This window comes from Typopeltis vanoorti, chromosome 15 (assembly GCF_054136105.1).
Source record: "Typopeltis vanoorti isolate ZY-2024b chromosome 15, IOZ_Tvanoo_1.0, whole genome shotgun sequence".
NCBI classification, from domain to species: Eukaryota; Metazoa; Arthropoda; class Arachnida; order Uropygi; family Thelyphonidae; genus Typopeltis; species Typopeltis vanoorti.
Window position 1 is genome coordinate 95968282 of NC_143563.1, and position 72089 is coordinate 96040370.

Consider the following 72089-nt stretch of genomic DNA (forward strand, 5'->3'; position numbering starts at 1 on the left):
ATACTTCTAGAATAGCATTCTTTCTAACAGAAATAGCTGAAACAATTAAAATAAAGCTTTCATCTTCATGAAATAGGAAAGATTTATCTTCCTGTTCAGCACTTTCCATTTTGTTTCAGTTTAATCATTTTGCTTCATAACAGCTTACACAAAAAAAAAAGAAACAATCATTTAAGGCTGCCCATTTTTCTTAATGGGTTCACGTAATGTTACAAATCGCCTAAATAGCTGCACTGTTTTACTTGTTTTGTAGGTTTCTTTTGGGATGCAGTTAATGTTTTCGATGTTCCTGCTTATTTTCATAGTTTTGGTCTTTTTATTGCTGATATTCATGAGACATTTCTTACAGCAGCTATTCAGTTTAGTTAAAATACTTCTAAAGATTTGTACTGGATTTATGTAGGAGTATAACATCATCTGTAAAATAAAGAACTGAGTTGAATACATCTGATTTTGATCTTAGGTTGAATGCTACGTTCTTTCATAATGTGGTTCATGTACATTTGGACCGTCATGGGGGCCTAAGGTCCGTGAAGGTTTCAAAATTTGTCGCTTTCTATAATTGAGCAACTTCTTGGCTAACTTGTGTATATCGCTAATAGAAATGAATAAAGAAACTACGACAATCGTATCTCCTGTGCTATATCTTAAAATCTTACAGATGTTACGGTAAAATTCTAGAAATAGTACTTTTAAATGGTGCCTCATGACAATCCTAACTACCACATTTATTCAAAATATATTACTAGAAATATGGATGGATTGAAACTTAATTCTAATGAATGAGGAGCATGAATAATATTTAGAAAATGCATGTAGCTGAAACCTTTCTTTCACTGAAGGTACTCAGTGAAAGAAAGGCGCTTAATCAACTAATTGACAACACTGAATCAAAGAATTTCAGAGAACTCTAACACGGCGACCCTGAAACATTTTGCGATTTGTCAAACAGTTCTTAAAAGGTAAACTGGGGCCCCGAAACAAAAGCGAGAACTTAATTTATTGGATGATGATAAGTGTAATATATTTATTTTAAAAAACAGCACCAATAACAACAAGAATTGAAGTTGCAGTTATCCACAAGAGGAATTTTGTCTTCTTCTTCTTCTTCTTCTTCCTAATATGGATTTTAGGCAGGGTGACCTGTTCCGGTCTCATGCCATGTCTTTCTTGGTCTTCCGATTATTCTTTTCCCACTTAATTTATATCTGTATGATATTTTTGGTAGTCTGCTGTTGTCCATTCGATTTAGATATTCTATCCATTTTTGTTTATACTCCTTATGTAGTAGTTAATTGGTTTTATATTCAGAGGAATTTTGTCTTATCCGGATATCATCATCATAATCAAATTCTTGATATGTACACTTAGGGAGTGTACAGGAACACTATGATAGCACTATATGAAAAAATTACATCATTACTAACTCCTAGCAACAGTTTTTCTCCAAAGTAATCGGTTATCTGTCAACATTTCAGTATTCTCAAATCATATATTTCTGTCTTCTAAGGCACTTCTTTATCAATCAACCTAGACCTTGGTCTTTCTCTGGGCCTTTTTCCTGCCATCCTTGCAGAGAACACTTGTTTGCAAATCTCTCCTCTCCCATTCTGTTTAATTGCCAGCATCCCATTCCTGGATGCTGACATGTCAAGTTCTTTCCTAATATCCTCATTTTTAATATGATGCTGCCATCTGTTCATACCCCTAATCTTTCTCAGGACTCTCATATCTTCAGTCTCTAGTCTTTGGTTCAAGTTACTCAGCTTTCAGATCCATAAGTTAAAACTGGGTTGAACACTGTCTTGTATACAGCTAATTTTGTGTTTCCACTAATTTCTCTCTTATTTCATATGCATTTATTCAATTGACTTCCTACCATACCAGTTTTGTTCATTTTGTTGTCTATTTCCATATTTAATTTACTATCTTCTAAAAATCGTGTCTAAGTAGCTGAAATGTTTTACTTGTTCTATAGGTTCTCCATTCACAATGAAGTTTGATGTTTTCAACGTTTCTACCTTTTTTTATTGTCTTTGTCATTTTATTACTGATTTTCATACCAAATTTATTATAACAGTTATTCAATTTAGTCAGGGAATCTTGCAGACTTGTACTGGATTTATTTAGGAGTATAGCATCATCTGTATAAAGTAAAACTGAGATTAACATCTCCAATTTTGATATCAGGTTTAATACCTCTTTTTTTCATAGTGTGATCCATATAGATAATGAATAACAGAGGGAACAATGCACATCCTTGTCGCACACTTGACTTAACATAAAACCATCTTCCTGTGTCTCCTTTAATTCTAACTGCTGACTTACAGTTTAAATAGAGACAATATGTTGCTCGATATAATATCCCATTTACACATATAACTATAACATTTTGAAGCGCTTTCCTCTTGGTACCTTGTCATATGCCTTTTTCAGACCATCAAAACTTAAATACAGATCTTTGTTATATTCCCAAGATTTCTCAACAAGATTTGTCTTAAAGTCTGATCCTCACAACCTCTATTTGTCCTGAATCCAGCTTGTTCTTCACCAAGCTTCTTTTCCACAATTTTTCTTAGCCAATTCTCAAATATATTTGCATAAATCTTACCAGAAACAGTCAGTAAGGAAATACATCTGTAATTCTCACATTCAGTTCTATCCGGATATTAAACATTATTAAAAGCAAAAATGTGAAAACTTGAAATAAGAAAGGACGGAGTTTGGGCCAGCATCGAAATTAACAATATAATCAGAATTACACGCTAGAAATTAGTTTGGAAATTAGTAATTAAGATTGTAGAAGCAGATATTCTACAAGTTTTCTTGTACTGCATAGTGTAGTGCTTGTGAAATGAGAAAGAGGAGTTCAATGTACTAGCATCACCAGAAGAACTGAGAATTGAATTGATAGTAAACTGAAGGAAGGTCGTTGATGTATATAAGGAAAGGGGTAAGTAAAAGAACGAAACTCGGGTAATTCATAATTAACTGCAAAATCCAGGATAAAGATCCATTCATCAGATGTAGAGAGGATTTCCAGGTGGTGTATAAATAATTAATAGTTAGCGATTCAACTTGAAAAATATTCACTGTTCTCAGGAGCACTATATTATTTGCTGTATTTTCTGTAGAATTTAAGATTTTCAGGTGCTCCTCTGGATAGTACTACCGCTACCGTAGTTGTTGAGACCCTTTTGGCAGACATTCAGAACAATAAGTAGTTTTCGTTCGTAAAATAATCATAGATAACACTCTATGTTGAGTTTATTGCTCACATAAGACATAACGAGCAATTGCATAATTTATTACTCTGATTCATTCGTTTTCAGCAGTCATTGTCTGCTCACTACTATTGAGAAAAGAGTATTGCATCTCGGTAGCAATTTAGGAAACAATTTGTTTGTGTTGTATCATTTTTCATTCGGACACATCTTTAACAAACGTTGTTCAGATTATTTGAACATAGTTGCGTTACTATTTTCATGTTTATTATTTAACATTTATTTAAAAAATAATCTGGTGTATTATTGAAGTTAAACGTATTTTGATTTGAGAATATCTTATAATTAGTAGATAACACTAATTTCTTATTTTATATATTTAATATTTATTTTTTAAATGTATTTCTTTAGTATTATATAACTCTTTTTGTGTTGATTTTGTTTCGGATCTAAAAAAAAAAATTCAATAATCAGTAACTGTTTTCCTTATGTACCGTTTTAAACAAATAATCACAATACGAATATCACAGATAAAAATATAATTTAACTAAAATAAAATGTACATAAAACACTCTTAAAAACAAAAATTTTAAATTTTATGACATAAAGGTTAGAATATATAAGAAAACCTAAATGTTTTTTCTATATTACATACTTGACTTTTTTCTTGCTTTGTGAATATTGTTATATATATAGTTATAGCAACAACTAGAACTTCACGAATTCACGAATATATTCTGTTGGCTGCTTGGAGACTCCGCCTTGTATTCGGTCGACCAGAGGCTTTTAGTTGGTCTGGTGGCTGATCTTCGGCCCAGTTTCAATTGCAAAATTAATTTTGTTAAGTGCTGCAATTTGTCATCTATTAATGCAATACGCTTCATGTACTTTGTTGCTTTTTTTTTTATTTCCAGCAGAACGGATTCATCCTGAAATAAAATAAATTCAACCATTATTTACATGCAAAGTATTAATATAATGAATGAACCCTGAAACTTCCACACGAATTATTCTAATAAATTCAAAAAGAAGAATTATTTCTTTTGCAATTTCATACGGCAACAGTTTGATGTATAGCAAAAAGGTTCTTAATAAAGCAGCGTATTCTTAAAAAAAAAAAAAAAAAAGCGCAGCTTTTGTCAATTTTATTTTACATCATTTACTTATAAAAAAAAAAAAAAAGACTTTCTTTAAATGAACTAGATTAAAAATTAATGTGATATAACCATGCAGGTTTCTTATGATTAACACAAATATAAAATATGACTAGCTATAATTATAATGACTCATTGGACAATTTGGACACCTGTGAAATGTTATAATATATTTATAATATATGTTCTCATGGTTTTATTTCAGTTGGGTCTTAATATACACCAACTGATGATTTAGGGATTTATTTATTGACTGTTTTTAAAATGTGAATATAACTGTATTAGTAGGGAGTTAACTGTTTATTTTAGCTAGCCTGTGATTTTAGTATTTTTGTAAATCTAATTTCGTCAATGAGAGATTTAAAATGCCACATTTAGTGTTGGAAGCGGGCTGAGAGATACATAATCCCAGATGTCTACTCTAGAGACTAAATACAGTAGTTTTCTTCTTCTTTTTAAATTAATTTCAAGCCACTGCAGTCCTTTAAGAAGAAGAATGATGTTCCTTAGTATGCGATGAATCATGACCACATAAAATATATTTCACATTATATGAGAATATTATGTAGATCTGTTGTATATATTTCTACATAAATAAATAAATAAATAAAACACGAAATATATCGTGTAATGTATTAGAATAAGATTATGAACGAAGAACGGTGGATAGAAAATATCCAGAAAAACAGAAATAGCAAAGAAATGAAAAACTGAAGGGGACGGGGGGGGGATTGTTTTATGTACAAGCTAGCCTTTGACTACTGGTGGCATTTCAACAACAAAAGAAAATTCTAACATGTAACGCATTACTGTCTGCATATAACCGAAGACAAAGCTTATTAAATGATCCTCTATTGTCCCAATCTTTTCTTTCAAAGTCGTAGACTGGGATCTCCATGGATTACTGTTGAATTGCATGGCTAAGTCTTCCGCTCGGCTTAAAAATATTGCTTGCTGGGGAGTGTTGCTCGCATTGTTTTCATCGGTGTCCAAAATGATAGAGGAGGCGTGGACTGTTGGTCTGACATTCATGAATCTCCTCCAATCCCCAACAAGCTTATCCACTGTCTTATCGAAATTCTGCATTCTCCTCGAGGGTCATAAAAAAAGTGCGTCCTTCCCCTATCTCATTAAAAGTTGAGGCACAGTTCAGCGCTGAGACTTTCTCAATCCCACAGCACGGGGATGTGGTGCCCGTGAGGAAATAAAAACCATCCATTTGGGATCCACTGGATTTTATGTGTGTCGTTAGTCAAGTAGAGTCTCAACATTCCGTTGCCTTAGCATCTATTGTATTACGTAGAGGTATTACTGATTTTGATGCTTTTGGGGGGAATCACAGTCTCAAATCAAGCGTTATTTATTTTATTTATTTTTTCTTCAAAGTTGGTCTCTTTCAATTATTAATAATGTTGGTTTGCCGGAGGATTGAAGCCTAGAAACTATTCTTGTACAAATATTTTCTGAAACAAATCTACGAAGTTTTGAAGTAGTTTCAAGGGACAAATAATCCTCTACAGTCTAAATGAAAAAAGTAAACTTGCCTACTTCTAATATTAGAGTGTTAATGGATCTTTGGAACCAGCATTAATCAGGTTAAGAAAAAAAATCGACAGTCGAACAAACCACTGTAGCCTATATACGTATCCAATCAATGAAACAAAATGGATACCTACCAATGAAACAAAGAAACAATCATAAATCCATTTGCTTCAATACATAATATAGTGATGAACCTAAACCTATATTTGCATCAATGTATGTTTATACTATACATTGTCGCAAATAGATTCATTATTGTTTCTTTATTTTATTCATTGTTGTCCATTTTCCTTGATTGGTTGGATACTTATGACACAGGTTACAATATTATCATATTGTAACTATTTCTTGAATATAATATACCTGAATACTTTTTAATATCACAAGAGCTTAAAAAGCACGTGAATGCGAACCAGTGTTTTTCGAACACTTCAATATTTATTTTCTAAGTAAACAATGGCAACGCTTGATCTACTTTTTTTTCCCTTTTAATAGCAAATTAAAGATGGCATTTTAATACCATAACATATGCAAAATCATATGCAAAACTTTACAACTACTAGTCTTTTGATCTATCGTTTTTGTTTTTTTCCCAAAGAACTGAGGAACCTTTGTAAGCGCTTTTCAACCAAATGTAAGTAAACCGGTCTCGGATAGAGTAAAAGGCTGGACTGCAAAATACTCAAACCGGCCTGATGGTTATTAAATTGAATAATATATATATAACCATATCAAATATATTATTTCCTTTTCATTCCTCAAATCTATCGTATCGAATTTTGTAAATGAGTTTTTAACTTAATTCAGTTTTCCTTAAAATAAAACAGTTTTGTAATACTATGCAAAGTTTCAACTCACAAATTTTTGATAAAATTACTGAGTTTCTGAGAATCTCAATAATTCTTTAAGTTAAGAATCATTTTTTAGGCATCCGTGTTTCTTTTAAAAGAGGAAAAACCCAAGTTTTCATTTTTTTTTAAAATTACTTTGTCTGAGATATGCTAATATCTCAGTTTAAATATCTCCAGCGTTGAAGGTCATTGTCGCGACCGGAATCTACGAAAGGGTCTCAGTCTAGATTCAATTCGCGACAAAAAAAAAAAATTAACGATGGCTTTGCTGAATATTTTAGCTCCTAATTAAAGAGTACTCCATGTTGTCTTCAATATTGGTATGAAAATAATTCAAATTCAACGAATTACAATGCATATGGTGTTCATGTGCAGAACTCATTGCATTCAAGAGCCATTGGCAACACGAAATAGCAACCAACACTGCTGCTTCATAAGAATATCTGACGGAGTATAAACAGCTCCATCTATCTTATTATTGAACAAATAATCTACAATTACAACCAATAAAGTTTAACATTTTGACTAAATAAATGTTTTTAAGAAAAAAATATCACCGTGAAATGGACGGGGATAAAGAGACCATTATTAAGCACGTAGTGGGGGATCTTGGTCGAGTGCACCAAAACCCATCTCACTGCTGGAGATCTGAAAGGTTTCAGTCCCCTCCAGGATCTAGTGGATCGCGATCCACTTTTGAACTTCAAAGCTGACTGTTATAATTCGTGCTAGTAATCACTTAACATGTTCGGTGGCTTAATTAGTTGACCCAGGCTAGAAAGACCTTAGTTCGAATCCGGTCTATGAAAACAAACAAGTAAGGCTATGAGCGCGGTATGTTTTGTCTATTCTTCCCATCCTAGCCAGGGCCAACTAATTAAGCCATTGAACATGTTAAGTGATTACTAACACGAATTATAACACTCAGCTTTGTCTTTTTCCTTAAACACATTACTAATAAACATCGGAGTAGGACAAACATTTGACAGTATTCTCACTTTATGATGAAGCAGACTAGAATGATTTAAAAAAAAATCTAATCTAACTGTAAATACTTTGACGCTACAAGTCCTATCCCATACTGCAGATGCACATCCAGCCCCTATAGCTGGTGTGGTCACATCAGAACACGCTGCAACAGTCTACTTCGTGTGTGGTCGTTATCTTACTATAGCACAAATATAATTACAGACAGATGTTTCCACTAAATAAATATCGTCTTATGTTATGTGATGTGCTAGTAGTTTCAAATTAATAGTCTACTGATGGCGTAAGAAAGCAGTTGGTGATTTTTATTCCAGAACAAGCGCTGATAAGACTAGATTAAATAAATAAATAAAAAAATAAAAGATTGGGCAGATAGGAATGGTGGAATCGATTTAGTTTGATTTATTTTAAGCTATATGTGGATATTTTTTTTTTATTTCTGCATTTTGGAACTAACTTTTTTTGTAGTTATTATTACATTGTATCAAACCTTTATTCTATTGTTTTTTAGTTGCATGACTTATGCTGTGTGACTTATCTTTATTATATTTTATTTTTATCAGTGTTGCATATTTCTTATATTTTCATTGGTTTGCTTGTATGGTGATGAGAGAAATATTATCTGATGCTAAAAAGGTTTTTGGTTTTTTTCTTCTACAAATAAATCAGCTATAACACATTTTGCGACAGTATAACACTGCATCTTATGCATTATTTGCTTCAACGTATATTTTAAATAACAAATATAACGTTGAATTAAAAACATTATTTTCTTTAATAAGAAAAAAAAATTAAAGGGAACCTACAATGTGAAAGAGTTCAATATTCAAAATGGCGGCAGTGATCGTGAAAAAAATTCCTTGACAGCGATGTGAAATAAATGGACCTTTTAACTTAAACGTTAAAAGTGTTGTTCTTACAACAGAAATCTATCGTCTCCTCCTCCTCCTCCTCTACAAGAAGCTGTCAACTTACTCTAAAAGAAATCACAAATTCCGGGCATCAGGTGTCTTTAAGTAAGTGAAGAAATATGAGTAGAATATAAAGTCTTGAAGAGCTTCTTACATTTCTCAAGTTTCCTTTTTTTTATTTCTTATTCTCTCCTGTAGAGGAGCTGCAATGAATAATGATTCGATCGCGAGTAAATTAAATATGCGGACGGACGATAATTTGGTGTCCGCTCTAACCTTCGACGATTTTTACGACGACGGAAAGGCTTCGGCGCCAAATGAAAACAAACGCTGTATGCTATATCTGCATATTTGGCTCAAAAGTAATGGTCGGCTAGCGAATGCGGAAGACGCAACTTTTACGAGCGTCGTTCAGCGTCGTCGAAGGCACCCATTCGGCTGTTGCACTAGGCCGTAATATAAACGTAGGCCTATGTGTGTGTGTGTGTGTGCGTGTGTGTACTTACTGTTGGTGTGGCCCAAAGTGTCCCACTTTCTGTCCGAGTTGTGATGGAGCAGGAGAAGGCGATGAGTGACTGAGATGTTGCTTGGCACCGATCGAATTCGTTTGAAAGAGTTAGAAAGTGGAAGTCGAGAAAAAACGAAAGATTAAGTGGCACGGACGAAGCCTCAGGGATAGAATCCATCACCTGTCATCTTCGGTTTGCCCACCGGACATTTTATGAATCAAGGGGTTGCAAGTAAGTCTATAGAAGCTTAAGTAGCTATTTTCTTCTGTCTTTTCAGAGGTAATTTAATGTCCAGAGGAGACTATTCAGCTCCATCTTCTAATACTCGCTGCTCCTTGCTGAAAAGATGGAGTGGTTTTTATTTACATCGTTTATGTTCCTATCGGTTAAGGAAAAAAAAAGAGAAAATAAGAAAAAGTTTAAAATTAAGTGCAATAGCATTTGCTAATTAATGCAGGGGGGGGAATCGGTTGACCATTTCACTCTTCAAAAAAAAATAAAATCCGATTCATATTTAGACATACATAGTTTTGTTTATTCTTAAATAGGACATTTCCTTATTTTTCGGGTAATAATATGCCTTTTTATATTTTTATTCAATAAAAATGCGTGTAAATTTACTAAGAAGGATAGCAAAATGAGCAGTGAGGTGAAACCACTGCTTAAATAACTAAGTAATGTTTCACCTTTGAACTTGTTGCGTAAGCCTGGTGAACAAGTTAAGTAGAGCAACGCTTACATTAAGTTAACTTGTGCGCACCTTTACCTCTCACTTAGACTGCTCATAAAGATGATAAATTGCAGTGTACACAGAGTCTAGTGAATGCTACATTATCAGTTCGTATTCCATGAAGTATGTACTTGATAATTTTAACTGATCTTATTCATAATGTGAAGTATCAAATAATTATAATGTACATTTAAAAAAAATTACTTATGCTTCATTTTCGTGTCAAAAATGGCCAAAATTTATATTATATTGTAGCAATTGGAATTGCTAGCTTTTTCATCGAATAATTTATCTTACTCTTTCCCACACCTCTAATTTATTTTTATAGAAATTGTTGATTTATGTTTTTTATTCACTCTGCTCACACACAAGGATGCGGTGATTGATTCATTCAATCCAATACCCTTGGAGAGTAATGGATGGCAATGCTGTAGCCAATGAAGTTCTAACTGAGGCTCGGCTATTGCTGTTACCCTCCTGCCATGATCAGAGCTTAAATAGCTCAATAACACCTTACACTGTCCTCTACAGATAACGGGGAAAATGAAAAGCATTCTTGCTTCGCCCCTTTAAGCCAGTCCTTATAAGGACTATAAGGACTGCTCACACACGCTTATAGGGTATATACCCTTGGAGGGTAATGGATGGCTATGCTGTAGCCAATGAGGTTTTAACTGAGGCTCGGCTATTGCTCTTATCCTCTTGCCATGATCAGAGCTTTAATAGCTCAATAACAACTTATCCCTACACTGTCCTCTACATTTTTTTTTTTTTTTTTTTTGTCCTCTACAGATAACGGGGAAGATGAAAAACATTCTTGCTTCGCCCCTTTAAGCCAGTCCTTATAAGGATCTGCTCACACACACAGGAAGCAGGGAATGAATGCTAAGTCCTTTTTAGGACTTCCAGGGTAACAATGAAGTTTTAACTGAGGCTCGGCTATTGCCGTTACCCAGCCATGACTAGAGCCTTTAGCTCAATAACACACCATCCACACAGATCTTCTTCATTCAGATGACGGGATAAAGAGTCAAGGACTCTGCCCATCTCCCAGTTCTTTTAAGAACTGCTCACACAGATCTAGAAACTCTGGGAAGGTAATGGATGGCAATGCTGTAGCCAGTGAAGTTCTAACTGAGGCTCGGCTATTGCTGTTACCCTCCTGCCATGATCAGAGCTTTAATAGCCCAATAACACCTTATCCCTACACTGTCCTTTACAGATAAGGAAAGATGAAAAGCATTCTTGCTTCGCCCCTTTAAGCCAGTCCTTATAAGGACAGCTCACACAATTCTTCCATTTTATTTCGGAACTGCGTCATTAGTTCGCTCTTTTTTAAGAGAACGAAACTTTTTTAAGAGAACGAACTATATCTTGATTAATTAATATTGTGACCCGTGACCAGAAGAAACGTTATACTGTTTGTTCTGTCAGTATCTCGGAGATTTGATGGAAACTCTAGATAAGAAGCTCAAAAAAGATGAGTTGTTTTATGTCGATGCTGATTAAAACATACTTTCCAAGTCTGTAAATATAGCTGAAGTTGAAAAGAGTTTTAATTTAATCAGTTCAAGCAATTTATGTCCATAGAATCGAGTAACTTGATTTGCAGTTGGGTTACTCAGATCCCCATATATTTATAATTAATAAATATTTACTGAATGGATACTAGGAGAGAATGATTCCCTTTTGTTGTATAAATGTAAACATTGATGGTAAATGTTTATTTAGATGATTTAGGATGTTCTGTCAAAAAATTTATTGGATATCGAAAGTTTCCGTGTTACTTCACAGTTTGAAATATCATACTTGACTCTTGATAAGAATGATACCTATCATCCCTAGGGTAGTGATAGGTATTTTTTTTTTTAATTATAACAGATACTTTGCTATTACAATATGACTAGTTATATATGTTTTATTGTTAAAGATTACTTTTTTGTCCCTTGTAATTTGACTCGTATGCATTTTGAAAAACATAAAACAAACAAAAAACGACTGTTTACATTTCAGATGAAGAGTTTTGAAAGTCACCTTCTCATTACAATATATCATTCGAAATAGTATCTTCACATAAGTTAGCTAAAATATTTTAAATTCAATTTTTATGCAAGATTTCTACTAACTTTTAATGTACTCGTGGGTGAAAAGCTTTGCCTAAATATCACCTCAATGAACTAAAGTTAGCAAACAGTTTGATTAAAATAAACTCGCCTTGGGGTTCTTTATTTCTAGATAGAATCGAAACAAGTTCACAAATCTAAATACCCAGAGAAAGCAAGAAATAATAGATAATAAATTAGTATTAAATGTCCAATGAACTAATTAAAAATAAATGCTATTTTTCATTCTTAGAACGTTTTGCACTTTTAAAAACAAAACTTAATAAAGAAATTATACACACGATACAAAGAAAAATGGTTAGCGAAATCTCTGTATTCTTAATATTTAAGGTTCAATGATTGCATTTTTAGCCAAAGCGCATTAGTATCGTAGGTAGATTAAGGATTATATATTCTGAAAACCCTACTCTAGAAATCAAACATAACGTTTCAGCCACATCAGTCCTCTAATAAGCAGGACAACAGCCTCACACTGGGAGGTAAAAATCATCTACTATCCCGATCTAGCCATCCCCAATGAATGGAAAACATTATATATAAGATTATGGGATTTGAACTTTAGATGTCTCTTTTTTTTAGGGCGGGGGGGGTATAAAAATACAGCGGACACCCGTTAGCTCCATCTGTTGATCCAACAGTAAACTGCCATGCATTTTCCTATTTACATACAAGTACGCAAATAGGCATAGAAATAAATAACTAAATATATATAATTATTGATTTCCAATGTAAATGCTTAAAGTCAGTAATTAACAATCAATTTGTGCTGATTTTAATTTCTCATAGATCAATATTTAAATTAACTATCTTAATTTAACTTTCGTATTTTATGTTTATTGAGATAATACCCTTACTTTTTTCCATGAATGTTTCAGATGGGCTTTATCATTCTTTCATCTGCAGCCAGCATTCCATCACTTCATTTAGTTGACCTCAGATGACTGATATAAATTTCGAGACACCTCGGTCTAATTTTAAGTGAACGAATTTCCACAATTTTGTTGCTTGCTTTTAAAGAAGTTCATCCTGATCTTACAGATAAAACAGGTAAGATTTATAATCTTTAAACAAAAATTACCGTTACGCATTTATTATATAAAGGTATTTGAACCAAACAAATGACAATGCATCTATAATAATTCTATATATAAATTCTTTTTTTTTTAAAGTATATTATTGAAATTTTTTCTTTACTAGCTTTTCTTTAAGACTAGTAAATTTGTTACTTTTTAAGATTTATATAGATATCATATTTCTATATAAAATAATTAAAAATTAATTAATAAATAAAAACATAAAAAATTTATTTTATGCCCAGAATGCGCTTGTGGATGCTTTTTTTAAGTGGTATAAAACTTTGTATAATTACGTATACGCACATATATAAATACATGATATAAGTACTCGTTTCTTAAATTTTTCATAATAATAATAATGAAAGTTTGACTTCGATAGAGGGACTAATGTTGAGAATGAGGAACAAGAGTAGAGTTCTAACTTCTTTTGATTATTAGAACAAGGAAATCACTATCTTAATTACTGTGACTATTGACGTTTTGACCAAAAATAAAAATGAGTACTGCTCAATACAGTAAACTGTGAAGTTGTATGTGAATAATTTAAAACTAGAATATTTTCTTCAGTTAATCATGGTAAACTCAAATTTACTCTTTTTTGCTACTTACTAAATGTACCTCTTAGTTGATGTTCTCTCTTATCTTTTTCTCTCTACCTCTATAAATCAATTAGAAGTTCCAGTGATGATATATTCCGAAGTGTGTATTAGAATAAAATCTGAAAAATAAAATACATAATGATTGTATTTATAATATGTTATAATATGTATGTTATGTATTAGTGATAATACACTGATTATGAGAAATATATAAAAATAATAATTAATTATTAAACAAAATTAAATAAACTGAATATTATTTAAAACAGTACTAATTTTTTTTATTATAAGTTGATATTTATGAAAGAAAAGTGGAAAATTACTTGCAATGTATTATGAAATATATGCTACAGAAATTGAACGAGTGATTTTTATTGTGGTTTTTTATGTTCTTATTCTCATGGACACCAACATTTTGACTACTATTTTGACATCAAAACGAGAAGTTATAATCATAAAAAAAAACGACATTTTTTAAATAAGGTATGAATTTTGCGTAATGAAATTCTCGAACATTTTGAATATTATAATTTTATACCCAAAATGAATATGACAAAATATAAAATACAGTAAAAATATATATACACACACACGCGCACGCGCATTTATCTCTTATATATGTGAAATATGATAATACCTTCGATAGCATGATAAGTTCTTAATAAAATAAAAGTTGAAAGTAATTTAGAATGTTAGTTCTACCATGATGCGATATAAGGCAATCAATATTCACTTCCGGGGAACTGTAATTTTTGTTTGGGATACCAAGGTCAGGTCGTAATGAAGTCGTCTGTTGATGTTATCGAATGGCTGGTTGTGAAGATGCTTGGTGATAAGCCGTAAGAGACATGAAAAGCATTTCCTTATTAGCATAGCAATCTTCGAAAGTAAGTGCATGCAAAATGTTCAACATAAATGGCTTAAAGACATATTTTAAGAAAAATATCCTATGAAAGTAGTTTGCGGGTTTCAGTGGTTATCACTGAAATTCTGTGCTTGGCAATATGTTGTCTATTTATACCAAGTCTCCTGCCGTTGTTCTTAACTATGTAGCATGCCAAGAATTTCCCTTTTTTTTTCTTTTTTTTTTTTTTAGTAATGGAGTCAATTATTTTCTTCTGATCATAAACAAATATCTGTGCAAAAATTAATTTAAAAAAATAAGTAAAATTACACAACTTAAACATAAAGCGAAAGTACTATACACAACTTTTAAAACAAAGCTAAACTTTTTTTTTTCTTTTGTGGGAGATGGATTGAGTCCTTGACTCTTTATCCCTTCATCTGATCGAAGAATATGGGTGGGTGTTATTTAGCTATAACCTCTGGTAACGGCAATAGCCGAGCCTCAGTTAAAACTTCATTGGCTACAGCATTGCCATCTATTACTCTCGGTCACCTTCTGACCTAAAATTTAGAACCAAAGTTAAATTTTTTTTTTTTTTTCCCTAAACATATCTTATAAGGACTAGCTTAAAGGGGCAAGCAAGAATGCTTTTCATATTCCCCGTTATCTGTAGAGGACAGTGTAGGGATAAAGTTTGAGCTATTAAATCTCTGATCATGGCAGGAGGGTAACAGCAATAGCCGAGCCTCAGTCAGAACTTCATTTGCTACAGCATCCATTACCCTCCCAGGGTTTCATCCTCCTACTCTGCTAAACATTTCATATAGTATTTATAAGGACTGGCTTAAAGGGACTAAGCAAGAATGCTTTTTATCTTCCCCGTTATCTGTATCTGTAGAGGAGAGTGTAGGGATAAGGTGTCCATACCCTCCAAGGGTATTCCAATCACCGCATCTGACGGTCACTCCGGCTTCGCTAAACATTTCTTAAAGTCCTTAAAAGGACTAGCTTAAATGGGCGAAGCAAGAATGCTTTTCATCTTCCCAGTTATCTGTAGAGGACAGTGTAGGGATAAGGTGTTATTGAGCTATTAAAGCTCTGATCACGGCAGGAGGGTAACAGTAATAGCCGAGCCTCAGTTAGAACTTCAGCCTACAGCATTGCCATCCATTACCCTCCAGGGGTATTGGATTGAATGAACCAATCACCGCATCTCACGGTCGATTGATTCCTCGAAAACTCATTTTTATTAAAGCTCTGATCATGGCAGGAGGGTAACAGCAATAGCCGAGCCCTAGTTAGAACTTCATTGGCTACAGCATTGCAATCCATTATCCTCCAAGGGTATTGGATTGAATGAATCAATCACCGCTTCTCACGGTCGATTGATTCCTCGAAAACTCATTTCCTTATAGTCCTGTAAGGACTGGCTTAAAGGGGCGAAGCAAGAATGCTTTACATCTTCCCATTATCTGTAGAGGACAGTGTAGGGATAAGGTGCTATTGAGCTATTAAAGCTCTGATCATGGCAAGAGTGTAACAGCAATAGCCGAGCCTCAGTTAGAACTTCATTTGCTATAGCATTGCCATCCATTACCCTCCAAGAGTATGGTGTCACCTGAAAACTCATTGACAAATGACAATTGACATTTATTCTTTAAGGGTGAAGCAAAATGCTTTTCATATTCCCCGCTATCTGTCGTGGTTACAGTGAGGGTAAAATTTACGAGCAGTTTGCTCGCCCTGAATGGGCATGGAGATTATGTATCGCTATAGGAGGCTAATATAGTTTTTGGTCTTCTATATTTAAATATGTCCAATGGCTGGTATGCTGCAGCTTGTTGAACCAAATCGTTGGGATGTGTGGACGTCTTTAGAAAAAATTTGGAAGCTAAGGATTGTAGATAAGAGAGAATATAGGGAATATTTGTGTCTCTGTGGAGTTGGCTGTTTCTAACATACCACGGGGCGTTCAAAATCATTCTCAAGCACTTGTTCTGCACTCGCTGTATCTTAATAATGTTAGTATTAGAGGTGTGGCTCCAGGCTGGAGAGGCATAGGTGATTATAGGACGAATCGTCATCTGGTATAGCTGCAATTTGATTCTGTTGCTGAGTTTGCTATTTCTATTAATTAGCGGGTAGATCGGAGCTATGGCTTTAGATGCTTTTGCACATGCAGACTTGATATGTTGGTTGAAAGATAGCTTTTTGTCGAGAATCACACCCAGGTAATTTGTTTCTTTCTGCCAGGGAATTTTAGTATTGAATAGTAACACATCTCCTGCAGGAGACATTGGCCTTTTTGAGAAGAGAACCGCTGAGCTTTTCAGGGGGTTGATTCTGTTGCTGAGTTTGCTATTTCTATTAAATCTCCACTTGGAGAACCAACTTTCCAGATTTAGAAGATTTTCTTGAAGCTTTCTGGTAACGAAGTGGGGTCTGAGAGATCTGGTTAGTATTGCCGTATCGTCCGCATACAGTGCTAAAATGGAAGTCATCGGATTGTGTGGGATGTCTGACATGTATACAGAAAACAGCAATGGAGCCTGAAAAGTCATTTGGAGTTACTGGAGTTTATTATATCTCTCACATGCAAGAATCAAAATGGTGTGTAATAATGTAAATTTTTCATGTAGTACTATTAGAGTGTCCTGTACACTCCTTGAGGATACTTTGATAATGATTATGATATAGCATAGGTATATAGCTCGTTTTTTTTTTATTTATTTATATATTTTTCGCCAGTCATGAGTATGTGGCGTTCTTTTAATGCAGTTCCTTCGGTTCAGTTTACGTCTGCAGAGACTATTTTTTATCTACTACGAAATGTTGCTAGATGTAATACAATGGAAGGGTAAGGCTAAATAAGCCGCAACCCCCCCTCCCATTCCTCTGAAAACCAAACATGGTTTCAATGCTAATTTATACTTGACGGTGTGACACCGGATAATGAAAATCATTTGCTAATTCAGCTGAGGTAAACGCAAACTTTTCCTTTATTACGTGCCCATTTGCTACGTTATGACGATCTCATCTCCTTATCTCAGTCTAAGAGATCTTTCTTGAAGCACCAGAAAATCAATGCCTTCTTTCTCAGAAATTCCTAATCATCCCACCATAAGGATCTTAAATCTAAGACAATCCTTTATCTCAGGGATGAATGAATATCATTCTCACCAGATTGGCAATTTCTACAAGAGTAAAGTAAGTCGAGGTAAAGGTGTAAGCGTACACCTAATCCGCCTAATTTTTATTAACGCCTACATTAATTCAGCAGTGATCAAAATGCAGAGCTTTAGCTCAAACAAACTCCATTTCCACCTCTTCAGAAGATCCAGGCAACATGAACGAATGGTCATCCAAGCTTTAGTGAAGTTTTTTTTTTTTTTTATATTCTATTTTATTTTGTAATGTGTACATACCAGCGAAAGTGGTCATGCATCCTTTGTGTTAGCATATTCTAACTTATATTGATAGTTTTTGTTGTCATGGAATAGATGGTGTGATGCAATTCTACAAAAATCCGTATTTTATCAATTTGATTCCAAATTTCTCTTTACTTATTATACAAGATTCCTTCTGATTTTTTGATTTTTTTTTCTTCCGAAAATTCCGATGTCACGTTTTTTCCTTCCAGAGTTTCTGAAAGACAAACATTGCCGCCACCGTCCGGATCTGAAAAGCCCTGATAAAGGTTCTTAGCGTCCTAGACAGGGTTCGAACCCAGGCTGTTTTCCCAACCAAAGGGTCAAATGACTTATGGAGGCTCTTTATATGTATTACACCGCAAAATATACTACGTAATGTGGTGCTTATATCGAAATTGTTTGGAAAAGAAGTCTTGGAATGAGAAACCAAACCACCTTTATTAACCCAACCAGATATTGTTGGATTTCAGTTTAATATATGAGTCATTTGAGAGCAGATTCGTAGTTTCCATTGATGTCGTGGTGACGTGAAAGGTGCGCATTCGGCAGCAGAGATAATCTGATAAAGCTAGCAATAATTTAAATAATAGACAACACGTTTTAATCAAGAATTATAAAATAGATGTAACGTATTTGTTTTAATTTGAGTCTTCACTGCGGATAGCACTTGCAGTTGACTCCCCTCCACTTCAATCTCAGCATGATATCACTGAACGTTGACTTGGGATGGACCAATTTGTTAACACTTTGGCGAACTGATAGGTCTGAAACATGGCATTCTATCATAACGTTATATCTTTTAAACTCCGTCAGTTCCCTTCTCACACTCATTTCACCAGCACGCAATTGCACTGACTTGGGAGCATCATATTCCTCCGATTTATACTGGCTACAAACACGTGATTTGTTACATGGCAAGATTCACCTTGCCCATAGGTTTGTCCGTTGATTTCTTTCCAAGCAGTGTAGTTCTAAATTGCTTGTATGAATAATATCTTTTTCAGCATTAGTTTTCTCTATCTTTTCTATGAATCCATGTTTGTGATTTACCTTGAACAATTTTTATGACCATTTCATCATTTCCTCTCTAAAAATTTCTACTGTAACAGGTATGTTAATATCCCTTTCAGTAAAGGTTAAATTTACTACTTTATATTGAATAAGCATACAGGAAAACAATGATACGATGAAAATAAATACAGAAAAGCATGCATTTACTCAAACCAGTTGATAATGAAAGTACCTGAGATAGTTCAACTGAATGTTATTGCTAGCCGATCTGATTTTGGGAGGGGAAGACAGAGCGGGTCCGCTCATCAACCAACATGTAGTTGGTTCGAATCCTGTTGTAGGTACACATCGATATTTGTGAATGTCTTCAGATGAAATATGAACTTCATTGCCCAGTCAATACAATCTTTCTTTTTGAAGAAGTTCGGAAGAGTTCTATTTGGGATAGAGCAGCGTTCCAAGATTACCTAACTCATAGCCCACTCGCAGACTAAAGAGTCACACTAGTAACTCTTAAGCCAAGTTCAATGAAGTACTGATGGCTCACGTAACGAGAATCATTAAGGTCAAAAATTGACCTGCTGGTTCAGTTGGATGTTATTGATCTGCTAGTTTTATTAGACAAAGATATTCAACAAGACATAGCTTACAGAATTTGCAGAAATTTATACAATTAAAGATTGGCTAAGAGCACTTCATTTGGTATACATTATAGTGGCGAACATCCAGCAAGAGTTATTATTATTATTATCATTATTATTGTACTCTTTCTCATCTGCAGACACCTGTAGATGTGTCAGAAAATAATTCCCACAAAATTTAGAATATCACGTCTTTGTATTTTGTGTTTTTTTTAATTACTTAAACTTGTCTGAAAGTTTAAAAGATGGATAGAGATGTACTTTTCAGTACATGTCTATCCATTTCTTTAACTGAGATGGATACTAGGAAGAACTCGAAGTACCAACTACGCGACCTGGAAATTCTCCTCCCCCCGTTATTCTTATTATTACTTCATTACTTTATTCATTTCGATGCGTTTTGCAACATTATTTTGTCCTTCAGTGTATAATAACTCCGATCTTGTTGGAAGGATGTTTGTTAAACTTATTCAGAATATCTCTGTTGTAATGAATCGTCCTGATTTTGGTTTCACTCGAAGCAGTTTAATTACAAAACTAAGGGGAAAAAATTACAAGAGTACACATCTACTAAAAATAGCTTCGTGGTCAAACGTTGTGTAATGATGTCACTATAAATTAATGTTTTTGCGAAATGTATATTTTTTTTTAATAATTATCCCTATCATTCACATACTTTTTTTTATTAATTTTTGTGTAAGGCATGCTATCAAAAAAGCTATTTTTTTTTAAATCATGATAAAAAAAATCTTCTATAGAATTTTATTTACAATAGGGAATTAGGGAACTCTTGTTATCCCATAACAACTTTTTTGGGAATTGATATGTAGTCTGTTTCCACTCTTACTAATCACCGATAGTTGAGTTCATGGCTATCGATAATTTTGAAGATTTCAGATAAGAATATTGCAATCTGTCACTGTTTTGTGTTATAAAGCCATAACTAGATTTATCTGTAGCAGTGGGAGTTCTATAGTCAATTTTTCCAAGTTTCGCGGTTAAAATCCAGAGATTCTGGAAGAAAAAAAAAATCTACTTACCTGTGCCAACTGGGAAACTGGCTGGGGGAAAAAGATAGTGCAGTTGGCAGCTGAAATAATTTTGTTTTCAACTGTCTTCTGGCATTCTATCATCCTGGATGTCAGACGATGCACAAGTCTACACAGCCCCCTCTGATTCATGATTCTATTGATATTCTGATCTAAAAGGAAATTATTTGACGAATAAGAAATTGATTTGCACATATAGGGCGCCTTTATAATTTGTCTATTATAATTCGTAAATTGTATATTGAAAATCGCATCAAATCCCCAGCAATACTGCAAAAATGATTTAACAAATTGCAATTTCTCTCTTGTAGTGGTGGTCTTAGGGGAAAAACTTCCAATAAAAAATCCGTCTCTCAAAAGAGACGCGTTAGGCACTGTGACACGCAAGAAATTAATCCGTTTTTTTTTTTTTTTGATCAAGCTAAACATAAAAATATGCGGTCTTCGAATTTTTCTTCTCCTTTCTTCCTGAATTTACGTGTGAAACATTTGTATTCAGTATATATATATATATATATATATATATATATATATATATATTAACATTTATTATTATTAACACTAGTCCACTCCAAATATTATGACCACGGTCCTAATAGTTCGTAAACCCTTCTCTTGTTTCCACACTGTCCGCTACGGGGACATTGCATGGACTCTTTGAACGTCGCAGGAGGTATGCTGCACCACGTCATCAGATCTTCTTCCCATAGATCCGCAAGTGTTCGAGAGTGCAGCATTCAACCACCGGATCTCTCGATCCAATGAAATCACTGTCGTATTCTGCGAGCTACTCGCAAATGACACCGACATGGAACGGCACATTTCACTACTGGGACACACATGTGCATCCAAGAGCACAATCGCAATGAACGGATGTACCTGATCATTTACAATGGACCATCCACTGTGGCTATACGTCGTAGCAATTAGTGTATGGGTATCGTAGCTTCAAGTGATTCCCAGGAAAACATCCCCATATCATAACGCTGCCTATTTCTACTGGATCGTGACATCGAGATGATTCCTATCCGCAGGTTTTCGCTAAACCCTCCATCTACCCAAACTGCATAGCAGGAAATTATATTCATTCCACCCCAATAGGAAACAAGTTTTTCCAGTTTTCGATGATCCCATGACGTGCTTCAAGTGTAAAATGTAGACGTAGTCATCGATGTCAGACTTTAGCATGAGTACTTTGATCGAACGTCCGCTTCCGAGACATATACATAGCAGGGTATGTTGATTGTCTCCTAGGTAAATTCTATGGTCTTCTGTTCCATAGATTTTTCACTATGGGCTTACGCAAGGCTAGATAATCTGTGTTCATCACGTATGTAGATGAGGCATGGTTGCCTAAAATAGGCCTGGTGATTGCTGCTTTGCCCAATGTCCTTCCACTTTTGGAAAAGCTTAACTACATCACTCCGCAAAGAATCTACAATATTGCCAGTATCCTGGGTATTTCCAGCCTTCAACCAGCATTCTACAATCATGCGTTTTGCGAAGTTCTTCAGATCGCATTCCTTGCCCATGTAGATCTTCAACTTCAAATCAACATTAGTATGTCACAAACCTCCAATACTGGATACTTGGCATTCGCCTTGATACGAGTGCCACCTGGTGGAATCAATAGCCAATTGTGACATAATGGGAGTGGTCATGATATTTTGACTGCGTTATTGTATCGTAAGTTACTGTTTGATTTAATTTTTAAGAACTTTAGTTTTTAAAATAAAACAGCCGTGTCTTTGTTAGCTATTGGTGGTATCTTTTTTGTTTTAAAAATTTAACAAGTCAGAATCGTCAATCGTCGCTGACACTGCTGCAGTCAGTTTGTCCTTCGTGAAAACTTTTTTCCTCCGTTTATTTTCCTGCGAAAAAAAAAAAATTGATCGGAATTCACAAGTTAGTACACCATCATCTTTCCAGACAACATATGAAAACCAAACAGCCAAGGCAAATTGGTGAAGTTATGGTGGCTATTATTATGGTTAATTAATATATTTTCCATAATTAAACTTAGTATTGGTTTGAAATTAAAAACTTCAAAAATATTAAATAATAATTTATTTTAAAATTAAATTAAATATTAAAAGTATAATAAGCATACACTATTATTTTATAGATTAATCCTTTTTTAAACAGAAAAATAAAGTTCCTATTTTTACTAGTGAAAAATTATACAGTAAACAAATCTAGAAATATTTCTAGTATCATGGATCTAACTTATTTATAATCATTGATGATTCCAAAAATGACCAGTGATTGTAAATATTAATCGCAAACTTTTATGCACCATCCGTAAACCACGCAATGCCCGACAAGAATATATTTGTATTTTAATAATTTTAACAGGAAAACATTCGATTTTCTTGCAGTTGTAAACTGTCGTACTTAGGCCAAACAGGCAGGACAGCGAATATCAGAATTTCTGAACACAAGGACTACATCTGGTTTCACAAGTACAGCCATTCTGGTCTTGTAGACCATGCTCTGGATACACGCCACAGAATACGGTGGAAGAAAGCTACAGTAATACACCGTAGCAAATACAAATTCGAAAGACTATTTATGGAATCAGCTTCAGCCCTAAGAAACTCCCAAACCTCAACAAATTTGATTATATGCGACTGCCTCGAATTTGGGAGGCATACATCATCAGACCTTCAGCCCAACGGCCAAGAACACCTACTTAGCCCGCTAGAGGGCACCATCAGGACTTCTAGAAGAACGATAGCTTCATACCTTCATTCTCAGTGTTGTAGTGCCTGCGTGCACGTGCCTTTTTATAAGTACCTTTTGAAAATGGCAACGTGACGTTGCCGAAATATCGGAAATATTTATTAAAGTATAATTTAATTTATATTCGGATCTACGTTGTTCAATTCCCTAAGTGATTTAGAAATGCATAACCAACGTATAAGCCTGTCTACGAGAAGATTTTGCTGTCCACATATCATCCTCTTCTAATTATAATTCATCTTTGAATCAAAATTGGGAGTCATTAACCACACATATTTTCAATTCCCTTCTAAGGAAACTGAGTTTATAATGTCGGGACAGACTGACTGATTCTTTCTTCAATACAATAGAATATTCAGATAGTACGAACTGCAGAAACCGAATGATAATGGACAATCTGGGAATGCAAAAACAGCCGAAAATATTTCGGACCAAAGATAATGTTAGAGAGTAAATTTAAAACTTTCCCCATTTAAAACAGTATAAAAAGGTACTGGTTCCAGAGGAAATGTCCCACTCTTACCTAAGATTTAAATACAACTAACTTGTGCAATAAACTTCTAGTGGTTGGGTTTCTATTTCAAACGGTTAATGTTCCTGTAGCATTCCTGGTCTGAAGAATGCACGTTTCTCAGATCCTATCAAAAGATTTGAGAGAAACCAAACAGATAACCGACCAGGGAGTTAAAGTTGAGTTGATTTGAAAGTATTTACGAAGCAACTAGTCCGATGAGGCTGGTATAGTCTGCTCACGTATTTTCTGGCCAGTTTGCCGGATAAAAAACCTACATTTTCAGGAGAAAATTACGTTACCACCTCCATGTGAGACAGCTAACTCATCTTCAATTAAAAATCTCTTATAAATTTATCATCCTGGTCGGGTTCGAACCCGGTCTTTCCTACCCACGGACAGGACAGCTGTCACTTTGTCCTCGCAGCTGCACTATGTAAAGAGTGTTGCCAATGGCTAAACACACGCAGTTAATACATGCAACATACATAAAGGCTTTAGGTTCAATTTGTATTAATATAAATGTTCAATTTTCATACTCGTACATGAAAACGAGAAGGTTTTCTAGCATACTTATTATTTTCTGGTGCTTATGTCATGCATTGAATGACTTTGTTAATAAATTATGACTATATAAATTATAACATAAACTATAACTTTTATAAATTGTCATGAATAGAATCTTATCATTAATATAATTTTTATATAATGTAAAGTGGACAATAAAACCTTTGTCGTTAATCGACGAAAGAAGGGGCAACCATTGATTTCTCACAATCAAAAGACTTTTAAAAATAAAAATAGTGATTATTACAAAACATATTTTCATATAAATTATAAAATAAAATTATATATTACAGTGTATTTTTATTTTAGTTAATATAGATTAATAATTTTAAAAATTTAATGAATAAAAATAAATTTTATTAATACACCTTTTTTCTGTCTAAATATTTTTCTCTTTAAGTTTCAATTTTTCATCATATGTTATGTGAGGGAGGAATCAAAAGTCCTTTTTAGGACTTCCAGGGTAACAAATGGCGATGCTGCAGCCAATGAAGTTTTAACTGAGGCTCGGCTATTGCCGTTACCCAGCCATGACTAGAGATCTTTAGCTCAATAACATCTCATCCACAGAGATTTTCTTCATTCAGATGACGGGATAAAGAGTCAAGGACTCAGTCCATCGCCCAGTTCTTTTAAGAACATTAAGATATGTTATGTGACAAGTTATTGGCTATTTGTCCATCGCTTAATAAACCATGAAGCGAAATCATTAATTTCCATTTTCCTTTTACCTTGCGGTGTCGAGGGATAATTAATCAGCGGACCTCAAACCGTTCACAGGATAAAGTGGTCAGCCCTACGCCCCGGTGTATCCTATGTCCGTAATGTTGAGTTCTCAAGGCCGATTTGCCTGTTTTGCGGGATGAAACCCCCCACGATAAACTGGGGGAAAAAAACCTACTGTCCACGCCCAAGACCGACTGACTTGGCTATGGCTGAGGAAAATCCTTCAGCTCCTCACGACACCGACGGGAATCGGACCTAGGACACTCCTTCCCCAGGCATATGGTTGAGAAGTGCACAGCCACTAGGCTAACCGCGCGGACTCCTTCATGTCGAAAATAAATCGAAATATAGTAATTTCGAAAAAAAAAATTGCAGACTATAACTGCAAATGTAACAATTATTATATTATATATTATTTAATAAATATATTATTTTTAAATAATATTTTACAAATGATTATAAAATATTCTATTATTATATATACTCGTATTTTATAAATATATTATATAAATATATATTACTTTTATTATAATTTTTATAAATAAAATATTATATAACTTTAACATAATTTAATAATATGCAATAATTATTTAAATGTAAATTATTGTGAGTTAGCTGATTTCGTGTGAAGTTGGCAGTATTTTTTCGTCTATGAAATGCTGTTTTTCATCCTGTTACCTGGCCAACCAATTGACAAACATCGTACACTGCCGTCAGTTATTTCTGATGTAATGTGATGGGCACAAATCTTGTCCAGGAAGCGAAGAATAGTTACAAGGTTCTCTTCTGTTACTTATACTTATCTCTATCCTTAAATAGAATTGAGGCAGAAGTTATTTAATGTCCTTGATGTCTTAATGACACTTTCTTAGTGGTAATGCAGGTTTTACAAGCCTTTTGTTTGTTAATATCTTGGTTCAACTGCTAACAGCGACCTGAGGAACTCTTTTCTTGGACTTTGAATGAGATAAGGCTTAAGCCTTACGTTCTAAGAAAGTAATCTTCTTCGCTTTCAGAGGTGAAATACTAGCAGATTGTTCCATTGAGATGCCTTCAATGCTGACCTCCAGATGGGACTTTGGCGAAGGGGTCAGCTCCTTAAGTGATGCCAACAATTATCGACATTCTGAGTTCATTTGACAAAAGAGAGACGTGTGCAAGTCGGTTCAACTAAATGACATCATTTGGCCAGACTGACTGGGATATTTGGAAATCAAGAATGGCGTTGTAAAATAAATCGAAATTACAGGTTACTTCGGATTTAGAATTAGTAATAAAACAGCTGAAGGCACAAGGTCACATGTTCTCGGTTGTCTTTTTTTTTTTTTTTTTTTGTCAATTGTATGCATTCTTAAGCCTGGTAGTTGGTTTTGTAAGTTTATTGTCAACTTAGCTATAATGTAAATTCCTGTTGGTAGTTGCCGTACTTTCCAACATGTTAAAAAAGACATGCGAGGGTGTGCTGAAAAGTTGTGATAATCATCATGAAGGAATTGAGGTATAACCATGAAAATGAACAAATTATTACAATTTGAAGCTGGGGTTAAAAGGTTTTCAGATATGTTCTTTCTTGTGGTTATATCAACTGCTTTAATATCATTTTTGTTGTAAGTGTTTTTCAGCCCCCACTCGTACGAATTATGTTCGTTTTTTTTTTCGTTTTTTTTTAACTGACGAAGCCTTCATACCTCAGTTCGAAGAACGAATGGATGCCTTTATTTAGAAAAGACCTGGGTTCGATTCCTGTAATGACTAGAGAAGCGAACTCTGATTTTCCATTTGAAGCCTTCGACTAACGCAACCTCTGATGTGCGGTTCTTTTTTTCCTAGAAAGTTTAAAAAAATTATTTTGTGCCGTAAAAACATGGAGTAACATACGTCGGTTATTATTATCGCATGACATTTTAATTGTTTCTGAAATAAAAGAGAGGAAATAAAAATAAAAACATTAATATTCCCCCATCCCCCGAAAAAAGAACCACTTGAAGAGAGAAATCAAAGTTAAAGAACGACTTATTTACGTGAATGCATACTCTTAGCGCATGAACATCATTTCATGTGTGTTGTGTGTATTTAGATATTAAATGTGCAGCCAAATACATTTCCAAACAATAATCTTTGCAAATTAATGTCTGCTGCTTCTAAAATAATTGTTTGCTTTTTTCTGAAAATTATGCAATTGAAAGCATTTGTGTTGTGCCCTTCCTAAACATAAGAACATATGGAATAAACATGTGATGACTGTAACGAAGGAAATAAATGAAAAAAAAAAATAATAATAAATAAATAAAATAAATAAATACAATGAGGAAAAGGCCAGAAAAAATTAGATCTTTGGTCGCCAGAAATAGGCAGCAACTAAAACACCAATCAGATAATCTTATTGGAACCGAGTGTTGTTATAAACTTATATTATTAACATAGTTTGGCATATTTTGATTTCGTTTCTAGAATAAATAATAAGTATTGTTCGCATCTACCGTATACGCTCCGATATAACATATTAATATGCTAACATCAAGATAATGATAAATTGTTTATAATAATGAATATGAACTATTCATTATTATTGTTACATTAATCCACCATTTCTTTGAGTAGATGTATTGGTTACATAAGTCTAAGTCTGTCACTAGTAGCCAGTTTTTGTTCGTGGGTGGTGGTCGGGATAAGAATAGTTCCACTGAAACCCATGCATGTCGTACGAGGCGACTAAAATGGGTACCCAGGGAGGGTAATGGATGGCAATGCTGTAGCCAATGAAATTCTAACTGAGGCTCGGCTATTGCTGTTACCCTCCTGCCGTGATCAGAGCTTTAATAGCTCAATAACACCTTATCCCTACACTGTCCTCCACAGATAACTGGGAAGATGAAAAGCATTCTTGCTTTGCCCCTTTAAGTCAGTCCTTATAAGGACTATAATTATATCAACTTTTCCCTGTGTGGTGGTCAGGATAAGAATAGCTCCGCTGCAGCCCATGCATTTCGTACGAGGCGACTAAAATGGGTATCCAGGGTGGGTAATGGATGGCAATGCTGTGGCCAATGAACTTCTAACTGAAGCTCGGCTATTGCTGTTACCCTCCTGCCATGATCGTAGCTCAGTATCACCCTATCCTTACATTGTCCTCTACAGATAACGGGGAATTATAGTCCTTATAAGGACTATAATTATATCAACTTTTCCCTGTGTGGTGGTCAGGATAAGAATAGCTCCGCTGCAGCCCATGCATTTCGTACGAGGCGACTAAAATGGGTATCCAGGGTGGGTAATGGATGGCAATGCTGTGGCCAATGAACTTCTAACTGAAGCTCGGCTATTGCTGTTACCCTCCTGCCATGATCGTAGCTCAGTATCACCCTATCCTTACATTGTCCTCTACAGATAACGGGGAATATGAAAAGCATTCTTGCTTCACCCATATAGCCAAAAAAAAAAAAAAGTAGTTAGTTTTTCTTTACATTAATTTTTCTTCCAGTTTTAAGATGACCAACCTTTTCTTTTCGAATGGGATCAAAATCTTTTTTGAGTTCCACGAATACCATGTGTCTCGGTTTTTATTGTAATCCCAACTGTGGCACGTTATTCTTCTTAAAGAATATTAACTCGTAGATTTTTTTTTTTTTTTTTTTTTTACTTTCGTGATTCAAATGTTCTTCATCTTGTAGAACAGGTTTTAGTTCTTCCGCGCAGACGGCGGGATCAGGGTATAATGATGACGGCATCATGAATCATTTGACTCATCGTAGGAACACGTCATGGTGTACCAATGTTGTCTTTGCACATATCAGATTACCTCATACCGCTTCAGCATCTTTGGAATACCCAAAACTTACTTGAAGTTGTTGACCGGGTATATTCTCCTGCTAGACGCAACTGTTAGAAAAACAGGGATCCAATCCGGGATAACCTCGGATGCGATCACAAATAAATGCATTTAATAGCTCAGATCTTCCCCTGTACAGGCCACCATTATATTCCATAGTTATTAATTTGCTTCAATCGCTAATTCCAAACATCTCAACTCATTCAACGAGTTGTGTTGTTTGGATAATAACTATCCAATGGGTGCTATCCAAGTGGATAGTAACCATCCAGTCTCATCAGACACTTTCTTATAATCGTAGCTTTTTGACATAGAGTTTATAGTAACTCGACAATAATCACAATGCAGGATACCCTCAGTTATTCAGAACATGAATACATGATTTAGTATTCGAGATCTCGTGAACTATGACTATGGGAGATAATCTATGCAATGAAAATTCAATGATGCTTCCAGACTCATCCATCGTTGAGACATCGATGAAGTCGAGGGGAGGGAGGGTGGCAAGCATGGAAAGTGTGTACTGTAACTCATCGCTCCATAATAATTACTAGCATTTCTCCACAGTCTCAGTTAAGCGTGTTTTATTCTATGCCGATCAACAATGTATATTCATTGTTGTTAGGAACAATGAATTGGAACCGCATTGTTAGCCTACAATTACTCTGTTGTTTGCTTCCATAGAGCCACACAAGTTATTTAAGTCGTTTTCTGATTTTTTTTTCCATTTAAAATAATTGTGAGTTCATCAACTGCTAAGGTGTTAATCATATCAACATGGGTTTATATTAATAATCTGTTATGCGTTTACTAATTTTTTTTAGAAACCTGAGATTTTCTTTTACATTTTTTATTTTATTTGTTTTTGGTGTTCGATAATCATTCATTCGTTTTTGAACATCTTTCACCCTGTTGTTAAACCAAAATCATCGAAACCATGAAAGCATCTTGTGCCAGATCACAACTATCCGAGAGGTTCTGAAGTTTAAGATGAAAAAACAGCCGATCATACAAGTATACTCGTATATAACATTGAGTGCTGGATATGGGCGCACAAGTTGACGCCTTGGAAACTATCATAACAAAGTGCCTACACGCTCACCTCTACTCAACACATTTTGGAGAACCAAGCAAATTTCAGTTTCACTTCCTATCCGCCCATAACTCTCGATTGTGCGTAAAGATTGGATTGTTTTGATTTGCCATACATGTCATGTATGAAAAACCAAACAATTTAATTTGAAGAAAGATAAATAAGGCTGATTTTAGACAAAACTTTGAACAAAATATATCCATCATCTTTTAAGCGTTCTTCAGGTATTTGTCACGCTCACATTCGCTATCCAATCGGAAAATATATAGCGTAATTGATTGTTCCCTGGACTACCATCGATCTAAGAACTAGTCACAATGTTCGTTGCTGTTATGTCCCATCCAGTCGTTTTCCGACTCTTGGTAATCTTGCGAACAAAGACTGTCCATCCCGCTTGACCTCTTGTCTTTTCTTTCAGCAATCTTCTGCTGCCCTCAATCTTCCCCATCATGCCTTTTCCAGTGATTTATCTGATCGCAGAATGTTCTCTACTCCAGTCTAATCTTCTGTTATGATCAATGTTTGACTTATTGTGTAGCTACGATTCCGTAAATCCAAGAATGTACAACCCTACACATGGTATACTAATTACTAACCTGAACCTACTCTTCTTCCCACCCTCTGAATGCCCTAAACTACGTTGATGACGTCTACATCAAACTCCCGAGGTATCGGCACCTTCCTTTAGTCTCCCCAGTTTTTTTTTGAGTTTTTGGCTAATGTGGTCCCTTTGTGTCTCCATCGGCGGATGATGCTGACTGCAGTTGAATTTGAGCGATGCAATCACTTATGAATGTCGTAAACGAAGGCATTAATATGGCATCGTATGATAATACCGCTTTCAAAGTCCATCACTTCTTCTCCCATCATGACTGATGTACCATCATTGATTAATAGATTGATGTACAGTATACGGATGTACAATCTGTTCTAAGGGTACCTAATCTACTTACCTTATGTACCACATGCGATGCGATGCAATTTGCTTGCACATTTGTATGTGTGTCCCATACTTATTTCAGCATAGTATTCGTGTATCTGACATAGATTAAAATTATAGTAATCGAAATATTGCTGTTATTTTCGCATGTCAGGTCACGTGATGTGTTACCTATAGCATCGATTAAGAACAAAATAAAACAAGCCACGTTTTAAATTAAGCAGAATTTTTCATTTTATTTATAATTTCAATAGATTTATTATCATTAAAAAAAATTTTAAAAATATGCTCATTACAGTTTTTTATATGAATCTCATGCTGCCCAATGTTTGGATAAGTCGTATTACTGTCAGTAAACCATTTTTGACGAGGTTTCTACGGCAGAAACCGCGTCACTACCATTGACGATGTATAAACATCGTCAACGGTAGTGAAGAGTTTATCCCACGGAGTGGTTCTTTCAACTTAGGGAATAGATCGAAGTTTGAAGGGCTCAGGTCAGAGGAGTGTCCTTTGAGGGGCGTGGGAGTACTTTGCCATACATGTTTTTCCATAAGATTTCACTTCATGTGAAACATGTCGCCTCGTATCCGACCTGAGTCAGACTTCTCTTTTATTTTGAAGTCTTATTTCGAGCCATAGAACAACAGAAAGAGTTTGAAAGGTGCTTTCCACCAAGATAAGAGATGTGCTAACACGTCAGTACCGATACTGATATAGTGCTAGTAATACAAGCACAAATACTTACATAGAGAAGAACAGAAAAAAAGTATATATTAGCTCTTTAGTTCCAAAATGGAAAAAAAAAAAAAAACAGTATTTGCAGGATACAAGGAAACAAATCTATATTTTAAATTTAGTGCAATAAATTAAAGAATAAAAATAAAAAGATGAAGAAACTAGGCTGATAACCTTTATTGTTTAACTGTAAATAGCTCGTGATGTAAGGAATTTTTTAAATATATATAAGCATCACCAAATATATATTCATTTGGTGATGCCCTTTGGTTGCAAAGACCCGGGTCCGAACCACATTTAGCATGTGAAGAACCTGTAAGGACTTTTCATTTGAACATCAGTTGACCTTATACAGGCGAGACGGTTTTCATATCTGAAAACCCACGGTTTTTCTCCCTCAAGCAAAAAAGCCCGCCTCTTTATATACTCATGATCCAAAACATTATTATCATCCAACCTATTTTCGGCAAATCAGACCACACGGTGACCTCACTGGATCCTTTTACCCCCGCTGAACACCGCTAATTCTTACCTGGGGAACTGGTCTGAACTAGGTATTGCCCTACATAGCGATAATGAATTGCGTCAGATCTGGACTCATACAGCAAGACAATGCCAGTGTTACAAGGCTCGCATTGTGCGACCTTAGTTCGAAGAGCATATCGAAACATTCCGTGTGCTCCCGCCGCTGCGTGATTCTCCTGTTTTGAATACCATCGAACATTTATGGGCTCTTGTGGAAAACATCTGCGTAGATGCCAGTACCTCTCTCGCTCACTGACCTTTGAGACCTTCTAGTCGATTAAGAATGCCTCAAGACACCTTTCGTGCAGTCATTAATAAGCTGGATGCAAGCGGCTTTCTCAGCCTGTTTTAGAGAGGTGAATCAACCATCCTTGGATGGACGAGGGACTCTTCTGATTTCTTCTGGCCAGAGATTGAAAGTAATATTAACTGGTAAGTCCTTTTAAAGATGTTTACATTAAATTTGCTTGAATGTAGAGATAAACAAAAATGCAATCTATTTCTGGAGAAGTGGAGGTCAAAATACATAACGGATATTTGGACATTGAGGAAAATGTTATAATTTGCCCGTTTTAAAAATCCATTTTACGTTACTTCATAACTAGTTCGAAGTTATCACTAGTTTTCGTATTGCAATAATACGAAGAATTTTGAACTGTTTGGTTTGTGATGTGAATGATTTCTATTCTGCACAATCTTTTCAATTTACTGATCGAAGAGCTAGGATTGGTAAACTGAAAGAGAATAGTCTACGATGAAAACAGATCATGTGATCATTGCCTAGAGTGAGAGTTAATGGGAAGGTAAGAATGCAATATTCCTCATTATATAATTATGTGATGCAAATGAACGGTTTTTCTATTGTGACACCACTAACGCAGGATAATTACAGTGATTAGCAAAAACACAAGCCGTTTGCAAAGTTAGTGTAACACCAGACTACAATTCGTATCTTGTCAATGATGATTGGCAAGATACAAATGGTGAGTGCTAAGCTATGGGCAACAGGCTTTAAGAGAAGGACTCGTGGATTAATTGTAAAGTGCAATAAGACCAGTAGTTATGATTGTATTGCTAGTTGCATTTCGATTAGAAAGAACAAGAGGGGAGTTTACATATTGCAGATGGAAATGGACTTGGTTCCTTGAAGCAGAAACTGCGTGTGTTAGATTTGGTGCAATAAGTCTAAATTTTCCGTCGTGTAGATGCTTGGAGGCACATCTACACAACGCTAAATGGCAAACGTACGCTAAATTCTGCTGTAAAAACTTGTAAAATGGTCAAAAAAACATTACGACTAACACTAAGAGAAACAATGTTCGATTGATCCAAGACATTTCGGTTAGATTCTCATTTTAAAAATGGCAGAATCTTCATCGATGGCCATCCTCACCCAGAGTAAGTCATGGAAGAACATGGCTGGCCTGTGACTTGAATAGATGATGAAATGGACTCTCACCAACGCCACTGAGATACTATTAATCGAAAATAGTCTCATGATAGTCTTGCGGATTCTGCATTCTAGCATTACGCCATATCGTGGTCTTCAGTGGTCGAATTCTTAGCCATATACAGAACCTCTTTGACTTCCTACCTCACCCAATTTTATCTCCCGCGACTTCCTTCTCAGGCTGAAAAGCACCGTAAAAGAAAAACGATTTCAAGACGTCGCTGATATTCAACTGAATGTACTTGAATTTCACTACAAAAAAATCTCTTCTGGATAGTTTTGGTCAGTCTTTGCATACGATGATTAACTTCATCAACATCCTTAACTGTATTAGTCGGGTGGTCATGACAGCAAACTGCCTACCATTCATTATGGTCTTTATCAATGGCAATTCACTTATAAAAGTAAATAAATGTTGTCATTTATAAAACAGCTTCGGTGTCGACGGCAGCGTTTTTGCTTTGGCTACATCATGTTGTGGGTACGAATACTACCATGGGCGCATGCTTGAAAAAGTTATTTAGGTGTTATTATGTCATTTAGATGTTTTCTGCGCCTTCTTTTGGTCTCAAGAGGATCCGTCTGAGCTTACTCCTTGATCAATCCCAGATACGCAAGTAAGTTTTTCGTGAAGGGAATTGTTATAAAAATATTGTCATCTGTAGGGTTGCGGTTGTGGAAATGAACCTACCCCCCCCCCCCCACCGCCTCATGTTTGATTAGGATGTTTATAAACTAATATGCAAATCGAATTAGCAAAACTAGTCTTGGTCCTTATGTGATGGCTACTATTGATAGTCTGAACAGTTTCTGATCTACACCTCAAGTAATAAGCTTCTTCCTAAATGTTATTGACAATTTTCTATAAAATTTCTTCACAATTTCTATAAAATGTCTTAATAATTTTCATAAGATTTGCTGTTTAAACCATTTAAACAAATTCAGGAATCAGCTAAGATCAACAAACGTAACGTATGAAGTTTTCGGTTCAATCTCCATTAGCAAAAATCAACAACCACCATCAACATGAGCAAAATGTAACCACGCAGGAAACCGAACTGAGAACCATGGAAGTAATTATACCGTGAAAGGAAAGGAGTGTAATACTGTGTGTCAATTACACTATGAAAAGTGTAATAATTGAAACTTGGTTGGAAGATTGCCTTAGTAGAAGTACCTACGGCACACAGAGGTCTGTGGTATGCTGAGTAAGCGTTTGCAATTATCGTAGCATCTGTTATTTCTCTAGGTTATGTTCTTCTGTTGATTTAAACCTCCGGTTACTCGTTTCGACTTCTCCACGATCATCAGAACCACGTCTCTTGCGTGAAGATAGACAAACCCCCAGTCGTAGTACATTACGGGTGCTTCTGCCTTAATAATCTCCACATAATCTAACTAATTATCGTTACCTTCCTCTTAATATGCTTAATCTTATATGTGATAACTTCTGCGGAAATCCACCATGTCTGTAAATTCGAAGATTTCTCATAATTAAATGGTAACGTAGCGATATTCATTAAGCTCTGGGACAATGAAGGCATATTGTTTTGGGGCAACTTAAAAATCATATAAAATACCTTTCAGTAAAGTAGCGATTGGTAATATCCTCTAATGTGTGTGTGTGTGTGTGTGTGTGTGTGTGTGTGTGTGTGTGTGTGTGTGTGTGTGTGTGTGTGTGTGTGTGTGTGTGTGTGTGTGTGTGTGTGTTTCCACTTATTCTGATGACTACAATGACCATAAACTGAACCACCTGTAAGAGTTTGTTAAAATTTAGTGCAAGGTATGATCAAAAAGTTTACAGACTAATTGCCAGATGGCACTACTGAAGTTGGTAAAGACTTTCTTTGCAAGGTGCACAAGAGAGTAACCTCTCTTAAAAATATTAGGTAGCCTCCGACCAAACGATTAATTAAATCTCGGGGTTGTGAGATTGTCGTCTATCCACTGTACTACAGTACTACCATTTTAAAAATATTTGCCGTTTATTTCGCAATTATAGCTTACATTTTTGAAAAAGTAACCTTATAAAAGCTAATCACGTGTTGCAACTTTTGTAATTTCCATAAAAAATGATAGGCTTCAAAGAACTGCACTTACCATCAAGTTCCGCTTCTATCAAAATCAAAACTCCGGAGAAGACAGAATAAACAAAACTAGAGCACCTGAGTGGTTTTCGAGAAGAAGAATAGAATAATATCTGAAAGGCATAGTGATCTCCTTTTTTTTTTTTTTTTTTTGTGGAATTAATGAAATTGCGCATTATGATTCCCTTCCTAAGGGTCAACCGTGAGCCAACGTTTCTATACAGATATTTAGCGGCGTCTATCGAAACTTACCGCTGGAAAAAAATCATCTTAATATAGTTGTAATGTACTGTGATGATACTAAGCAGAAAATCTACTATTTTGAGTCCTGACACGTGCAATGAAAATGCTGCTACCATCTGAATTATTTTACATCTCATACAAGCGTGTTATATTTTAAATATGCTTCTATCATACACTTTACTTCCTATCTTTATGAGTTCAAAGATTTATTTCAAGTTCTCTTTCTTTTAGATTCCTTTTTTTGCCTAATACACTTTTCTTAGGAGTGCAATGTCCATTAAGTTTTTCATTTTCTATGTGAATGTTGGAAAACATACTACAGTCATATTATAATCACAATATAGAGGAACATAGAACACCATTTTGCGTATAAAATGGTATTCTGTATTATACGATGCTCCTCTACCACCGTTTTTCAATTCCAGTTACTGAAATATTAACTATGAACATTATTGTTGTAAAAGTGATTAATATTCTATCGCATGTAACGAAGAAATATACCTTATTATGCTACTTAGGTCTCAATCTGCATAATTTTAGTGTTTAAGAAGTGCTTTTTGTTATCAGCTAGGTACATAAGAATAGTCATTTCATGTCAGGATCGAACTGTGGGCTTAAAACAATGCAGCAAATATGTTACTCGACTCACATCCATTCAAAATGTATTAACACAGCAAAGCCCTCTCGGATGAAAAAAATAATTATTCCTCTGATAAAACGAAGAATTGTTCTGAAGTTATTACATTATTAAGTTATGATGAAATTTTGGAGCCTAGAAGTTCTAAAAAGAACTGGGCGATGGACTGAGTCCTTGACTCTTTATCCCGTCATCTGAATTAAGAGAATCTGTGTGGATGGAGTGTTATCGGGCTTAAAGCTCCAGTCATGGCTTGGTAACGGGCAATAGCCGAGACTCAGTTAAAACTTTATTGGCTACAGCATTGCCATCCGTTACCCTGGAAGTCGATAGCCGAGAAATATTTTACTATAAACATATAAATTAATCTTATAATAAATACTAAAAGGTGTTGGATTTATTTTCAGAAAAACAAAATACAAACTAAAATATATATCAAAATGTGTATATATCAAAGTATATATCAAACTAATTACATATTAGTATTATTATATATGCTCAATAATATGTAGATCTGTAGATAACACTGTACTTTTCATGGCCTGGCAACTTGTACTTTTCCAGTGTGTTTCATCATCATAGATATAGAGATAATATCTAGATTTATTACAAATCCACATACAGTAAGAGTATTCGGATGTTTCTCTGAGAAAAATCCATATTTTTTTCTAATGCAAAATGAACTCTGTGTAGAAAAATGAACATTTTCCATTTTTCTACACAGTTGAAGAAGTCTCTACTGGAGATAATATCCTATGCTGGTCATTTATACCTAGAAATAGAAGCATTTCCAGCAGAAGATTTAGGATGGTTTGCTCTGTGTAAAATAGAAGCATTTTACAGTTGGGGGGGGGGGGGGTATTCTTGTATAAACAATATGGTGTTATTTCAAGAATTTGTGATTCTATTTAGTATTCCATTGTTGCTTTTCATAACGATACGGTATTGTTGGGGGGAAAATTATATTCTTGTATAAACAATATGGTGTTATTTCAATAATTTATGATTCTATTTGCGTATGCCATTGTTGCCTTTCATAAGGATACGGTATTGTTGCTATGTCGTATTATTAAAAAAATATAGTTTTATTGTTGATAAACTAACATTCGAAAACTGTCAAAATTAATAAAATTAATCTTATCATTTAGATTATCAATTCTGAGTGTAACTACCTCTGGTACATCTTTTTATTAAATTTTATTTTCAACTGATACTTTTTACATGGGACTGCGCACCCAACAAAACGGATTTAATAACTCAAGCAAGTTATTTTCCATACACCCGAATAACCGGAATATAAAAACGAACACTTAGAAACAGGTTTCAATTATCAGTGCTGTACCTTGCTTCATTGGAGATGCTCACAGCGTGTTGGAGATACATTCGTTTTTCAAAGTACGGGACTACTGTTGACCAGCTGGCAGTATGCCGGCGATCCTTGTCCGATTAAAGCAGTTTACGCGGGTCGGTGATCAAGTAAGTGGGCAGTAGCGTAGGTATACCGGTTGGCAACCTTCGGTAATGTGAAGACAAAACTGATCTATATCTAACCTTTCCCTTGTTGTGGAGGTGGTGGAAGGAAACGGTCTTTAACTTAGTTTTTAAGACATCCCCACCATCTTTAGTTGCTTAAAAACAAGCTTAATCCAATTTGTATTCGTCGTGTATGTTTCTAAATATTCAAGGCATGTAGAAAAACGATCACTATAGTTTGCATGATATTAATCTGATTTTATGTTCAAAGTTCGGTGATCGAGGTTTTCACTTTTCCCCATAATATGACTGATCAAAGAGAATTCACCAAATGGATCATAATGATGTTATTATTGATTGTTGCTGATAACAATTACAACAATTCACTTTTTCTGCATGTCATCCAATCATATCACATAAAAGGAACTTTTCTGGTTTCCAATCGATTGTTAGGTCATATAACATTCATTGCTACTCTATGACGCAAAAATTGTGTTGAAACAAGAGCTGTCCTTTTGCATTATGACGAAACTATTATAGATGTGCATGTTTATAGTTTAAAAATCAAACAGTAAGGATTTTTTTTTATTACGCTCCTAAAATAATTGCAATCATTACAAACATGTAATATTTCACCGGATAGTAATTTAAATTTTCTTGTGACGAAACACATTACAGAAGACAAACACATTAGTGTGTTTTAACGATGTGGAACTGCATGCTAACAATCACGCACAGTATTATGATTAACATAAAAATCGGTAATTACTAAAATTAGGCGTTATCACATTAGGAACTTTCTAAATGAGATAAATCTAATTTAGGAACAAAATGCGTTCAATGGTCGCACTATTCTGTACAATCTTCTCTTAACAAGCTGTAATTATACTCACTTAACTTCAGTAATTTACAGTACAAGTTTTCTTCGGAACCCTCTAATGAGAAGACTGACGAACCTTTTGTATTTATTCAATCCCAGACAGAATGCAGATCGCGCTATTAACCAAGAACATTGTATTTAACGTCTGGAATAAAAGCATGGTAAAATTGTGCGGTGCATTATTATAAAGATGCGATTCCTAAAACCAACTAATGCAGTTATTTACTTCTACCACATTGTAGATTTTTCCAAATGATGTAACTAAGGGGCCTATCGGAAGTATTTTCAAATTCATTCTCTTAATTTAAAGTGCAAATGCCTTCAGATTTGCACTTTAATAATTTTAGTTAAAATCATTTTAGTCAGTTTTGGTCCCTTTGTAAATATAAGTAGAAGGAAAGACAGAGAGTAATAATAGCGTTCTAGTTAACTTTGGTCTTCTTAATAATAATATTTACTAACATGTATATTCCTATCTATCATCACTAATAACATTTAAAATTTTCCTTAACTCATATTTTAAAAAGTTCTTAATTCATAGTTTAAAAAAGCACCTTAGCTCATAATTTAAAAAGTAATTTATTCATAATTTAAAAAAGTCCTTTATTCAATTAAGTCATAATTTAAAAAAAGACCTTCATTAATCTGAAGCAAAGAAAAAAGGGGTTGAGAACTTTCAGTGGGGGGGGGATTAAGAATGTTCATTGAAGTTTTCGTCTTAAGGTGAAATACATGAATATAACTGCCAGTAATGTGGAAGGGGGGGAATAAAGATGATAAATGATAAACAGTGTAGATATTGTGGATAATTGAGTTTCGAAATAAAGGTTGATTGACAAGTCAACTTGTTATTATACTGCATACCATAATTTTCTAGATAAAGCAGACTGAATGCACATATCTATCAGAAGAGGGAAATGCGTGTATATGATGCACAGTGGACACCGTTTATTGGTAAATTATGAATTATTTCTATGTAGCTTAGGAATTAATTTTTCACATTACAGTTTGTTTACAAATTGAGCTATGCATGCTCATGGCTAACTAAAGTCGGGATCCGACACCGGTTAAATCAACAGTTCAAAACGAACAGTTTAATACTAGATATTCCACACATCCCCGTGCATTGTTACTCATTGATTCGGAGTCGAAATATATAGGAGTGTATTCGATTCCACAGAAGATGCCTTAATTTGTTCATAATCCAGTTGACTAGCACGCTTTTCCTCAGCTACTCCAATTATTATTCGAATACATTTCTTTTTTATGGCTATCTTAAGTTGTTTGTCTTACAATAGTTTTAGAGAATAAAGATGAAAAGTAGACGTTAGTCTAGCAAGATGTATGAGTAAAGTACAGCTTTATCTTCTTTCTGTAACTACGATAGGCCTCTGCTTTCTCTCATTGGTCACTTAACGTTGTGGGAAACCTGATTGTACAAGAAATGATAGGCAATAAAACGACCAATTCTTTAGAAGTAATTTCTCTGAGTAGTCTCAATTCCTGTAAAGGCAATGTAAGAGATCGTTTGTAGAACAATCAGAGAGCAATTGTTAACGTGGGATCTTTCGCCATCCCCCAAAACAAGATTGAGTGTATTTTGGTAAAAGTTTTTAGTGCCAATAACGATATTTGACCTTCAGATCTTAACACCTTTTCTTGGTATTATAAAAACGGATGAAAGATTAACCAGTTTCAGTAAAACAAAGATTTATTGCGGAAATCGTTGGTTACATGAAATGTTTCCGAAATACTTCTGTTACAAACTATCAAATAACCGAATATCTGCTTTTATAAAAACTACTAAAAGATACGAAGGATACACAACCAAATTACAGTGCAGTAATATTAATAAATATATTTTATTTTATGATATCTGTTTAATGGCAATTGAATATTATCCTAATAGATAATAATAATTTGTGAGTTCAACAAATCCTCATCATCGGCCTGTAGAGTAAGATAGACTGAGAATCAGCAGATAGTGGGAGACGAAATGTAGAATATTATTATGACAAGTATATTCATAGTTTATAGCATTCCTAAATTATGTTCAATTTGCTTTATTCAAAATCATTATAGGTGTGTGAATAAATTTAAATTTAAAGATTATTTATTTATTTTAATTCAAAAATTATTTCTATTATTAAATTTTTTGTTTAATTTTAAATGAAATTATTTTTAAATTTATTTATTTTTAATTTGTCTTTGTTACAATCGCACAAATATAAGCTGCATCAACGCAAGTCATTTTATTTCATCTTTATCAACAATGATCCTTTTTCTGCAACAAAATCCTTTTAAGTATTTCCTATTTAAAAGGATTTTCTGTTCAACTGTATTAAATAATGTAAAATGTATCGCACGCAGCTTTATTTCGTATTTTGTAACCATGTATAGAAGTGCAGTGTTGGCGGAAAAACGTTATTGCTAAGAAATAGTTTAATCATCCATTTACTACCCAACACTGTAAAATAAATAAATAATGTTGCTTAATGTGCCTTATAATAATAATAATAATAATAATAATAATAATAATAATAATAATAATAATAATAATAATAATAATAATAATAATAATACGCATGCGTCATCTTTCAGATTTCTCAGAATCTTTAAATTCTGGGAAATCTGAAAGATGACGCATGCGTATTATTAGCATTTTAGTTTACTATTATATTAGTACTGTATATTATAAAAAAGCATACGAGATAAAGGCAACAGTAAAGAAATAACTGACAAGAGAACAAGATTATTTTTGAATAATTCACATTTATCAGATAAAAAAACAGCGAAAAAAAAAACGATGATAAAAATGTAACTATGATATAGAATAATTCTATAGTTATCGCTTTCTTTTGATATTGTGTAGTGTATCAGATAAAATATTAGTGTACATGTCACTAATTATTCATCTTTAATCATAAATATCTGAATTACTGCTGCGATAATAATAATAAGCTTATAGCTATTTACAAATCTTTCTCCCTTTTATGTTTACTAATACATCGCTAATTTATGTGCAAATTTAAAAGTTTTTATTTGTTTCTCTTGATGTACGCATGCAGATATAGAACATAGAGATGGAGAAAGAAACCTCATAAAGTAATTAAAAATCCTATCTTCATATTCTTGGACATGATAACCGAGAATTTAGAATCAATAATGATAATGATAATAATATACGGTAATTACAAGCCTTAAGGCTCATAAGCCTTCAAAGATTGGCTTTCCTAACTATAATTTTAAGACGAAGTGTTTATGGATAGATCACACAATGTTTGTATTCTTCTCACTTGTTTGCAGGATGGAAAATCCATTTCCATATTTTTCATCCTGCAATGGAAAAACAACTTCCTCCTCATCCGTATGAGACCGGCTAACTCATCTTCAACCGAAGATTCTCGACAAGGCTATACAAGTCCTAAACAGGATTCGAATCCGAGGTATTTCCAACCAAAAGACTCAACCGAAACCGAATGAATTAAGAAGGCTCTGAGAATTTGCAAGTAAGGTTTTTTTTGGGGGGGGGATCACTTTCAAATTAAACTTCAGTTTAATCCCTCTGAACATATATAGAATAAGTGACAACAAATAATCATACACATAAATGTTAACTACAATAATATACCCATACTATTAACTAGGACAGCGCTTCCCAAACTGTGGGCCGCAGCCCCCTTGGGGGTTGTGAAGTAATGAAAACAAATTTAAAATGTTTTAAGACTAAGTAGATATTTTTTATCATAAAAGAAACGTATTTAATTTTTATTATTTTTTTTGTTATTTTTTATATTTTAATGAAAAAAAATCCCACATTGGTGTGATTTTAGATGCTAAAAATGTAATATTTGCATTTGATTTTTGCAATATTCGCTGTGTGTGTTTTGTACTGAATATAAATACAATAAATATTTATAATAATATTCTACATTACGAATTTTGAAATATTTTTATTTTTTCAAAGGGCCCTTTACATCCATAAGTTCGGGAAGCACTAAACTATAGGATGTAAAGGTCCCTTTGAAAAAATAAATAATATTTTTTACACTTTGTTTAGCCTGTTGTTGGCAACCCACAATTTAAGTAATGATTACTGAATTTAAATAATTTCTAATACTATGAAATTTTAAATAAAAATTAAATTTATATCAAGATTTCAGCGTAAACCTTAATTGTAAAAGTGTATTTTTCTGTGCAGAGAAAAAAAAAAGTATTTATTTTAAACGTATTACTCATTTTGTAATTTGATCTTATAAATTCAGTAACTATAAAATAACCAAATTCAATATTATTATAAAAACTTTGTAGCTGATATTTCTAAACAAGTAGCACACAAAAATATACAAAACTGTCACTTTTCCGGAATAAAAATAATAGCTATTTTACATACAGTTCAGTCCTAAGTAAAAGTTATTGTTGAGTGTCGCATACGTAAGAATAATTCTTCTTTATAGCATGTTCATTGTTAAATTTCTGTGATTTGAAAAATATTAATTATATTAAGTGGAAACTTTATAATAAATTATTATTTGAAGTAGTATACTGCATTTAGTAAAAAAAAGTTATTAAAAATTATATTCATTCTAAAACACCATTAAAAATATTAAATGAAATATTATGAAATTTTTCATTCTACATACCTGAAAGTTGTACCGATTTCTATTATAAAAACACGTGCAAAAAGTTTAGAGTGGGTGGTGGAAGCAAAAGTCACTGAAAACAGTTCAAAAATAAAACTTGTGGATAACAACACCTCGTGCAAAATTGATGGGAAGCTTCTGGTTATAAATGACGTATTTCGTAGATTTATGTGTTTTTCTCATTTCCGCGAACAATTTTCTGTCGCTACCAAAAAAAAAAAAAAAGTTCTTTCTTAGCAAATGTTTCTTATCCCAGAAGCCACTGACAGGTCCCTGACATCTTCATACGTTGGCAAGTTGACAGAATAGTCCAATTTAAGGTGAAATTACCGGCACACCAATTGCGAAGGACGACGTGATCCCACATGCGATCAACCTCTAAGGGAAGAAACGGATAACAGCCCGTGATTTGCCGTCAGGATCTGTATGGCTCCGGGAATGCAAGTTACCCTTACTCTTCTCTCCCTCATTGTGTGTACACACGCACGCACACACACACACACACATGCACGTAAGCGGGGGAGAAAGATAAACTTGATTTTTTTTTTCTTCGTTTATTTTAACGAAGCACACATAAACGGAAATTGCAATATTTGAATTCCGGACGCCTGCCGTTGAAAATGAATACTTCATCGATCGAACAACCAGCCTTCACCCTCTTAAAGAGATACTTTAAGTGTTAAAGGTAAGACAGCCTTAAGGCTTACTTTTCACTCATGTGCGTAATGAAAATTGGTTTCTGTATTGCTCGTTCATTTATTATAAAATAGATTGCATTTTATGCTGTTTGGAGATATTTAAATACAGAATTGCCACCTTGCATCAGCTTGCAATTTTATTATGATTTCTTAATTTTATGCACTGTTTATCGGATATTATACTTGTTTATTGTTACGGCAATGAATTTATTTTCTTTTATCGATGACCTGAAACTTATACAAGCAGTTATTCAATGTCGGAAGACGAATTATGAATTTCTTTCAATATATCACAGTATGAGTCGATTATAAAATTATTTTCTGAATAGTTCACGATTCAACAATGCTAATAATATCATTGTTGAATAGTTCATCGTTCAATAATGCTTGTTCATTATTTTCACGATCAATTGTTGAACGGTGAACTATTCTTGCAATAGTTTACGTAGATTTATTTCTAAAAAAAAAAAAAGTGAAGAAGAGAGGAATTTTAATAATTTTGTTTAAGTAGCAATTATATTCTGAATAGGAATTTTATGCCAACTATTAGGTTTTAACATTTATCATTTATAAATATGAACATTTCTTAAGTAAATTTATGTGTCAGAAAATTAATATTAATTTTCATTTAATAATAAATTGCGGAATCATAGTTAATGAGATATAAAGGTCAAACTGCCACTGGTTAAAACATGCTGTCGACTTCATTTTTAATCTGTTGGCTATCACTATTTAGAAACCTTATGATCTCTTAGAAATCTTGTATACTACTGAGATATTAATTTGAGACTGATTACAACTAAATTGATCTTGAAAGAAAAATTAAAAACTTCGTCAAGAGTACTGACTTCAGTTTATAATTGATATCAACAGCAGTTTAACCAAAAGATTATAAGATCTCATAGTTCGGGTGTGTGTATTTATAGGCAGTTATAAATAATTTCATTAATTTAATAATGAAATGATTTATAAGTTGAAATTTGCATTGAAAGACGAACAGTTGTAAGAATAAAACCAAACATTTGGATGATTTTGGTCATTTTGTTATCAAGGCAAATTTAGCAAAACATATACGGAATCAGAATTATATCTTTAAAAAAAAACAACAAATAAAAATTGCTGTTACCCTCTTGTCATGATCAGAGCTTTAATAGCTCAATAACACTTTATCCCTACACTGTCCTCTACAGATAATGGGGAAGATGAAAAGCATTCTTGCTTCGCCCCTTTAAGCCAGTCCTCATAAGGACTACAATTTTTGTTATTCGTGCAGAAATAGTTATATGTGTTCTCATAATGTGTAAAGACGTTGTGCATAATCTTTGTTATACATTTTAAGTTTGAATGTGTTACTTCTATCCATTCCTTTACTATAAAATGACAGAATTGAACTAAATCTTAATTTTCACAAATAAAAATAAAGAGATTTGTGCAAAATGGAACTTTTCCAGACAAGTCTTTATAACAGAACATTCTCCACAAAAGGATTTGTATTTGAAGCGCATTTTGGTTGTTTCTAGCGTTCATCAATTCAATCTGAAAAACAGAAATAACGTTATATGCATATGAAACAGTGTTATTCATGTTATATTTAAAAATATAAATGACAAATGTTTAAATATTTGAGCAAAAGTGTTAAAATACATTTAAAATACAAAAGTTTATATTTAAAATACAAAAATTTATATCCATGAAGCTACTTGCTTGCAATGAAGTATAATTACTTTCTTAGAGGATTACATGCAAATTACTATAAATTTAAATTTCTATTTTATTTATTTATTTTTTTTAGCTACTTTATTTATTTATCGTTTATGAAGTTTCGCCTACTTTATGGCAGTCTGCGTGTTGATCTAGGCTTATTTGAAGTGCCGTGCTATTTGTTTTTACATTTTCGTCCAATTCTACTTAATCTGGCAGTTATTGCATGTATGCTGATGAACTGACCGCGAAGATAAGTTCCGAAGCCTTCTGTGAAATGCATCTATAGTTTAGAATACATTATAAACCAGTATATTATGCTCAATTATACAAATACTATGACTGATTTTTGATAAAGAAGATAGATAGCCATGGAATTATCCTTGTATTTATCTCACGTCTGTAATATTTAAAGCAAAAGAGAATTTTTTTTTATGAATGTCTTTAACTACCCAAATCGTATTTGATATTAAAAATCACCAAAGAATACTCACTGCTGTTTCTTATATCGCACTTCTTTTACGTACATTATACAGGCTTTGATAAATGCCACTGAATACTTGGCGGAGAATTTCAGACAGTTATTATTGGTATTTCCAAAATACAACTCAGGTTTGACATGAATAACTTCTACGCAAACTCAGGTTATGATCTTTCTTTTATTTTTGAAACTGAGCGAAACCTTTTTCTTCCCAACGGCTCTGAAAAGTTGAATGGCTTTTTTTTTTACTTCTGCGACACACCAAAGTCTGTTTTTGTACTGTGCTTTTTTTACGTGAATTGTGAATGACCTTTTATTCACTGAAAATTCTAGGAATAGTTTAGCTGACGTTAGTAAATGCTATTTTTTTTTTTTTTGTTATTTCACAATACACAAGCAAACAGAGCTTTAAGAATAGCCATCCTTTAGATACTATCGCTAGGCACAGTTCCCAAAAGGGAGGGAATAACTTGATTAACTTCAATGCTATTAAAATGCGTTCTGTGTTATTTATGAAAAAAAAAATCATTCTTTTGTTTCCATTTCATTCATTCCTTTCTTGAAAAAACAAACAGATAAAACAATATCTCTTCCAACAAAAATTAGATTTACTCCAGATTTTTTTTTTTTTTTTGTAACAAACGTTATCTCTGTACAAACTCCATCGTGTTACAGATATTGTTGGCAAATCTCTGAACCCATTCTGTTCTTCTTATACTCATTTATTTCCCTGATTAATACAGGATTGATTTCAGCTTTTTTTGATCATAGAAAGCACCTTTTTTACTTATTTTTTTCTAATTTGTATTCTTATTTTTTAGTCATTTTACTCATGTTTTCTCCTACACTGCTTTATGTAGTAACTCCACTTGACATTGTTCACCTAAATCTCCCCTGTTTTTCGTAATTCTGAGTCAAAACCTTCTCAAAACTTGCTCCAAGTATGAGCACTTAAATAAGGTTCACATTTTGTAGGCTTAATAAAATAAAAATAAAAAATAAATAATTCTAAGATTATATTACATATATATAGATAAATAATCCTTTATGTTCAATAATGTTTCAGCATCTTACCATATTAGAATAATGAAATGTATAAATTTTTTTAAATAACACGAAGAAATTTGTGGCTCTTTGTTTTTTATTTATTTTGCTGTTAAGGTTCTGGGACCCATTTTTCGTGGTGTAATTATATGCTAATACAGATATAATTGTCACTGTTTGCATATTTTTCATAATTTATTAATGCATTCTTAATTCAAACTATCTGTTTTAAATATAGAATAGCAATGTCAAATAGACAATAATTATATAGAGGAAAAGGTTTTTTTTTTTTAAGTTTTCGCTTCACATACTAAATGTGGAACTAATGCAAGAACATTAGCGAGAGCTAAAAAAAAAATTGTATTTTATTTTAGTTGATAACTGCGGGCATTGATCTTGCAACTGAAACATTACAATGGATAGACGACTTCCAATACCCATTTTGTACTTGATGGTATAATAATGAATAGTATATCCCTTCCATATAGCATCGTAACGTACTCGTTAAGCAAAATTGCACTGCAGGTGTAATGTAAGTTCACTAGCTTGAGTGCAAATACTAGTTCGTTGACATTAATATGGTTAATAATTAATATCATATGATGATAACAGAGTACTTTTGCACGAGTCTGTATTGTATAAAGCTCCTTTCAATCACGGTTAACAAGTAATATCATTTGCCCATTACAGTATTATGTATTTCAGTAGAATTATAGACTTAAAATCGATCACGAAGTTTGTACAAAATACTCAATTTATCTTAAATAATAAATCAGTCCTTATATCAAGTGGTAACCGAAATTCTATAATGTAATCGATCTATTCCACTGACTAAACTTGTACAATATATTTTGATAACGATATTACAAATGGATAGTGTGAAATTGGATCAAAAGAGAAGTTGAGTTCAAAAACAGTACATCATCCTCTCTGTTCTTTTATTTATTTGTGCTTCTTTCATTTTTAAAATGCTTCGTAAAACATTCCAGATCTTCTGAGAACTGTACAGATGTGGCTAAGTATGTATTAATATATATTTGAATCCATGCATCGCATAGATGTTGAGGGTGAGATACTTACTAAGATAATAAGTTTTTAACGTTATTTGTGTCAGAAAGTGGTGCGTGTTATTTTATTTTATTTATTTATTTTGCTATCATGCTCCTAGAAAATACTGATTCTATTTTAGCATATTACTTTCATATACATTCAGAACAGATTATTAAAACAGCAAAGAAAGTCGTCTAGATAGATTATACTGAATATATTACTTACCATATATTGTCGCTTGCTTATTAGTGATATGCAGTTTGTAATCGTTTCTGAAGAGGTATCTAAAATATTTAATTTTGCTGAATATGAGAACAATCTTTCTTTCTTTCTGATGTATGCGTAAATTATTCAGAGTATACACAAACTGTTCTGATCAGTTGAGGAAGTTTATTCTAAACTACAGAATAAAGTTTATTTTTGGCGCCATATTCCGAGTAACCCACTTTGGGAATTCTTATGTTTGTTCAGGAAGGAAACGTGTTTGTTATCTTAGTAAGTATCTCACCTCGATTAGCGGCATACCACGCAAGGAACTGAAGAAAAAATGCTGTGGGTTTTTTTACGAATAGGAAGAAAAAATGTAGCTCCTTCACATTGAGTCGAACATGACGACAGACTAAATTGTATGGAAGAAAAAACAAAGTTTCAGTTTTAAAAAAATTCCGTAATAGAGGAAAAATTACTAATTCAATAATCATTGCTAGAATTATTACTATTATTGATGTTAGTTTATTTCCGATATAGTAAAATTATTCCATATCGGTTGATTAAAACAAAATACATAAAAACAATACGAAATATAAATTATAACTTTAAAATAATATACTAGTTGAAAAAAAAGCAAATAAAGACAGTACGAAATATATAAATCATCTTATCGCGATAATCCACTAATTTATTTATTTAAAAACACGAAAAGCTCAAAATTAATTATCATCCTTAAAGGGGCGAAGCAAGAATGCTTTTCATCTTCCATTATCTGTAGAGGACAGTGTAGGGATAAGGTGTAATTGAGCTATTAAAGCTCTGATCATGGCAGGAGGGTAACAGCAATACCGAGCCTCAGTTAGAACTTCATTGGCTACAGCATTGCCATCCATTACCCTCCAAGGGTATCCGCAGCCTGTAGCATTGCATTTAATAACCATGTGATAGTAATTAGGAATTGGTTTCAGAATGACTATTCAGTTAATGAAAATATCTTCCAATTTGTAGCATTTATTAAGTCATATATGAAGTTAGTCTTTATATTACAATAATATTGTTTAAAATATTCTTTTTTATATTTTTAAATATAGCCAAAATTGGAAGAAAATTAGAATTTTCTGATTACAATAAATGTGTGCAAATTCTTTACTTAGGGTCTCGGTATTTGTCCATTTTTCAACCATCATGATACAATATGAACTTAATCCCACTATCTATAATATATATATATACCACTTTCGTTTTTTTTTTTTTTTTTTTTTTTTATTGAGAATTCCTAAACATCACTATCTGAGCTCCATCAATTATAATTTTGTCCATCTGATACTTCGCTGGTGTGAAAGCATAAACCTTGGCGCTATTTTCAGATAAAGTTGTCTTCGTTTTCCATGCATTAATACTAAACTATCTACTTTTGAAATTTTTGTGTTGGTGATGGCTATCCTGCTTTATTTCCTCCATGGCCAGATGTTGGCAACGACCAATAGAACTGATTTATGTGTTCGCTTGATTTGAAACAGTACCCGGTGTTTTATGAAAAGAGGGAAACTCTGATACCTGAATGTGATTTATTGCAGATATGCTGTCATATCAGACTCTAAGGGAAAATACAGACATATGAGAGACGACCATTAAATCAGCCGACCATTTCAAGTGACAGCAAAAAGCCTGACACAAAAAAAGAAAGCATCTTAAGAAAAGTGAGACGCAATGAACAAGAAACAATAAAGATTTTGGCATCTAATCGTCAATATGAGGAAGTGCTTCCGAACTAAGATGTCAGGATTCAGACCGGTCAGTCTCACTTAGAATTTTCTTTAATAAATACGTGAATTTTAATCAACATATTATTCGGGAATTGGATTTAGTTTTGACATCCTCAACTGGTTCGCAACACTCAAGTGCAATGTTATGAAGTTCAAAATCAGAGTTAAATTTTAACAACATTCATTAAATCTTGTGTAGTGATATTTTAACTACAAATTTTTAGTATCGACTAAACATCTGTATATATCGCTATTGTTGTATTTAGTTCAGTGTTATATTTTCCATTTATATTGCCATAGTCGCATTTTATCAAACGGTATCATATCGCTATTGTTGTATTTAGTTCAGTGTTATATTTTCCATTTATATTGCCATAGGCGCATTTTATCAAACGGTATCATATCGCTATTGTCGCTCTTTATCAAACTATTGCATATTTGCATTGTTTAATTTTTATCAAACTATTCGATATTTCCATTGTTGTACTTTATCAACCTCTCCGGTACTTCCATTGTTGAATTTTTATCACTGTTCAATATTCCCATTGTTGCATTTTTAATTGAATAACACAGGGAAAACTCGCAATTAATTCTTACAATGTCTTTATTTTCCTTTTCTTAACATACTAATCTAATTATGTTTGATGTTTGGTTTTGTTCATTTTTGTAAGTATTCCCATTCTCTGCATATTTCATTTCTTTTATTAATATCCGTTGCCATTGTTTCTTATACTCACTGATAGCAAACAGGAATATCAGTTATGTATTCGTCTAGTTTTATAACACCCTAGCTATTCGCGTAAATGAAAACATATAAACACGAAAACTTTTAGAGAGTGTTAGCCGATTCTCGTGTCATAAATCCTCCTGTTGTATCTACTCCTTGAATTAGTTCGAGTCAGAAAGTTATTCCCAAGTCCGATAAAGCAAATTTCAAACATGACTGTTCTATCACCAAGCACGGGAAATGGCAGGTAGCCAATTTCCCCGACTACATCACGTATTTCTTTTATCTCCGAAGGCTAGTCAAGCATTGATCCATGTGTTGGTTATATATTTGCAATTTTTCGTTTTTCTTTTTATGTTTCTTCAATACCTTGTTTCGTTTTCTTTGTGATTCCGAATTCTTTTATTTCTTTCTAAAATAATTTTTTTCAAGGTTTTTTTCCTCTTTTATAAAATTATTTGAATATTTTATAAATACTCGAATAATTTAAAATTTATCTCAAATCTAACCTCAATAAATCTAAATTAGTTCCATTGGCAGAAGATAAAGCTCATATAAGATTTCCTGAAACACATTTTATTTATTTATTTATTTATTTAGATTTGTTAGATTTTAAAACGCTATTCACAGGAGGAGCATTTAAAACGAATATTGATTAACTCGAATTGTGTTTTCAGAAACACAAATGGCGATCCTATCGATAACTAAGCATCACGATACGTTAGGCTCTCTTCAACATGTTCCCCTTGATACATTTCTTTTAGCTATAAAATAGTTTTTATTGTTTTTTTTTTTCGTTGTGGTAATTGTTTTTCATTAGAATTGACGTATTTTATAAAAGAGAGAAATCACACACTGAATAATTGGGTTCAGAACTTCTCTTTTCTGAGATCCACTTGCTTTCACCTATAAAAAGATGTCCATGCTGCTGATCTTCAGCTATAGTTTAAGGTAGAATACATGTTAAGCAGATGTTGTCCACTTCTGATCTATAGCTTAATCTAAATATATTTTAAGCAGATCTTGTCCAATATTGATAATCTATAGGTAATCTAGAATAAATTTAAACAGATGTTGCCCAATACTGATCTATAGTTTAATCTAGAATACGTTTTAAACAGATATTATCCGATACTTAAGCTATAGTTTAATCTAGAATACGTTTTAAACAGATATTATCCGATACTTAAGCTATAGTTTAATCTGGAATGTATTTTCAACTTCAAGTTTGTTTACAGTTCTGAGATACTGCTTTTTTAATTTTATTATTATTATTAATGTTTATTATTTTTTGCACCCTTGTATCTCATTTGCGGAATATTCTGCATAAATTTTCATAATTAACCAGAAAATTTATTTTTAACAACTTATCCTTCTAAACGAGTGACACAACCTTGCATTTTCGAGTTCGATCTTTTCTTCATAGGGACCTGCAAATAAACATAAATAAAACAGAGTTGAAAATATTTCTTATTAGGAAAGTACTGACAAAAAACTATAGAATTACTTAGCTGATTATATATTTCAAGTTATGTATTCACAATATGTTCTAATGCAAACACAAATAATACTTTAGCGTGAGCATATTAGTTTAAAGATTGGCCAGTAGTCTTTAGGACTATTGATCATTGATTTCGGTCGCATTACATACAAACTTTTAATTCTTTGTAGACTAAAAGTTGGAGTGAGGATATCTCCTGAAGAAATGGATGAGAATAATTTATAGATATGTGTTGGCCTGTTTAAATGAAAAAGAAATCCTTACAAACCAACCGCATGAAAGATAAAGATAATACGAAGAATTAATTTATTCAGTCTCATTGACAGATTTCATCACTGAATGAGACCTGAGTTTGATGTTCGTTTAATTCAGTGCGGTTAGTTTTTAATACCATAATTGCGTATCGTAATTTAAGAAATGTAGTAATATTATTAAAAATCACATAAGTAAAAATATAAATGTCCATAATTCACAGCGTATATTAACAAATCCGTTGTAGTCACAACAACTTCATGATATTACTCAGTGAGTATAGAGATATACTAATTATGCTTGTCTATATAAAATGGATAATCTGATTGTCCATATACTTTGATTTCCCCTTCAGAACCTAATTTAAGAGATTTAATCCAGTTTATATTAATTTATTTTTGAACCTTTTTTGAATTTTATACCATTGTTTTGGCTGCTTTGTTGCATTTGATTGTTTCGACTGTTTTGTTGTTTTTGATTGTTTAGACTCTTTATGTTGCCTTTTCAAATAAACAGGCCTAACAATAATACTTTGAAATAATGCTGTATAATAATAATAATGATGATGATACCGTAAAGCATTGAAAATCCACGTATTTGATTTTAGAAGGCTTTATGCTATTTATTTTTGTTTTGTTTTGTTTTGTTTTTCTGAATAAGCCAGTTATTTCAACTTGAAATATTTTCTTGAATTATCAAACTGATTTTTTTGCTTGTCAGTTGTCAATTTTTATAAAATTGCAGTGCATTTATGAGAGATCCTAAAATTTAATGTAGTAGTTTCTACTCAGCAACACGTTTGTCTCAAAATCTAGCCATTTGGATACTTTCCAACACTGACAGACGTTGCTGTTAGGAAACAGAAGTTTTTGTCTTCATGAAATACAGTTTAGATCCAACCACACAATTATGCTGAGTCCTTGAAAAAACTTGGAAAAGGTTTCTGATGCTAAGATTTTTTTTTTCTTAAAATATCTAGGTTCATCTAACAATAACTTAATTTTTCTTTTCCTTATATACAACAATATTTCAAATATAAATTTTAAGCGATTTGTAGATTCGCAATATAATCTCCCTTAATATTTACGAAGATACAACAGAGAGAATATTACAAATCCTTCATTAGTTTATAGCCGAATAAACAAATGACGCTTTAAAAAAGTGTCAGAACTGGCCAGAGCATATATAATCTCCCTTAATATAATCTGGGAGATTATAAGGGAAGCAATATAATCTCCCAAAGCATATAAGAACACAATCTTCAACATCGGAGTTTCCTTGGCATTGCGCTATTTAGAAGACAAGAATCCGTTCGCCATTCTTTAGTGCTGTTTTGCTTAACGTTTCATTGGCTCGACAGCTGCTTAGAACTATTAGTCTCATCAGAGACTAGGTAGAAGCTTTAAGACAGCAAAAACTCTCAGTTCAGTATTATAGCAATGGAATGTGAGAAAGTCGAATTTTTATGATTAGAACAATGTCAGTTGTTCAAAGCAATGAAACCTTAATCACCATAAAATTAGTGCAATGCCAAGGACACCCGATGCTAAAGGTTGCATTTTCGAAAACTCTTCGGTCAATTTTGAGACTTTTTCAGTTTTATTTTGAAGTGCTTCTGTGAAGAACATTCATGAGTATGCTCAAGTGTCAGGTATCAAATATTATGAATAAGCCCCCCCCCCCGCATCTGCCTGATAACTTTCGATATTGCTCATCTAATCTCACAGCATTTAGAACAACGTGATATGGTATTGTTTAAATTGAACTAAGCAGTCCAAACTGTGACTTTCCTAAATACTGGGATGTATTAAGTGTATTTTTGACTTTTAATTTCAAAATCGCCTTCAAAATTTTAGTACCCTTAGTTTTTATATAATACTACTCAATATAATTTTAGTTACATTATTCCAATGCATTAATCACAGTCTATAATGTTTAATGCAAATAAGAACTAACCCGAAGCATCCTCAACAAGAAAGCATTATCGCCTTACTGTGCTTTCAGCAAATGTGATGCCAAAGAAGGCCAAAATATTCCAGCTAGAGTTAGTTAGGAAATTAATAGTAACTTACGTTTGAAAATGTCAAAATATTCTAAGAAATTTTCGATCAAAATATTCCAGAAAAAAAAAGGGCCTAAAAGTATCTCATCTGCTATAACGCAAGTATATTTAAACCTCAGATAATAAAATCACTGAGAAGAAGATAAAAAACCAACGAATGAAAACAGACAGTTCATCACCAAGTTCAAATCAGATTTCAACTTCTAAAGTCAGAAGATAAATCTCATCTCATTTGATCAAGTGAAATATCACTATTTGAATAATCCTTACAAGGACTGGCTTAAAGGGGCGAAGCAAGAATGCTTTTTATCTTTCCCGAGGGGACAGTGTACGGATAAGGTGTTATTGAACTATTAAAGCTCTGATCATGGCAAGAGGGTAACAGCACCAGCCGAGCCTCAGTTAGGACTTTGGCTACAGCATTGCCATCCATTACCCTCCAAGGGTATTAATCACCACCTCTCAAACTCCTATATGTATATGTATCCTTATCAGGACTGGCTTAAAGGGGCGAAGCAAGAATGCTTTTCACTTCCCCGTTATGTAGAGGACAGTGTAGGGATAAGGTGTTATTGAGCAGGAGAGTAACAGCAATAGCCGATCCTCAGTTAGAACTTCATTGGCTACAGCATTGCCATCCATTACCCTCCAAAGGTATTAATCGCTCAATATCTTAATCATGTATATGTAGTAGTCCTTATCCTTATATATCTTAATCATGTATATGTAGTCCTTATCCTTATAAGGACTGGCTTAAAGGGGCGAAGCAAGAATGCTTTTCATCTTCCCCGTTATCTGTAAAGGACAGTGTAGGGATAAGGTGTTAATGAGCTATGAAAGCTCTGATCATGGCAGGAGGATAACAGCAATATGAAAGCTCTGATCATGGCAGGAGGATAACAGCAATAGCTGAGCCTCAGTTAAAACTTCTTTGGCTACAGCATTGCCATCCATTACCCTCCAAGGGTATTGGATTGAATGAATCAATCACCGCATCTCAAGGTCGATGTATGTCTATTCGTCTTACTCATATAAAAAAATTATATAGAATTATTATGGTGTCTATTATTTTTTTATAAAAATTAACAAAAATTAAGGAGAAATCTATATTTAATGTATAATTTATCATAGAACTAATTTATAATTGAGATATATAAATTATTATTACTTTTTCTAGTGTAAACTTGCTTGGTCTCTTCCAGTTTTAACATCACCCTAAATAAAAATGTCACCTCAAAATGGTGTCACAAAATCAAGCGAGCTGGTGGCTAATATGAAAATAATTTCTGCCACATAGTGCTTAGAAGCAAAAGAGATTGACTTAAGTTTAAATTATATAAAATAAAAATATATAAATATAAAAATAAAAAGTATTCACTCGTAGATTTATTAATTTTATTTGTATTTTCGAGAGAGGGAGAAACATTGAAAGGAATAAGTTAAGAGTTATAATCTCTCCATTTTTCCCCATTTGCCTCCGGAATTCAGCCACTGATTACCAAATATAAAATCCCATGAAATTTCAAAAATGGCATTAATTTATAAACTGATCTATGAATGTAACATCTGCATTACAAGAAATAACAGCATTCACGAAAAATACTGTCCTCTATTGGAGATCTATATTACAACTGGCAATAACGAAATTAAACTTGTTCCAAAGGATAGCATTCGAATTAAGTTATTTCGGAATAATTCATTTTTCTTTTAGAGTAAAGTAACCATTTAAATATGAATAACTAGTCTGTGATTATGAACAGTTCACGATTCAACAACTTATTATTGTTTTCCCCAATAATAAGTTTTAATTTACTTCTTTATCTGAAATAATAAGACACTTAAATTAATCGTTTTTTCTATAATAAATAAATCTCTCTGTCTCACCCATTACCAATAAGCGTCATAGTAGTGATCACATTTATTTATATTTCTATTTATATTTATATAAATAAATTTTATCTTTGGTTCGCATAAATATATCCTTTATTATAAAAAGCGATACATAATATATACAGAATTTATTATGTCACATTAAATTTTAGCTAATGATTAATTGAAAATTTAGATACTAAAAGGGAGAATATTATAGATACATTCATATTTTATATCTATATATAAAAAACTTAATTTATCAGAGAACTTACGAGAACATATAACCTTCGGCATCGGAGTTACCATGATTAGCACTAGTCATAAACTCTTTGAGAAATTGTGATTTTGTTATTTTTTTCATTTTCTTTCTATATTTGGCTACAAATGCGGATGAATCCATGATATTCTTTCATTTATTATCTTACTTATGCAAATTTAAGCCTCTAACTCTATACTTTAGTAATATAAATTATATTTCATTTTTGGCAACCTACACTGTTTAAATGCATTTTTTTCGTTAAGTTTATTTTAAAATAATTCATATGCAGAACAGATTATGTTACCTTTCCGAAGTACTAGAAGTTTTCAAAATGTATACATAAAGTGTGTCTTGTTAATTTGTCTGAAAAACCACCTGTGGAGAAACATCTTACGTTCGAAAGACGAACATCTTACGTTCGTCTTTCGTAACCAACAGCTGGTCTCGCCATATTTCTTCTTGTTAAGAAAACCTATTCTCTTGTTAGATGAGTGTCAAGGGATACTTAAGAAGGTAGTCTGATGATAACACTAGCTGCCAAGATTAAATGACTTGCTAAGACGATTTATTTCTGCCAATTTCCCATAAAAAGGACTTCTCTTATAACTCACCTAGTTATAGAAAATAAAAAGAAAGCGAGGTATTACCTACTCGTATTTCTCTTGTTTGGATTATGGCATTTAAAAACTATAGTTTTAAAATTTTTATAACTATAAATTAGAGAGATGTTAAAATATTATATGAAAATTTTCACTTTTGCAAATATTTTGTTATTATCGATAGAAAAGAGATATTTTTAAAACACCATTTTTTAAATAATATCTCTTTATATTAAAAGTACTAATAGTTCCGTTAGTGTCGCTAGTTGTTAGCATGACATCATTTAATTTAACACAGGAAGAAAAACAGTAAGTGACTTTTCATACTAATGCCAAATTTAAGTCTCTAACTCTATACTTTAGTAATATAAATTATATTTCATTTTTGACAACCTACACTGTTTACATGCATTTTTTTGTTAAGTTTATTTAAAAATAATTCATATGCAGAACAGATTATATTACCTTTCCAAAGTACTAGAAGTTTTCGAAATATATACATAAAGTGTGTCCTGTTCATTTGTCTGAAAAACCATCTGTCCGGAAGTACTATCAATGGCGAAATTGTCGAACATCTTGCGTTCGTCTTTCGTAACCAACAACTGGTCTCGCCATATTTCTTCTTGTTAAGAAAACCCATTCTCTTGTTAGATGAGTGTCAAGGGATACTTAAGAAGGTAGTCTGATGATAACACTAGCTGCCAAGATTAAATGACTTGCTAAGACGATTTATTTCTGCCAATTTCCCATAAAAAGGACTCCTCTTATAACTCACCTAGTCATAGCGAGGTATTATCTACTCGTATTTCTCTTGTTTTATGGCATTTAAAAACTATAGTTTTAAAATTTTTATAACTATAAATTAGAAAGATGTTAAAATATTATATGAAAATTTTCACTTTTGCAAATATTTTGTTATTATTTATATTTTGTTATTATTTATAAAAAAGAGATATTTTTAAAACACCATTTTTTAAATAATATCTCTTTATATTAAAAGTACTAATAGTTCCGTTAGTGTCGCTAGTTGTTTGCATGACTTATCACTTAATTTAACACAGGAAGATAAGCAGTAAGTGACAGATGATTTAAAACCAGTTACTGAGATCTAGAAAAATAGATCAGTGATGTAAAGTGAAACCGTTTTCAAATGTAAAATCCTGAGAAAATCTGCCATTGTAAACGTAGTATTTATGAGCCATCAAAAGCATGCAAAGAGCATATTAGTATTAGATCATTTTGTCAAAAACAGACAAAAATCTGAACGGACGATTGAACAGTCTGATTAATTTTTTTTAACGCCAACGTCTGCTACAAGCATTATTATTATTAATGAAGGGGATACAAATCCTTTGATGTTTATCTGCCAGTAAGCGAAACTCTAAGAACTAGGACTAAGATCTACGAGTTTCATACCGAGAAACTATCGGCAAATCAAAGTGTAAGTAACCACTTGGTAGTACAACACCAAGGCAACTCGTATCAAAGGTGAAGCAACTCATAGATCCTAGTCCTTGTCCTAGTTCTTAGAGTTTCGCTTACTGGCAAATAAACATCAAAGGATTTGTATCCCCTTCATTATTATTAAGGTTACCAGAAAAATAGCCTTTTGGCTTTTATTCTATGTTATAATACACAGGCACACCTTTATGGCATTCGTATAGTGAAGGTATGTAAGTTCTTTTCACTTAAACCTTGTTATGTTATCCTCCAGCTCTACCTACTCACTGATAAGACCTCAAAAAATGTTGAAACCGGTCTGGGTGGTGACCTCTCTTCATAATGTAATTACAGTATGACATCCCCTAGGGGCTGTGTTTTTACATTATGAGAAAATATCAAGGATAGTGAGGGAGCTTGGTCCGCCTTTGATACGAGTTGCCTTGGTGTTGTACTACCAAGTGGTTACTTACGCTCTGATTTGATTTGCGATAGTTTTTCGGTATGAAACTCATAGATCTTAGTCCTAGTTCTTAGAGTTTCGCTTACTGGCAGATAAACATCAAAGGATTTGTATCCCCTTCATTATTATTAAGGTTGCCAGAAAAATAGCCTTTTGGCTTTTATTCTACATTATTATTATTATTACACCAGATCATAAAGGTCAAATTCATGTACTCGTATTTTATACACCTTTTCTGGGTTGTTATAAAGTTCGCATTTAGAATTCATACAAGCTGGTAAATGCAGTGGTGATGTTTCCCCGATGTTACAGATTTTGCAGATGAGAAATTGCCATTGCTAAACGTGATTGGTCTTGAGGCAAGAGATCATGGTAGTGGCACAGCGATTGAACTTGGAGTTGATGGTATCTCCTGGTTTTTCTGCTGAATACCAGCGGTGAGTCATGTCCTGGAGAATCATTCTTTTTACTTTTTCTTTTTGGGTAGTTTTAAAAAGATCAAAAGCTGTGGTATCACTTGATGCTGCTGCTAATTTTGCTACTTCATCTGCAGTTTCATTTCACTTTAATCCCATATGGGTTGGAATCCATTGGAAAATTATTTCGGAATCCTTATGTAGTGTTTTACGTTTTTAGCTATGTCTGTAAGTATTTCTTGATGTCTAGTGTAGCAGTTCTTAGTAGCTTGAAGAGCTGCTAAGGAATCTGTAAAAAATATAAATTCCTTTGGATTTTGTTCATTCAAATGTTGCAGTGCTGTGTTAATGGCTATTAATTCTGCATGGTATGAGTTGCATCCTTACTGTTAGTTGGTTTTGCCCTATATTTTGAGAGCCATAGATGAGTATGCCACTCCCAGAATTGCCATTTGGACTTTTGGAGCCATCTGTGTAGATCTTTATTGGGTCAGGTTCCATATTTCATTATTTTTGAAAGAGCTAATGATCTCAATATTTCAGGGTTTTCTAGGCTTTTCTTCTCATGCTTCCCCTATTTCAAATTTGATGATTATATTTTTCCTGTCTTGATTTGGAGGAAATGCTGGATAGTTGGCTATTTTATGTGGACAACCCAAGGGAATTTTATTTTCCATGATTTTATGCATTCCCAGTTTTTTTATTTATTCTGTTTGTTGGTTGCCATTTTTTAAAAAGTTCACTTGTTCTATGTTTTGCAAGGTTAGCTCTTTTTCTACAAATTTAGTAAGATTTTCTTGCCACCTAATTTTTAAAGGAAACAAGGTTGGATTCAAATTCACCTATTTTTCCAGGAGTTGTATTCCTTAGTCCACATATGATTCTAACTGCTTTCTGAATTTTTATAAGCTTGTCTAAACTGGTTTGTGATGTTTGCATCCAGATGGGCGAAGCATATTCCATTATGGATCGAATCATAGAGGTATATGTGACTTATGACTTTTGACTTATGACTTTTAAGGGTTTACCATTCTATTATGCTGCAAACATACTTTTATGAAGAAAGAAAAATGAATAACAAGATACAGATAGTGAAATATGGTAGAGTTGTTTTAAATTGGAATTAAAGCTGTGTGGTGATATAATCTGGATGCCAGATTTTTAAAAAAACGATAATATTGCATTTATCGAAATCCATTTGGTAAAACTAATAAAAACTAAAGTTTTTATGACAAATCTTAAATACAGCTGGTTAGGGGAAAAAAAAAAAAAAATTCGAATTACAGACCGTAGGCTCCTGGCGGCAATGCACGCCATCACACAGCTCGTCGAACAGGGAAGGCGCTGTTCGAGGAATACAGATGGGTAGAAGAGTGTAACATTCTGAGTGTACAGTCTAGATTTAATTCTCCATGAGTGGGTTTGTTTCCGACGTAGAAAGTGAATTCAGGGATTTCCAAGTCTGTAAGATATATATAAAAAATCAATAAAATAAAAATAGAAATAAAAGTGGCTTCTGGCTATAATATTTTCATGCTAAACAAAAAAGTGCACAGTAAAATAAATTTAAAAAAATTAGAAAGCAAACTATGAGAAATAAAAAAAAAATTGTTGAAGGCAACTTCATTTGTTTCAATTTAAATAAATATTAGAAATGTTAATTGAATTCGGGAAATCGTATTGAAAAACGGACACTAAAGCTTCGTAACATCTTTCTTGCGTGGTAACATATAATCCAAACTTATTTATAAAATTGCAAGACTGGTAGGATAATCCATCATATGATACGCCGTAATGAATGAACAGACGGATTTTATTTTATTTTTTGTGTGTAAGAAACTTAAAGTGATATCCTATTACTGAATACATGTTTTTGAATCGTCCCATTACGGATGATACTGATTACAAAATTTGTTAGCATCTGACGATTTTTTTTAATGTTAATTCACCTACGAAAGATAGTGAATCTATAGTATATTATCACTACTGATAGAATAATACAAGATTAAGCATGGAAATATTCATGGAAAATGTTCAAGCCATTTCAGGTCTCCAACAAGCAGGGTGGAAGTATCACCTAGAAGACAAAATCGTCAATCACATGACGTTGTTGTTTTAGAATTATGACCAAATCAGATAAGGCTACGAGGCCAGTGTATTATATTCTATTTGTGTGTGTGTGTGTGTGTGTGTGTGTGTGTGTGTGTGTGTGTGTGTGTGTGTGTGTGTGTGTGTGTGTGTGTGTGTGTGTGTGTGTGTGTGTGTGTGTGTGTGTGTGTGTGTTCTGGTCGGTTTCTCTGTTATGCAACGACCACCTAAAAATATTCAAGAACAGTCACGTCATAGTGGAATTCTATCCAACCCACATCCTGTTCGTCTGAGAATGAAGATGCTGAGACCCGCAGTGGTGCTTTTTGAATTTGGATTATATAAATTTAGAATTCGGTGCTGTGCTTATCATGAGGACAAATGCAGGTGCAATATGCAGTTTTTTTAAGGAGTTAAGAACACAAAACTTATCCTGTGATTCTTATGGATTTGAACCTGTTTTGATTACAAAATGGATGCATTTTATTATACTCAAATAAAGAATACATTAAAGGCAGAAGTTTTTATGCAGCGTAAATGAATCAACATCCTCTTTAAATGGAGTACACAGAAATGAAAGAAAAAAAAATTTTCAGTTTTAGCATTAAACCCATATTTAAAATATTTAACTACAAGATACAATGTCACGGTTCCTCCCATTTTCTTCTTGATTTCCCATCATTATTATGATGGGAAATCAAGGAATCCGCCATACTTTTTTAACCCTTGGTTTTGCTACTTCTCGTTGCAATTAGCAGTTTTCGAGTTTTCTTTAGGAGATGATTTTTTTTTTCTTTTTTCAAATCGAAATGAAAGAGCTAACCGGTTTTATTTGTCTCACTTTTAATTCCACCATTAAAATGAAGTCATTTGAAGTAGAGCATCATTTGTTTCTCTATTTACTGTAATTAGTTCCAGCATTTACTTATTAATTATAATAATCTCGGATGTTTCTAATACAGTAAATCCCTGTTGTGTGTGTGTGTGTGTGTGTGTGTGTGTGTGTGTGTGTGTGTGTGCTGTAAGAACAGGTCATCTCAATTCATTCCCGACTTACTTTTGATAATATTCACATCTTCAGCCAAGATCACATTTCTCTTCTTTAACTGGTTTACACTTCTACTCTTTCCTAGCAAATAAATAAATAAATAAAATAATAAATAACAATGACGATGATTTTTAAAAATCTAATTATCAATAATAATAATAATAATAATAATAATAATAAATGATGATTATGATGATGCCAGCAGCCTCCGAGAAAAAAAAAAATGCGTCCTATTTCATTCAGGCAGTATTTTTTGCCTTCACAATTCCTAATACCAAATTCTCCCAACCTTACAATGCTATTCTTGATATTTCGGGTGAGAGCACCAAATCCACCCTAAACTGGCCATCGCCATTCTTCAATTTTCTTCTAAACATGTAAGAACATGGGCAGCTGCTAGTCATCATCTACAAACACTCCAAGTTTATCAGATAAACTACTCATCCTCTCTCTCTTTGGAATAGCCTTTCCACATCGTTTTTCTCCAAAGACGACAATTACCAACTATTCAAGAAACACATCAACAAATTCCTCTCTTTTCCTCGACCACTTACCCCGACAAGGCACCATTGTTCTATAAGTTTTGTGACACCTGTAATGTGTGAATGTGCGTGTCCATGCTAAAAGAGCGCATAAATTTTTATGTCATTAGTTTTTAACCTAAACGGAATGGAAATTTAAGTATTCAAAGAGATGATTGGCCTTTTAAAAATTATTTAGATTTAAAACATTTTAATGTGTTTATATATATATATATATATATATATATATAACTGTGAAGACAGTTATTTATATAAATAAACCAGAGAAACAGCTACTAATCTGACTCTAAACCTCGCCTTCTAGGAGTGCACCCCATTATTAGGTATCCATCTAATTACGGAACGATCTGGAAATTTGGGACTTAGCTAACGAAATTTTATTGTATCGTAGCTTCATCCACTTAATCTACAAATAAAACGATGGTACAACAGGATGAATTGTCATGGTAATCTGAGGCTTCGCTCAGTTAAACAAAATGTTCTGATGTTTTTGCCAGGCAAACAGTGAAAAGTGAGATGCCGAAACAAATGCAACGACAAGGGAAATGAATATAAGCACTATCAGCATTAGAAATATCCACACTGGGAAAAAAAGATGGAATTAATAAAAGTACAGAAGTATCATGTTGACATGTGTGTGCTCTGGCTAGTTTAGCTGTTTTGCAAGGAAAACCCGGATTTTCTGGAAAGAAAATTAATATACGGATACTTTATTTATCCGTATATTAATACGGATAAATAAAGTATCCGTATTAATATATACGGATATTTTATCCGTATATTAACCGTATATAATCCATCCCATATGAAACCAGCTAGTTAACATTCAGTTTGAATTGGGGAGGGGGGGGGTGAATCCTATGAAGGTTCTGCACAACTTACATAGGATTCAAACTCAGGTCTTTTTCAGCTACAAGAACTAGTTAATATCGACTGAGCTACGGAGGTTCCGACAAAACTGATATTACTGAGAAAAAGAAAGCAAAAAAATATAAAATATTATTAATCAATTACTATAAGATATTATATTCGGTCAGCAGTGACAAGAAACGGAAATAATAGCAATATTATTCCATACTAACACGAATCCTGCTTATGAAAGATTGTAAATATACAAATAAAGCGCATTGTGCTTTGCCTAAGTATGAGAACATTAAAATTGTTCTTTACTTTAGCCAAATTATTGTATTTCTAAATATATAATTAAAATAATTTATTTTTTCTATTTTAATTAATAAAATTATTCATTTACTTAGTTATTTTTGTCATACCTTTATTTATCTCAAAATAATTAAATATAAGAGAGCTTTCACAATGCTGTAGCCAATGAAGTTTTAACTAAGGCTAAGGTTATTGAGCTTTTAGCTCAATAACATCCCATCCACACAGATTTTCTTCATTCAGATGACGGGATGAAGAGTCAAGGACTCAGTCCATCTCCCAGTTCTTTTAAATTTAAAACCTTGCAGAGTCTTTTGGAATAGATTTAATTTGAATAATTTATTGTGTACCTAAGAAAACAAAATGGTCTCAGTGATAAAGGTTCGAAGTCATCATTATCAATTCACTATCAGTTAACTATTATAAACATAATATAAAGATAAATAAATAAATATATATATATATATAAACATAATATAAAGATAAATAAATATATATATAAACATAATATAAAGATAAATAAATATATATATAAACATAATATAAAGATAAATAAATATATATATAAACATAATATAAAGATAAATAAATATATATATAAACATAATATAAAGATAAATAATAAATATTATGTTATGGATTTTCTGCCGGAAACAGTTTAAATGAAGAGAATTCTTACTCAAATGACGATTCACTTCTAATTCGCTTTTACAGGAATTTCATACAGTATCATAAGTTTACACAATTCATAATTATGAGCTGAGTTTATTCTGTTTGGTTTGAAATTAAATCTTAAAAACTAACTGCAGAGAAAACGTCTCGTTAGCAATAATAAAAATATTCAAAATATCTCATATTTGGAAATCCAGAAACTTATTAGAAATATTCATGTGGTGTATTTCATATTTTATCCGTATATTAAATGTGCTATTGAAAGAAGTAAAACGTGATTTTAAAAAAATGTCATTTTATTTTATTTCTTAACTTTATATATTTATTTTGATGATTTTCTTAAGAACATCTCCCAGTTTTTGCATTAGTCTCCCTCAGGTGGTGATAGAAAGTATTTTTTACAACATAAGCTGTTAAGTTCAACACACGTGCATTTATGCTATTGTATTTTGCATTTTTTTTTTTTTTTTTTTTTTTTGTAATTGGCAATGTGTGCGATATTTTTACCAAAGTTAAAGTTGGTTTAAAATTATGATATATTAAATAAAAATATACTTTAAATGCTATTAAAAAAACTAAAAAAAAATTTGTTTTTAAAATAATAATGGATTAAAAGGGCATTTAATTGAAACACCATTAATTAATTAATAAAAGTTTGTTTTAAAATAACACTGAAGGATAAAGATTGTTTTCAGGTTTTAATTGGAGGGTAATGGATTGTAATGCTGTAGCCAATTAAGTTCTAACTGAGGCTCTGCTTTTGCTGTTACCCTCCTGCCATGATCAGAGCTTTAATAGCTCAATAACACCTTATCCCTACACTGTCCTCTACAGATAACGGGGAAGATGAAAAGCATTCTTGCTTCGCCCCTTTAAGCCAGTCCTTATTCTTATAAGGACTATAAGATTGTTTTCACAGTATTTTATGTTAGATAAATGATAAAAGGATTGCAGAGTAACCATTGCAATTCAAAGTAATATATAATAATTATTCACCTGAAAGATTAACTTGAAATGTATGTTTTGTAATTATTTTGTTCATTAGCTTAGATAATAAGTAACCGTCTCTCAAAAACGTGTTTATTCATAGATACAGTAAGTGATAAAATAAAACTTGTTTTTTTTTGGTTATATTTTTTTTTTTTTTTTTTGCTTAATAATGTTTATCACTTTTTTTTTGGCTTTAAAGTGTTTCGTTAACACAATGCAATATGTGTAACTTGCGCCATATGGATCCATTCTCTTTAGTAACCCTCCAATAAATGCCATCTGGAATAATTTTTCTATTTTCCTGATATTCTACAGATGGGTGGAGGAAAAGAAAAAGAAAAAAAAAACGGCTAACACTAGCAGTTACCAGGACGGATGGTTGTTCTCACACGCAGTTACAGACTAATACACAGATGTGCTTGTCTACCTTCCCATATAAACACTTACGGGGGGAAGTGGAAAAAAAAAAGTGTCAAATATTGGCTCAGAGCAACTAATGTCTCACTATCATCGTAGTTCCTGTTTTCTAAGCGTCGATTTCCCCTTCGTCTTCTGTATACAGTTTCAGTGGCCGTCATCCCTCAAATCTGTCGCCAAACAAAAACTTTTCCCGCCTTACCATTGGTCGACGGGCGATGAAACGTCTCCGTAAGACCGTACCGGGGGGCTCAACGTGTCACGTAAATAGCACGGTGACCCTTAACCTTCGCACAAGACGCTCGCTGTTGCCTTCGAAGTTTTATGTCCCGACCAGAAACTCGTCTAGCAATTGGTCGGCGGAAAGACGAGAGAGGGACGGACTACGATGACGTCAAACCAACTGCGTTCGCGTTCGGCGTATCCAGTTAACAGCACTCAGGAGCTGGTCATTATGGTCTGGCTCTTCTCTATTTTCTATCTTTCACTGAATTACGTGGAATCAATAAATTTTCCCGGGGAGTTATTGGGGCCGCTTTTATGTCTCGCTCGGCAGCGACAGGAAAGGACAGGAAGCTCTAAATGCAGCTGTAAAATGTTCGACCTGACAAGCCAGTTATCCTGCTTGTCTACGCTCCTTCTGCACTAGAAGGGTAATAAAGCCGAGTAAGGGTTTTGCTCAGACCTGCACTGTAAAAACACAGGACCCTCTCACCTCGCAATACTCCACCCTCCCTCGTTTTCCCTCCCCCACGTTCTTCTCTTCTTATTTTTCAACTGTCTTGTGGTCCTTAACGCCTGATTCTTTTTAATGTCCTGTACTCGCAGTAGGCGAGCTAAACAACCTGCAGACGCCCGCCAGTTTTCACGCGCCTGTTGTCTTTCCCTTCCTAATGCTGTGCTGCCTACCGTTGCTTGCTTGTTGAAGTGTTGTTTTTTACCTATTCTAGGGTTTTCTCAGTCTTTTCTGGTGAGTTTAAAGGATTTGACTGTAGGTGGCAGCGCAGTCACTTATGGAAGGTTAGTTTAGTATGCAGAAGGGCTTTGGGAGAGCAGCCACCACTATGCAGGTAATTAATTATTTGTAGTATCTCTAGTCCATTCAATTATTTCTCTGTAATTTCTCTTACCTTTATGGCCTATTTAACGCGCCCCCCGTAATATGAACTGGCCTAAGATGTTGCTGAGTTAATTATCTAAATGGTATTAGGAGTTTTGTCTTCGCTGTTATACTGCAGACCTGTTGCCACGAATGTTATTAATTTCTGAGTTTAACAGCATCCTCGGCCTTATATATTGTAACTGTGTAGTTAGTACATTTCTGTCGTTAAATTTTGATAGTTTAAGACTAAAAATGTAAGCAACTTGTTTGTATTGTAACCCGATGTACAAGAGAAGAGCCAACAAAGAATCACAAGTTTCCAATTGTTGCCATTTAATTGTTACTTTTCGAAAGTTTCCACTTCAATTTTTCAATGTTGAATAACAATTATTAATGTTTTATTTTTATTATACTGCAGTTCTGATTTAATTGTTACACGAATTCAACTGAAATAGTTTAGATACAATGTAGGATATCTATCCATATAATAATTTAATATATATAAACTACTAGTTTAGTATTTATTGAAATACAAGAGTCCTTTATTGCCAACTGAAAAGGATGAACATGGTTTATTTTCTGCAAAAAGAAACTACCATTACAAAAGGACATGAAAAATATAAACTTTGTACGATTTAAAGGCAGACCTTTTCTATTCGACCAATAAGGTCTTCAAAAAAAAAAAAAAAAAAAAAACCAGAATACATGAATGAGAGAGAAGGGTAGATGGTATTTTTGATGCAGACGTATAAACATTTTATTAAAACGTTTTCACAGCCGTATGGACCATTTTAAGAATGGCATGAAAGGGAAAGGAGAATAAAGCAAAGAAATTAAGATTATTATTGTGTTAATGTCTTCTTTTGTAGTAAGCTTATTGAAACTCAACCCCCCCCCACCCCATCCACGCACACATTCGTTATTTTTTTTTTTTTTTTAAGTTTTCTTTACTGGTGAGCTGATGGTGAAACGTTTTTGAAGGGTATCAGTTCAACGAAACAGATAAAAGTGAATGAAATTATATTACATCCAAATTATAATGACCAACATATGAAGAAGAATCAGTTATTTTAGTTTATTCGAGTTAAAGTACAAGTTAAAGCGTTCAACCATTATATGAACATTCCTTTTAAATCTCTCGTCTGAATGGCTTGTGCGTTCTCGTAGCTAAATGTGCTATGCAGATATGCTTTCGCATTCATCGGTTCTGGTGGTATTGTTAACGTAGCCATTGTTTGATTCATAATGTAATTATTGCACCGATAACAATCCATATGACACCTTTATGTATTGTTATCGTACTGTTACATCTGATTCTCGCATCTCTAATTGTTGACCGTCTATAATTGTTGTCGCAACAATAATCGCATCTATGATTGTTTACCAAAGGAACGCGTTCTGAATGCAATTAGAGGACATAAGTGTTTCCGTCGCTTTTGTAACTAAGTTGTAAATGGCCAAAATAGAATATATATGTATAATTGCAAAGGGAATCGTCATTTTATTGGTAATGAAACTCAGTTTGAAAACAGTTTTATTGCATGTTCTAAATGCCAATTACATTTTAAAGAGAAATAAAACTGGAAATTCAAATCAGGCGCCTTCAATTACTCGTATGTCATTAGTCGCTTTGGTTGGTGTTAAATATAAAGGGAACCACTCGCTGTCGATTATCTAATTGCTCCGGGGAACCAGTTATAAATGCATTTTAAGGTTGAGTAAGAGGACATTTTCTGATCTTTATCTTATCAACTGCAGAATAAGTAGAAATTTAATTGACAATTTTATTATTAAAGTGTAATGTGGAGTAGTCTAGTAAGTGATGTTAAGAATACACAATGAAATCCACTATCGACAGTGAGTATTTATTATCTCAAAGTCTGTTTAAACGATTTTGATAAATTGCTCTTTGGGATCTTTATTAAGATGAGTCGAGATACAAGTTTAGACTTAAATCAGATAAATGACAGAATTATTTCAAATGTGCAAACTTATCATTTCAGCTATCTGACATGTTATTTAATTTTATATTTTTCCCATACTTGTTTAATTCCAATATTGGTAAGATCTTATGTTGCAGCCCAGAACCAACGTTTATAATTTAGATTTTAACCACGTACTAAATTATAGGACAGTAACCTGTGTTTTAAATTATAATTAGAGCTACTTAAATTATAAAAACAGTCTTAAATTTTGACTTTGTGTATCAAAATGATTAAATCTTATTGCGAACATTTCTAGAACTGCGTTATGGGGTTATATTATCGCAGCCATTGTGGTATTATTCTAATTTCCACATTCTGTTTTAGTGATATTTTCCGCTTAGGATTTTGTGTGTCTGTATAGAGAATCACAGCCCGTTTCTTGATGGAAAAACATTTGCCGGTGTCTGATTATATTACAAAAACAGAATGAGGTATCTCATCATTTGATTAATCCTTATAAGGACTGGCTTAAAGGGGCGAAGCAAGAATGCTTTTCATCTTCCCCGTTATCTGTAAGGATAGGGTGTTATTTAAGGACAGGGTGTTATTGAGGTATTAAAGCTCTGATCATGGCAGGAGGGTAACAGCAATAGCCGAGCCTCAGTTAGAACTTCATTGGCTACAGCACTGCCATCTATTACCCTCCTAGGGTAATCTTGTTCGTCATCCATAATGGTCATCATTTGATTTTGTGGCTTAATTAAGGTCTTTTTTTTTTATAGTTTACTTGTACTGGTTTGGGAATAATACTACTTTTTGTAATGAGTATTATTTACAATAGTTTAAATTATTGCATTTATTATTTTTATATATTTCATATAGCACTAGATTTTAGTGTATCTAGTTGCATTTTTTTTATATAAATACAGTATAGAAGGAGTTTTGTGTTTTTATATAAATAGCTTGATTTTTCATGTTTTAAAATACAAGAATATGTCTACATCGCAGTCTTGTTACCTACATAAGATCTATTTATCCTTGTTGATAAGTTTGCTTTTCTATGCCACATCTTCAGAATGTGAAACCATATTCATGTACTGTTTGATACACGGAATCCAAAACTACCAGTTTGTCATCATTCGGTTTATAAAGTTTTACTGCTTATAAACACTTTTCTTTCCCCATAAAAACTGTTATTTTGGTATCTCTAATCTCCGATCCTGAGGTACTTTCGTACGAGTGATATTCTACAGATCTCCCAGTCATTTTGATTCCAATATTAAAGAATGGTTAGGAAGAAATGTCACGTATCTCGCTTACAGGACCGCACGATTTATTATTTTACTGTTCAAATAGCGATTCAGTAATAAGCACCCTCGAAAATCTGTTAACATTACTGCTTATTTTTCTTGAAAATTCTTCATTGCCTTTTTAAGTAATTATTTCGCGTGTGTAGACATTAAATGTAGTAATAGCTTTTAAAACTAATTGATTTACGGTCTTTTTGAATCTTGTCTAATAGGCTACTTGCCTGATGCACTATTAAAGCGCCAACGACAGTAATTTTATTTTTAAACATTCTCGCATTAAAACTGTAGTTGCAATGTGTAATATTCATCTTTTAGTCTTTTTATTTATCGTTACCGAAAATTTATTATCCTTTGTTTATTATTAATGCACTGTTTTAATGTTTCATCCTGAAACACAATTTAAACAATTCACGCCGGTTGTGTCCGCCAAACGAAGACAGACTAAATTATATACTTAATGAAGGAGAGAATAAAAGTGGTGTATTCTTAATCTTTTACTATATTTTATACTACCTAAGAATAAT

At 33.1% G+C, this 72089-nt stretch overlaps 1 long non-coding RNA gene across 1 annotated transcript; it reads left to right on the forward strand.

Moving 5' to 3' along the window:
- Positions 1–9148: 9148 nt before the first annotated feature.
- Positions 9149–50616, forward strand: LOC150099001 (uncharacterized). Its single transcript, XR_016549487.1, has 3 exons — positions 9149–9409; positions 12907–13078; positions 50531–50616. It is a non-coding gene; the product is annotated as an uncharacterized LOC150099001 (long non-coding RNA).
- The last annotated feature ends 21473 nt before the right edge of the window (positions 50617–72089 follow it).